This window comes from Microtus oregoni, unplaced genomic scaffold, assembly GCF_018167655.1.
Source record: "Microtus oregoni isolate MIOR12 unplaced genomic scaffold, Mior012 000019F_ref0000042, whole genome shotgun sequence".
Lineage (NCBI taxonomy): Eukaryota > Metazoa > Chordata > Mammalia > Rodentia > Cricetidae > Microtus > Microtus oregoni.
Window position 1 is genome coordinate 1,338,974 of NW_024543078.1, and position 61,254 is coordinate 1,400,227.

At 44.4% G+C, this 61,254-nt stretch overlaps 2 protein-coding genes across 2 annotated transcripts; one reads left to right on the forward strand and one right to left on the reverse strand.

The window, feature by feature from the left end:
* Positions 1–3,364: 3,364 nt before the first annotated feature.
* LOC121459218 (gametocyte-specific factor 1-like) lies at positions 3,365–9,670 on the reverse strand. The gene is made up of 7 exons (XM_041668737.1): positions 9,545–9,670; positions 7,504–7,601; positions 7,199–7,319; positions 6,959–7,057; positions 5,584–5,650; positions 3,921–3,982; positions 3,365–3,401 (listed from the first exon to the last, which is right to left on the reverse strand). The coding sequence occupies exons 2-7, from the start codon at positions 7,594–7,596 to the stop codon at positions 3,388–3,390; spliced, it is 456 nt and encodes a 151-aa protein (XP_041524671.1). The 5' UTR covers positions 7,597–7,601; positions 9,545–9,670; the 3' UTR covers positions 3,365–3,387.
* Positions 9,671–13,053: 3,383 nt separating this feature from the next.
* On the forward strand, positions 13,054–57,267 carry Nckap1l (NCK associated protein 1 like). Its single transcript, XM_041669233.1, has 31 exons — positions 13,054–13,173; positions 14,189–14,299; positions 15,669–15,761; positions 20,110–20,166; positions 22,159–22,301; positions 23,882–23,972; positions 24,059–24,196; positions 25,588–25,636; positions 25,723–25,879; positions 30,879–30,935; positions 31,203–31,299; positions 32,309–32,418; positions 32,558–32,690; positions 33,030–33,111; positions 33,279–33,337; positions 33,539–33,684; positions 35,015–35,147; positions 35,422–35,541; positions 38,021–38,166; positions 38,382–38,513; positions 41,143–41,361; positions 42,717–42,847; positions 45,630–45,727; positions 45,814–45,907; positions 46,041–46,123; positions 46,354–46,434; positions 48,752–48,845; positions 50,253–50,369; positions 50,934–51,043; positions 52,639–52,728; positions 56,900–57,267. The coding sequence occupies exons 1-31, from the start codon at positions 13,072–13,074 to the stop codon at positions 57,029–57,031; spliced, it is 3,405 nt and encodes a 1,134-aa protein (XP_041525167.1). The 5' UTR covers positions 13,054–13,071; the 3' UTR covers positions 57,032–57,267.
* Positions 57,268–61,254: the final 3,987 nt, after the last annotated feature.

The window sequence follows — 61,254 nt, forward strand, 5'->3', positions numbered from 1 at the left end:
TCAGAGATCTGGTGCAATTTTTGTCACTGTTGCTATGACCCATAACTATTTTCATTTAGATACTTACAGATTGAAGTTTCAGAGAAAGCTGAGAGCTTGAGAGAATGGGAGCAGGGAGAACCTCAAGTAGGCTTTCCTATAGTCTGATGCCTTCCTTGTCACAATGGCAGAGTTCTCAGGTGACAACTGCTCCATTAGCACCACCGGGCAAGCCCACTGACTCAACAGACAAAGGTGAAGCTGTCCTGCAGTGATGACTTGGAAACAAAGGTGCACCACACATCTGTCCTGTTCCTCAGTGCTTTGTTCATTCCCTTTCAAGGCAAACAAATTTATGCTTTATCTGAGATCCCTGCTGAGTTTTCTTTCAGGCTGTTTTTTTACTGCCTAGGTTGATAGTATTTGAAAATGGAAAAACAATGAGACCAAGTAATTTATACCAGGGTTATTCTAGGAGTTAGCTGAGATTATTATCCAAAATTGAATATATGTCTACACACATATATGTATACAACATAAACAAAACCCCTAAACTACAACACATTGAAACGTGTAATTCCTTAGTTAGGAAATAAGAGCAAACTGAGTACAGTTGGAAATGTCTATAGTCCTAGACTACTTGGAAGTGAGGAGGCTCACTTTAATTTGAGTTCAAAATAAGGTTGGCTAATAAAAACAAAGTGGTAAACAACTGTGATTCTAGTGCTCAGGAAGCTGAGACAGGAGAATTTTGAGTTTGAGGCTAGCTTGTACTATGTACTGAAAAATTCTCAAAAACAAAAGTGTTAATGTTATACAAATTTAAGGGTGAACATCAGTAGGTCTCCTTTGTATAACGTGTGTAGGAGGACATATGGGATATTAAATAGCTGTTCAGTTTCCTTCAGTTTTGCCATAATTGGAGAAAAAAGATCATTTGAACAGATTCTAGGAAACTTGTGCAGGGCTGAGCCTCAAAAGGCGGTAGGTGTTCATCTGACGATGATAATATTTTTTTTCCTGGGGGCAGGAGATTCAAGACAGGGACCCTCTGCGTAGCCTTGGCTGTCCTCTAACTTGCTTTGTAGAGCAGGCTGGTGTCCACCTGCCTCTGCTTCCCAAATGCTAGGATTAAAGGCGTGCGCTACCACTGCCCCCATGCATATTGTTTTAAACTTATTGAGTCTTTGTGGATTTTACATCATGCATCCTGATCCCATTAATCTTCCTATTTCCCCACCTCTGCCCTCTGCCCCCAAACAAAATTTAAAACAAAACAGTAGCACCCCCCCAACAAAGAAAAAAAAAACAAATAAAACATAGAAAAGAAATAAAAGAAAGCTTTGGCATGGAAGCTGTAGTGTGGTCCAATGAGTCACACCATATACACCTTAGTCCATTCATCTTTACTTATAACTGTTCTTTGCAATGGATTATTGGTCTGGCTCTAGGCTTCTGGTTCTGTTACTCTATTGATACTGGGCCCTTACTGGGACTCCTTCTGGGTATCCTGTTGTCCTGTATCATGGGGCTTCTGTAGCTTTGGATCTGTAGATCCAGCCCCTTCACATGCTCCAACAATTCATAGCTGAGATGGATATTTGGGCGGGCCAATTCATAGCCTGGTTCTGGGCCTGAGTGCTAGCTGGGTTGCTCAGCCCGCCAATTGTCCTTCATCATTGTCACCACCAGGGTGAGCTCTTCAGCACTGCCCCAGCTAGCTCACCCAATGTAGCAGGCAGCAAGGCCCAGGGCCAGTTCTGCTCTGCCAGCAGCATGTTTTTAAGTCTGACTAGGTCTAGATTACTCAACAAACTAGAAAACCCAAACTAAAATAAACAGACAAAAACTCCCAGTGTCATTATTTTAAAAAGACGGGTATTCAATAATGAGATACAGCTGAGCTAACCCTCCTCACCTCCCAAAAAAGTCAATGTAATGATTCCTAGCAATATTCTGCTATACCCATAGATTGGTGCCTAGTCCAATCGTCATCTAAAAGGCTTCCTTCAGCAGTTGATGGGAGCAGATGCGGAGACTCACACCCAAACATTAGGTGGAACGCTGCGGAAGAGGGGAAGGTGGGATTGTAGAAGCCAGAGGGGTCAAGAACACTGGAGAGAGCAGCCACAACAGAATCAACTAAGCAGGGCTCACAGGGACTTACAGAGACCAAGGCAGCAATCATGAAACTCGCATGGGTTTGCACTAGATTCTCTGCTGACATGCTATGTTTATCTTGGTGTTTGTGGGACTCCTAACAGTGGAAGAGGGGCTGTCTCTCTTTTGCCTGCTCTTGGGACCTTTTTTTTATCGGGAGGCCTTGTTCAGCCTTGATGTGAGGATTTGTGCCTTGTTTTATTGCATCTTGTTGTGCAGTGTTCTGTTGATATCACTGGGAGGCCTCTTCTTTCCTGAAGGGAAATGGAGCAGCAGTGGACCTGGGTGAGATAGGAGGTGGGGTAAGGACTGGGAGGAGTGGAGGGAAGGAAGGCTGGGGTGGGGATGGATTGCATGAGAGAAGAATAAATTAAAAAATATTTTAAAAATAAAGTTTAAAAGAAGTCCATGTTGGCTTGCCACCCTGGATTACAATGGGACCTTGTATTAGTAGAAAAGCCAGCATTTGGGTTTGCTTTACACACAGTGCCAGGCAGATGCAGAGACCCACACCCAAACATTAGGTGGAACCCTGTGGAAGAGGGGAAGGGAGGATTGTAGAAGGGAGGGTTGTATGGGAAATACAAAAACCACACAATTCGCACCTTTCTTGAGATTGATGGCATTAGCTAGGTAGAAAGGAGAAAGTTGTCTAACTGCCAAGTTAGACATCACTGAAGGAGACAGTGGCAAAGGAGACGGACTTGAAATCTGGAGCAGGGCTTTGACTAAAGGGTGGAGGGGGACATTTAAAACTGAGCAGAATGAAAAGTCAGGAATAATAAGCTGAGAACAAACTGAGCTGGCAGAGGTAGGAAGGTAGATTTAGAGCCATGTTCCAAACCCAGCTTGCCATAAAAAATATATCCTTTAAAAGCATGGAATATCTGCATAGCAGATTGAAGAAGGGTGACTGGAGGGTCGTGATACATGGCAGTAAGTGAGGAAAAACTTGGGGAATGAGTAATCTAACTTTGGAATAGTTTCAGAGCCCCTAGACTGATGGTAATTCCCCTTCTAATAATAGAAATAGGCAATCGAGCTCTGTAGCCTTCAGGTGACTTATGCATGCAGATATGAAAACAAGGATGAATATAAAATTAAGTTTGTCAAAAGAAAATATTCTTTATTTAGATAAAAACATGTTAAGATGGCAAGCATAAGAGTTTATTTAAAAGCTGAGATTTTTCCTAACATTTAAAAACAACTTCTATTTGTTTGCTGGCGCTTTAATTTGCAATGTCTCCATCAGTTTTTCTGACCTGTAGGGAGAAAAAAAAAGATTGAAATAGTGTCATTTTCATAGCTTGAGGTGTGGCAGAAGCATTTAAGAACAGCTTTTCACAGCCTTTTCTCCAGTGTCTGATCTGAAGTCCCTAGGACTTTCCCTGTATCCTATTGTGGGTTGAGGAGGAACAGAATAATACGAATTTTTATAGGTGTTGAACCTGTACCAAGTGCATATGAGACAGGAGCACTATCATTGAGCTGAATTCCCAGACCAATATTTTAATAAATTATTTTTTGAGATGGGGTCTTATTGTGTAACCCTGACTGACCTGGAACTTATTATGTAGACCAGGGTGGACTTGAACTCACAGAGATCTGCCTGCTTCTGCCTTCTAGGTTTGGGGCTTAAAGGTGTGTGACTATACCAATAGCTTTTCTTTCTTTCTTTTTCCTTTTTTTTTTTTAAAAGAAGAAAGGTTTGTCTAAGAATCTTTGAAAGTTTAGAACACAATGTTAAAACTTTGATATTAATTTGACAAAGGTTATATTACCTCTTCCCCAGGACTTGTAGCTGCTAGGATACTTATCAGCCTGTTGTAGGTCTCTTGAGTCACTATAGGAGAGAACCACAAGAAGCAAGTTAACAGGGAAGCAGGAATGAGGAATGAACGGATATATCCAGTACCAGGCAGTCAGAGCAACATTATCCAGCATAATTGATATTACTCAGGGTTATAGTAGGAATCATTTAATTTCTGTCTTTTGTTTCATATTGTCCTTTATGCCTTCACTTCTCATGTGACTCCACCAGTGGCCTCTGGAACCCTGGTATGTGCTCTCCAAGCTTGTTTGGCTAGGGACACTGAGCTATTTGTGCAGAGCTGGTTCCCTTAAGTTTGAGAAGTTGGTCTTTTATTTATTTATTTATTTATTTAAAGATTTATTTATTATATATACAGGGTTCTATCTGTATGCTTGCCGACCAGAAGAGGGCACCAGATCTCATTACAGATGGTTGTGAGCCACCATGTGGTTGCTGGACTTGAACTCAGGACCTCTGGAAGAGCAGTCAGTGCTCTTAACCTCTGAGCCATCTCTCCAGCCTGGTCTTTTATTCTTTACACAATTATTTTGTATATACAAGGCCTTGATTGATTATAGTCCCAGGTGAACAAAGGAAAGTACCCAGAACCATGCACATTTATGTGTGTGTATGTGGTAATATGTAATTGTGTGTGTGTGTGTGTGTGTGTGTGTGTGTGTGCGTGATCTGTATCCAACAACAGATCAGTGTTGGATATTTCAACTGTTTTCTACCTTGCTTATTTAAAAAATGTAAAATTTGATATATATGGGTGTTTGTCTGCATTTATGTCTGTGCACCAAGTGTGTGCTTCATGACCATGGAGACCAGAAGGAAATGTTGATTCCTAGAATTGCAGTTACAGATGGCTGTGATCTGCTGTGGGGGCTGGGAATCAAACCTGGGTCTTCTGGAAGAGCATCGAGTGCTCTTAACTGCTGAGTCATTGTGTGTGTCTGTGTGTGTGTAGGTCAGAGGAAAACTTATGGGAGAGTTCATCTATCACTTGGCTCTTAGGGAGTGAATGCAGGCTGCCAGGCATGGCAATAGGCACCGTGTTCATTGGAACATATCACTAGACTACCACCTTATTATCATTTGCTTTTTAGATATGAGATCTCTTATTGAACCTGGAGCTTACTGATTTGGTCAGGCTACCTGGCCAGCAAGTTTCAGGGAACCTCCTGTCTGCTTTCTCAGTGCTCTGATTATAGGTGAACACTACCATTCCTGAGTATTTTACATGGGTCTGGGATCTAAATTCAGGTCGTCTAGTTTGGACAGCAAGCATTTACTACCCGAACCACTCTAACAGCCCTGATCACCAATCTTTTAAGTTAGTGACAGTCAGGCATTTTGAGTCTAAGGTCTAATGGCCATCTTCTCTTTGAATGTTCATCTTTAGGACTGGTGAGATGGCTGAGTGGGCCAAACCACATACTGCCAAGCCTTAAAACCTGAGTGTAAAATCCAGAATCCATTAGGTGAGTGGAGAAAACTGGTGGCAACAGGTTGTTCTCGGGCTTGCCCACAAATACCCTGGCCATTCTAAACAGGCAAGCAAATAAAAAACATTTTCAAAAGTCAACTTATTACCTTGAATGATGGTGATAGCATACAGTTTGACTTACCTTTCACAAACCAGCTTTTTCGGAGCAAACGTCTCAAGAACAAATGAAGGAGAATGATGCATATGATCTAGAAAGTGAAGAACAAGGAAGAAGAAACAAATCCTGAGCATTATCAGCTTGTTGGTAGCAGGGCTTTTCTCAGTCTCCCTTATGTAGCTGTTGCTGGGAAGCAGCTGCTCTTCAGGGACCACAAGTCCACCACCTTACTTTTCCCAGGGGAATGTAAACAGAAGTATCTTCTCAAACTAGGTAGTTAAAGACAGTTGTACCTTTCCATTCTCCTTTGTGTCATCTTTGGAAGCTAAATTTGGAATGTTGACAGCAGTAAGTTTGTATTCTCATGTTGTTATCCACTGAATTTCTGTCTTAGGGTTTTTATTACTGTGACAATGAATAAAATCACCTTGGGGAGGACAGGGTTTATTTCCATACATTTTCAGGTGACAGTATACCAGTGAGGGGAGTTAGGACAGGATCCTGGAGACAGGAGCTAAAGCAGAGGCCATGATGGAGTGCCACTTGCTAGCTTGCAGACTGTGCTCTCTCTCTGTCTCTCTGTTTTTGAAGACAGGTTTTCTATGTGTGGCCCTGGCCATTTTGGAACTCTGTAGACCAGGTTGGCCTTGAACTCACAGAGATCTACCTGCTTCTGCCTCCTGAGTGCTTAAACACATGTATCACCACTGCCAGGCCTTCAGCCTGTTTTCTTATAGAACACAGAACCACCTGCCCAGGAGTGGTACCACCAACAATGGGCTGAACCCTTCAACATCAATCACAATCAAGAAAATGCCCTGCAGGCTTACCTACACTCTGATCTTATGGAGCATTTTCTCAATTGTGGTTCCCTCTTCTCAGATGATTCTAGCAGTAATAACATTACTGTAGCACAGGCTATGAACCACATGGGGAGCAGGTGGGAGTGTCTCCTGCTGGGGGATGTACTGGTTTGGTTAGGGCCAGTTTGTGGTAATTTCCTAGCATGCTATTTGCATCATGTGACTGAAGGTCGTCTAGCTTGGCCAGTGACACTAGGATATGACACTAGGACCTTAATGTGAGCTGCTGGGTCTGAAACTCCCGGTTGCACAATTTCTGCTATGCAAATAAGGAGGTCATACAAAGTATGGCCACCTTGGCTGATGAAGCTCAGTCCTGGTCAAACGCTGCGGCCATGGGATGCTGGTTTGTAGCTCAGTGAGACTACTGTTTCTAAGTGGGCCACCCCTCTAGAGACAGGTCTTAAACTTAGTAATCTAATGTAGTGAAGGGTTGTGTGATAAGCATAAAGATTTATTACTCAGGGTTGTGTTTACTGTGCTAGTTCTAAAGAGCACTTCTGTTCACAGCTGTGTTCAGTTTCACCCTTGCTCACCCACATTCCAGACGTCAGGGTCAGTAATCTGATCGCCAGCATTGGAGTTTTCATTTCCTTCAAAACTTGGGGGAGTGACCTTTGGAAGATTAAGGGGCTCTGAAACAAAGCAGAAAAGGTGTTGAAGTAGAATAGACAATTTTTAACAGCTGGGTAGCTAAGGCTTCTAAGTAACTCTGGGCTGTGGGTGTAGGAAACAGAATCTGGTATTGCCTACACGCTCTCGAATGAAAAGCTCACCATCATCAACTGCACTTCTGTTGACACAGTTGGCCTCATGTTCCTTGAGCCTTTTGATTGGGACCACATGACAAGCGTTATATTTGCAGTTAGCCATCTTTTTAGCTATCTTCGGATTTTTCTAGAAGGAAAAATTCATGTTATATTTTGCTTATATTCTATCCTCCACTCATTTCTGAAAATGCTGAAGAGATATGTCTCAGCTTTAAGAATGACTAGTTTCTAGTTGTGAGTGGAAGCAAAAAACCAAACCAAAGGAAAACTATTCTGAAAAAATTTCCTCAGCTTTTATTGGGGAAACTTACCTTTTTGCATGATGCCAGATGGTATTGTAACCTGCTGGCTGGTATCCTGTGGTTTGGGTCATAAGGACAGAGTTCTATGGCTTCTAACTCCATTGGTCCTAAAAGGCAGGCATCATAGGTTGGAAAAGAAAAGATTACCACTTGAGGTCAGGTTGTCTTGACATAGACCTATTTTCTATTCTTTGGGTTTTTGTTTGTTTGTTTTGTTTTGTTTTTGTTTTTTGAGACAGGGTTTCTCTGTAGCTTTGGAGCCTGTCCTGGAACTAGCTCTTGTAGTCTTGTAGACCAGGCTGGTCTTGAACTCACAGAGATCCACCTGCCTCTGTCTCCCGAGTGCTGGGATTAAAGGCGTGCGCCACCACTACCCGGCTATTTTCTATTCTTAAAAGCAATGTGGTATGGGGGCTGAAGAGATAGTTCACAATTAAGATTGGTTTCTGCTCAATCATGAAGTTAAGGAGTTCAGATTCCAACACCCAAACTGGGTGACTGACAAATGCTGGTAACGCCCATTCCTAGGGATCCCACACCTTCTTACACACACACAGGTATCCCAAGATGGTGTGTGTGCACACATATACACACCACTCACAAAGACATATTTGAATAACAAAAGCAATAGTTTTAGCTGGTTAGACGATGGAGTAAACTCTCTGCTTCCTTGTTCTGGGAGGCCAAAATTTGACATTCTACATACTAATAGGTTGCTTTAAAAAGAACTCTTACTTCACAAATATATTATTAAGCAGGTAAGAATCCCTGGAAACATCACAGACCCGACTATGATGAAATTCAACATTTGTGCACTATTTAATCAAGATTTGGGTAGCTGGTTCCTTTAGTGTTCCTCACTCTCCCCTCCCCCCAGCTTTTCTAAAGCTGAGCTACTTTCAATATAACCACTGAGAAAAAATCAGAAGAACCACAATATAATGTCTGAGTTTAGGCCACTTACATTTACCTAAGAATGTTAGCCTGAAGTGTCTAAACTTGTGGATGTTAACTCCTAGAAGTGAGCTAAAAATAAACCATCTCAAAGCTGCTGCGTTTTACTGCCAATAGGAGGCCCACTCTCCCCTATGGCTAGCGTCTTTAGCTATCTAAGCAGACATTTATTTCAAGGACTTCCAGGTTTCTAGGCAACAGTTATAGCTGAGATTTCTGCAAAACAGTGATGTATAGTTTGGTGGTGGTGTGTGTGACAGAAAACAATATCAAGGCAGAGTGGCATAAGCAATGGGGATAGAAAGTGCCCTAGAATAGCTCGTTTCAATTTGACTGTGCACCGTGCCTAGAGCACTGTCAGACAGAAGGCACAGAGCTAGACTGTTATACAGCAGATTTTCCTGACGGCATTTTGGCGATTAAATCAGGGATTTAGACTCAGGTAGTTTTGGGGAACACAAACCAAAGTGATTCTTTATGCCTTCACTGCTTACTAATGATGATACTTGAGCCACGGATACTTAAAGTAAGTTGACTTTCTGGAAAATTAAAGCTAGTAAAATCCATTACTATATATGATTATCTTCAGATTATAAAAAGATGACAGATCTGGTAAGTGGTGGCACAGGCCTTAAAACCCAGCATTTGGGGGGCAGAGGCAGGTGGATGGAAGCTAGCCTGGTCTATAAAGGGGTCTACAAACAGCCAGAGCTGTTACATAGAAAAATCATGTCTGGAAGGAAGGGAGGGAGGGAGGGAGGGAGACAGACAATAACAACAAAAATAAAAAAAAAAAACAAAAAAAGAGAAAAAATAAAAATAGAAGGATAATGGAAAATGTGTCTTAATATCTATATGTAACCTTCAGAAAATCTGTTATTTCGGCCAGTGACCAAGGAAAAGTATGAATTTTGGTCACACTGATAAGTCTGGTGTTAATAAACAAAGATTGCTGGAGGATTCAGTGTCAACAGCTGATATTAGTTTGTTCATTAACCAAAACATTTCCCATAGAGGGTGGCTATGAGTGTGATACAGGCAGACTCCTCAAAGCTACCTTCATACGTAAACCTGGCAGAAGGACAGGGAGACTTACCCAGTTCTCCAAGCACTGTCCCTCAATCCCAAGGGGAGTATCAACGAAAGAAGTTTGAAAAGACAGAAAGCACAGCACTCTCCTCCGGTTACCCAGGGAATCAGTTGCTGTCCAAGCCTTCTGCTCAGTACACGTTTCTCAGCATGTTGGGAAGTTTTGATGTCATAGTAAAGTCTCAGAGGAGTGGTTCTCAGTCTGGTTGCCACATGGGAATCATTAGGAATTTTAAAGGGACAGATCCTTTGGGGCCATTCCAGAACTATTGGATCAGAGTCTTCAGAGTGCAGGTTGGCTGTCTGTGGCTTTAAGAGTTCCTCAGAGAATTCTGGTTGATAGTTACTAGGTTATGAGGCTACACTCACCATTGCTAGGCCTTGCTCTGGGATAAATAGATATTTTTAGAAGGGTTCTTCAAGTTCACAGAAGGACCTGAAGAATAATCTTTTTGATATGTCCCCAAAGACTACCTGTTGCCACAATAAGTCCTATCTTTTAACGTGCCCCTTTTCTTTATGCGGAGCCAAATACAGAATTCTGTAAGTGAAAGGACAAACTCAGCACACTTTCAAAAATCAAAATTTGAGTTTATTTTTGATATGCTGAATCTAATCTACTAGGCCCTGGGCTAAACATACACACATGTAACAAATCATTTAATCACTTCCATAGTTGTATAAGGGATTATCATCATTTTTATATATTTTTATTGATATTTATTGAGCTCTACATTTTTCTCTGCTCCCCTGTCTGCCTCTCCCCTCCCCGCTTCAACCCTCCCCCAAGGTCCCCATGCTCCCAGTTTACTCAGGAAATCTTGTCTTTTTATACTTTCTAATTCCCATGTAGATTATATTTATGTAAGTATCTCTTAGTGTCCACACTGTTGTCTAAGTTCCCTGGGATTGTGGTTTGTAAGCTGGCTTTCTTTGCTTTATGTTTAAAAACCACCTATGATTAAAAGCATGCATTACTCTTCCAAAAGACCCGAATTCAACGCCATCACCCTCAGACAGTCCACAAGTGCCTGTAATGCCAGCTCCAGAAGGACCTCACTCCTTCACTCACTAGTATGCGCGCGCGCGCGCGCGCGCGCACACACACACACACACACACACATCTTTAAAATGAATCAGAAAATGCTGAATTTATTTGTAACAGTTTTGCTGGTAAGGCCTTGAACTGTGCTTAAAGAGTTCTTACCTGAGGTTAATTTCCTCTCAGAGTCACTGTTTCCAATAAAAATATTCACTTCCTGAAAAAAAAAAAAACCCACCTATGAGTGAGTACATGTGGTAATTGTCTTTCTGTGTCTGGGTTACCTCACTCAAAATAATGTTTTCGAGTTCCATCCATTTTCCTGCAAATTCAAGCTGTTTTTCAGGCTTAGGGATGTCGAGCAAAACTCTGAAGTTTGACTAGGATTTAGTTCAGAATAGGAAAAGCATATACAAATGAAGGCAGAGACAAACATAGTGCACTCTCAGAAGACAGAAACCATGGTACCCATTTGATTAGGCAGTATATATTAGTGGTGGCAGAAAACAAGATTGGTTTGGCATAGAGAATCTTTAACTAATTTGTTTGGACAAGGACAAAAATATAAGTGAGAAAGAGACAACAGGAAGATACTGACCCTGTGGAGGCTGTGGCTGGGCTGCTTAGCTGCCTCGGACAGCCTGCTATTTATCCTTCCCTGTCAAGATAAAAGACCAATAGAGCCCAAAGACTTCTTCAGTAGAACCTGGTCTTCCTTAATAACATCAGGTGGTTTAAATCTTCAGGGCCCTCATTGTGTTTCTCCAGGCTCATAGCATTTGAGGCCCCTCTAAATAAACGAAGACAGTCTCTTTTCTAAAAAAGCAAAGCCTCCCTCAGAGATGTTTGAAATTTCATATCTTAAACATTTGATTGTTTCTTCAAAACAAAACCTTTTCTCAGGAGCAAGCATGCTAAGTTCTTTGGATGATAAACGTTGATCATTCCTGACTTCTTTCCCCGACCCCACCCAGAATTTCGGGCACACAGGAAAGCTCTGGGTATGGAACTAAATGGGATGATTAAAGAGGCAGAGAAAAGGCTGCAGGAAGGAAACAGGTGCAGGATACCTGACCTCGAATTTCCCAGAATCTTTTACTCTCTAGCGTGAAAGAAACTTGAAATAAGTTGAGAGCTTCTTTAGGTAGAGAGGTTTGAGGGTTGGTTGGGATGTAAGAATTATCTCAGTGCTGAAATTTATCCAAACAGCTAAGATTCAAGAATCATTGTTAATTTTTTTCTTGCTAATTAATCTGGTTTCTCATTGTGGGGCTTATTTTTTTTTAATCTAACTTGATAAAAAAGATTAAATTGTCTTAACAATTCAATACATTTTTAGTGTTATATCTGAGACAGGTTCTGAAGGGCTCTAGCAGGCCTGCTTATGGCAAACATGGACTGGCAGGCCTTGCCTTTTACCCTGCCCTCTCCTTATAAACCATAATTACACCCTAAAGCTAGCCATTAAGGTCTATTCCCTTATTTGGATACTTTGTGTGTGTGTGTGTTTGATACAGGGTTTCACTGTGTACCCTAACTGTCCTGGAACTCACAGAGATCCACCTGTGTTTGCCTCCTGAGTGCTACCACCACCTGGCTAAGATTTTGCATATTTAGTATGCTTCTTTTAAAACATTTTATTTTTCGTATAATCTAGAAAGTTTCTAGAGTGCTCCTGCTGGACCACACTTCCAGAATCACTGAACTAGATATTACAAAGGGTATTAATATTAGGTATTATACCTATCATTAGGGAGGAGCATCTGATGTGGGTGGGAGAGAGAAGGCATATGCTTAAAAATATAACAAGGAAGCTAGGTCTGATGGTACATGACTGTAATCTCGGCACTCTGAAGGTACAGGCAGGCAGATCAGAGGTTGAAGGTCATTCTCAACTACACAAGGAAATAGATTGAGTATAGCCTGGAGTTCACAAGACTCTTTCTCAACCCTCCCAATCATGTATATAAATAGATTTATGCATAAAATAGAGTAGAATAGAACACAAAATTGAATGGAATAGGTAGAGATGGAATCTGACCCAGGTCCTAAAGGATGCTGGGCCGTAAGGGTCAGTAGAAAAGAAGAGGCATTCTTGATGGGGATATAAAAGGGAAAGGGTAGAGGTGCATGGGGCTGGTGATAAATATCTGGCTGGGTCACTTGGGGAGGGGTAAAGTCAAAGGCGCTGCTTTGTGAGGAGCCTTGAAAGCCTGTTCCTTTCCGCAGCCTCCACCCACTGCTTACCAAGTGCTGCACAACCAGAAAGAGGAAGTCTCCTCTGCTGAGGGTGCAGGAGGAAGCACAAGAGGCTGTGAAGGCCTGTGAGCCTCATGACCGCTATTCCCCATGAACCAATTGCAGAGGCACCCGGAAGCCTGTTACACCAACTAGGCTGGGTCCTTCTACAAAAAGGGCGGTGCCATCCAGGCTGAGACTATTTGGGGCGATTGTGTCTTCCATCTGGATGTTCCTCTTTCTCGGTGGCCATCATGTCTTTGACCTCTGCCTACCAGCATAAATTAGCAGAGAAGCTCACTATCCTGAATGACCGAGGTCAGGGGGTTCTCATCCGTATGTACAACATCAAGAAGGTAAGCACGGGTCGTTTTATTGAATCAGGGCAGGAGCCTGGAGGCCTGCAGGCCCAATAGTCAATCCTGTTTCTCCCCCACTGCTTTAAGTGGCTCTCAGCCACTCAGACAGTATAGGTCCCTCAGTCTGGGGAGACAGAGGGAGGCTTCTTTTTAAGGCTAGCCCTTTCTAGGTATGGCTTCTTCCTGTTCGAGAGCATCATCTTCCCCTAAAGACTGAGGGAGGGGTGGGGATGGGGGTGAGAGCATGTTCTGAATGACTTGGATAAGGTCTCGGATTTAGAGTTTTGGGTCTATTTATTGCTAATTCTTCTACTTTTTGAGTTTTCAAGTTGGGTTTTTGTTTTTGTGGAATGATTTCCCTAAATGGATGTTTTTAAAGGAGGTGGGTGTCTTCTAAGATACTTTATGGCTATCCATGCTGTGTGGGTGCATGTGTGTGCCTGTGTTTAGGGCAGAAACTATGAAACTGGGCAAAACAGATGTTGAGAGGTGAGCCGGGGGCTGGGCAAGCTGTAGGAAGTAGAGATGTAGGTATAGATAATTTTGAGACTCTCCTGGGAGAGAGAAGAAGGGCCTTATGGGAAGGGGCATTTGTGCCCTTGTAGTGACACACCAGGAATACGGTTTCTATGTCCTCGTGTCATCTATAAAAGCCTCTTGGGGCGAGCCCCTCACATATTGGAGGGAACTGTGACACTGAGCTTTATATAAAGTCCAACTTTTGAGCAGGCACTTTTTTTTTTTGATACTTCCGGCTTCAGTGCAGGGGTGGGGAAGCGGCTTCCTCTCTAGGTTAGAACCAAGCCTCTGTTAAGACAAGATGACAAGTTGTTAGCTCTTCGGGGTGCTAGTTCGCTGTCTGGAACTTGGTTCTAACCTATACTCATGCTTTTATAGTGAATTCCCAGACAGCCATTCCCAAGAAAGACAGTAGGAATGAATGATTCAGATAGAGATTTGTATCTAAGTGGAAATACAGTATGGTGGTTATATTTTGTTTTTGTCTGTGCAGACCTGTTCAGATCCAAAATCTAAACCACCTTTCTTACTGGAAAAGTCCATGGAATCAAGTCTCAAGTACATCAACAAAAAATTTCCCAGCATAGATGTCCGAAACAGCACGGTGAGAACTTGGGCCCATTTTCCCCCTTTCTGTGGCATTGTTCTTGCATGGCTCACATTCTCCACTTTTGGCTGCTTGCGTTCAAGTGTTGCCATCTCTTCGTTTTCCTTGGCTCATAGACAGGGCTTCAGGTATTGAGGATTGTGAGCTCAGATGGGAGTCTCCCATGGACACAGCCTTGTGAGCCAGGTTCATGAGGACACTGGTGCTTACAGAGAGGCAGCTCCATTAGCCTCACAGGGTACATCTTTTACTGTAGTTCTTGATACTCAAGCCTTGTTTCTTTACTGCTGGATGCTATGCATCCAGTGGCAGATCCTATACTTCTCCCTGTCTTAGCCCTAGCTTTCTTACAATCTATGCAAAGTATTTTTATAATCTGTTTTCTTTTCCTATTGTTTATATAGCAAACCTCTTCAGCCGAAAGGGCACTGGGATTCTTCTTTCAGCTAGCCTTCTGCTCTAGTCAGAATCACATGTGGCCATCAGTTGAGATGGAGAGTTTCTGTGTAGAGACTGGAGAACACGGGCAAGCTTCTGATTCCTCCCCAGCAAGTGTTGTCTTTTTAAGAATGATTGGGGAGCTGGGTGGTGCTGGCGCACACCTTTTTTTTTTTTGTTGTTGTTGTTGGTCCTGTCCCCTTTTTTTAAAAATTTATTTATTAAAGATTTCTGCCTCCTCACCACTACCGCCTCCCATTTCCCTCCCCCTCCCCCAATCAACTCCCCCTCCCTCATCAGCCCGAAGAGCAGTCAGGGTTCCCTGCCCTGTGGGAAGTCCAAGGACCTCCCACCTCCGTCCAGGTCTAGGAAGGTGAGCATCCAAACAGCCTAGGCTCCCACAAAGCCAGTACGTGCAGTAGGATCAAAAACCCATTGCCATTGTTCTTGAGTTCTCAGTAGTCCTCATTGTCCGCTATGTTCAGCAAGTCCGGTTTTATTCCATGCTTTTTCAGACCCAGTCCAGCTGGCCTTGGTGAGTTCCCGATAGAACATCCCCCATTGTCTCAGTGTGTGGGTGCACCCCTCGCGGTCCTGAGTTCCTTGCTCGTGCTCTCTCTCCTTCTGCTCCTGATTTGGACCTTGAGATTTCAGTCCGGTGCTCCAATGTGGGACTCTGTCTCCTTTCATTGGCACACACCTTTGATCCCAGCTCTTGGGATGCAGAGGCAGGCAGATCTCTGTGAGTTCGAGGCCAGCCTGGTCTACAGAGCTAGTTCCAGGACAGCTGGGACTGTTTCACAAGACACCCTGACTCGAAAAGCAAGACAAAATAAAAAATCAACCGTACAAAAAAAGAATGAGTAGTACTCCTAATTATAGTTACTTTTTTATTTTACATGTTTTATTTCATTTGTGTTTCTCTCAGCAACATTTAGGACCAGTACATCGTGAAAAAACTGACATAATTAAATTTTTCAACAACTACTACCAGTCGTTTGTGGATGTCATGGAGTTTCGGGTAAGTCCTTTGTACCAGTGTCCACGTGGGCCTCAGAGATTCAGCCTTCTTAGCAGCTGCTCATTCGTGCTGCTCACCTCGAGTTCTTCACAGAAACGAGGAGCGAGGCACTGACATGTAATGATGTCTAAGTTGTACTGTTGATGAGCTGTATATGAAATACCATATTTTTACTTCAAGAGTTACAAAAGTGGATGTGCTTGGTGGCATGTGCCACCACTATCCAGCATATTCGTTTTTTAAAAAAATATTTACTTATTTATTAGGTATACATTGTTGACATCAGATCTCATTACAGATGGCTGTAAGCCACCATGTGGTTGCTGGGAACTGAACTCAGGACCTTCAGAAGGGCAGGCAGTGCTCTTAACCACTGAGCCATCTCTCCAGCCCCCAAATCTTGATTTCAATTCTTCTTTGAGATATCCATAAGTGGAACTTATCATTACCATGTGCGTGAACGTGGTGCGCATTCACTGTGCTGTGTGCATGGGGGTCAGAGGAAAACTGCGAGACTCAGCTGCTGTGTTTTCTTTTTCCTTTTCCACAGTGGTTGTACCATTTAATTGACTACCAACAGTGCATATGGGATATATTTTATCAGCATTCTGATATTGTGATTAACAATTGTTGCTTTTTGCCTTTTGGACAGTGGGTGTCAAACCTATCACAAATCCTAGGCAAAGCTCCACCTCTCAGCTACACCCTTGTTGCTGTTGTAATTAATCTTGCTAATTGGCAATGCTGAGTGCCTTTTATTATATTTGTTTGCTGGTTGTTTTTAAGTTTTTCAAGACAGGGTTTCTCTGTGTAGCCCTGTCTATCCAGGAACTCATCCTGTAGACCAGGCTGAACTCAAACTCGGAGATCTGTCTGCCTCTGCTTCCCAAGTGCTGGGATTAAAGGTGTCTTCCACCATTGCCCAGCTTCTTTTATTGTTTTTATTGGATATTTATATATCTTCTTTGGAGACATATCTCCTTTAAGTTCTTTGTACATTTTAAATCAGTTTTGTTTAGTTTTTGCTGTTGAGTGTTAGGAGATTTCTATATAGGCCACACCTTTTTTACATTAGAATTTTTCTCTGTATTTTATTATAAACATATTAAACATTTCAAATGTTAGTCTGGCATGGTGATGTAAACCTTCAATTCCAGCACTTGAGAGGCAGAGGCAGACAGATCTCTGAGTTTGTGGCCAGCTTGGTCTACAGAGTGAGGACCTGTCTGAACTACCACCCTTGCCCCCCAAAAAGTAAATGTAGTACTGGTTGTTTATCTCTAATCTGAAACGCTGAACTCTGAAATACCCTAACACCTGAAACTTTCTGAGCATTGTCATGACTACTTAAGCCTTTATGACCAGTTACAGTCAAAATAGAAGACTATAAAAATTTCATAAAGTTATCTTTAGACTATGAAATTTCTATTGTATGATAAGACACCATGAGCCAGGCAATATATAGAAGATACTGTTCTAGAGGGATAATCCATGATAGCAAAGGAGGAATGGCATTGGGGGGAAGGAGCAGGAAGCTGAGTGATCACATCTTCAGTAATAATCTCATTCAAACCCACACAGGCCATGGGCATGAGCTGTGCATGAAACATAAATGAATTTTGTGTTTAGATTTAGGTTCAGTTCCCAAGATAGTCTATATATACATGTAAACATTTCCAAATATGAAATATAGAAGGTATGAGACACTTTTGGTTCTAAGCATTTTGTATTCTGCATCTCCTGATTGTTACTATTTGGCCATATTTCTTGTCACTCACTTTCTTCCAAACCATGCTGCTTGTTTGCAGACATCATGACAAGTCCTTCCCAAAATATTTTAGCATACATCTGCTAAGGACAGGAATATTTTCTTATATAATCTTAATACACTTATCCTGCTTAGGAAATATTATATTCTGTGATATTATTGGCTAATACAGTAGGAAATATTATATTCTGTGATATTATTGGCTAATACAGTAGGAAATATTATATTCTGTGATATTATTGGCTAATACAGTAGGAAATATTATATTCTGTGATATTATTGGCTAATACAGTAGGAAATATTATATTCTGTGATATTATTGGCTAATACAGTAGGAAATATTGTATCCTGTGATATTATTGGCTAATACAGTAGGAAATATTGTATCCTGTGATATTATTGGCTAATACAGAGCCTATATTTTCACTCATTGTCTTATAATTCTTACTTTTGTCTTTCATGACCTGACCTTTTGAAGAGTCCAGAAAAGTTGTTCAGAATATGTCTCAGTTTGGGTATTTCTTGTTAAAAGCTTTTGGTAGCTGTAGCACATAAGTGATATTTTGTATTTTAAAGGATAATCATTTACTTTTTCTGGAAATTAAGGAAACATTAAAAATTATTTCCCCAAGCATTCTGAAATGTAAATTGATTATGCCGTTCAAAACTACAAAATTAATGATGTAAAAGTACTTCTAGAACTTGTCTTAAAGAGACAAAAGTGCAAAGTTGTTTGTAACAGTGTTAATTTGGTGATTGGTATAGCCAATAAAAATAGAGATTCAGTTAAAAGCTCAGGATATATGACTGTAAGCAAATATTATGCAGTTGTTTAAGATGATAATGTATGTTTAAATTAGTTGTCATTCAAAAACATCCTTTATATATTCTTTAATGTTAAGAGAAAATTACAATGCAGTTTAAGATGTAATCAGTCTCTAAAATAGTATATTTACATAGATAAATAATATGCATATACAGAAGATTGGAATTTCTGAATGATAGGATTATGAGAGTTTTAAAAAAATTGGTGGTAGAAGGGCTGGAGAGATGGTTTAGTGGCTAAGAGTGCTATTGTTCTTTCAGAGGACCTGGGTTTGGTACGCAGCACTGTAACTTCAGTTCTAGGGGATCCAACATCCTCTCTGGCCTCCACAGACACCTGCAAACATATGGTGCACATAATACACTCAGACACACACAAACACATGAAGTGTTATTTTTTAATGGGGGAGGGGAGATGGCTTAGTGAGTAAAGCTCATACAAACGTGAGCATCTGAGTTGGGATTCCCAGAGCCCAGGGAAAGCCCACACTCAGCGTGTCTACTCAGCGTGTCTTTAATTCCGACGTGTTACATGCATAGCTCTGGCTGTCCTGGAACTCTGTCTGTAGACCAGGATGGCCTCGAACTCACAGAGATCCAACTGTCTCTGCCTCCTGAATGCTGGGATTAAAGGCGATGCGCGTTTGCCTCTTGTCAATTCTTATTTATCCTGTATTCCTGGTCTCGGGCAACTGTTAATCTGCTCTCTAGAATGTGGAGTCCAGTCAGCATGTGTCCTTTGCATTTTGAGATTCATCTATATTCTTCCATGTATTAAAGATCCACTGCCTGCTTTTGCTGAGAACTATTTCATTGTGCACATACAAATAGTTCGTTTGTTTCCTGCTTTCTGGGTTGCTTCCAAATTTGAACCAGTTGTATAAATTGCTACTAAAGGCCATTTAATCTTTGTAAGGATTTAGGAACAAGGGTTTAATGTTTCTGAGCTTTTTTTTTTTTTTTTTTTTTTTTTGGTTTTTCAAGTCAGGGTTTCTCTATGGTTTTGGAGCCTGTCCTGGAACTAGCTCTTGTAGACCAGGCTGGTCTCGAACTCACAGAGATCCGCCTGCCTCTGCCACCCGAGTGCTGGGATTAAAGGCGTGCGCCACCACCGCCCGGCCTCTGAGCTTTTTTTAATTTTAAAAATAATTAATGTACATTATACAAATGTCTGGGATATAATGTGATCATTTGATATATGCACACAGTGTACTGTTGTCAGATTAGAATAATTAAGCAAATTAGAATAATTAAATAAAAAAAGCATTACTGTTTTCTTAAACACTATCATGTTTTTGTATGGAACTTTCAAATTCCTTTTTTCTTGTTCTTTAGAAAAGAATGTCAGTTTTATTTTTTAACAAATACCAAACTTTTAGCTGGGCGTGGTGGTGCATACTTTTAATCCTAGCACTCGGAAGGCAGAGGCAGGTTAATCTCTGTGAGTTCGAGGCCAGATGTCCTACAGAGTGAGTACAAGGACAGCCAGAGCTATGCAGAGAAACTATGTTAAAAAAAAAAAGCCAAACTCGGGGACCTTAAGTCAGACGTTCTGTTCATGAGCATCAGTGCCTTGTGCCTGTGGCCGGTGGGACCAGCGGGTGTCCTGACGAGGGTCACAGATGGCTTGTGAGGAGGAGGGTCTCTAGGGAAGACCCTCCTCTAGGGAAGTTGTTACCCCACTTCCTGTCTTGGCAGTACAAGTAAGACAAATCACCTTGTCTTACTCATTTTCTTTCTCATATCTGCCCCCAGGATCACGTCTATGAACTTCTCAACACCATCGATGCCTGCCAGTGTCATTTTGATATCGTAAGTGTCTTTGTAATGTTTTTCTATTGTAGAAGAAAATTAAAGAAAAGGCCTAGTGTACACTGAGGCAAGGAAGGGTGGGACAGAATTGGACGAATGATTGTTTATTTGTTCCTTCTCTGGTCTACGATTCTTTTTTAAATTAAAATATGTGTTTATTATTTATTGTGTATATTTAGGTGGGAGGGTGTGTGTGTGTTCACGTGCTACAGCACATATGTGGAAGTCAGTCAGTTCTCTCCCTTGTAGGTAGCTGGGCTTGGCGACATTGCTTTTCACCTACTGAGCCACTTTGATGTCCCTACTAGGTACTATAAATGTTTTTTAAAATGTGCTAAGGTTAAATGTTTTTAAATAGTAAGCTGATCTTCAGTGTGATTTAAATAACACAAAATTATACAGCAGTATTTTTACTTTCCTTCCTTTAACCCACCAATAGTACCTTATTTCCTAGTTTCTTTGTATCCTTCTTTGTTTATTCTTTTGTACTGGGCTTTGAAGCTAGGGCCCTGTGTACTCCAGGGCCCAGAACTCTGCTACTGACTTAAATTCTTACTTCTATTTTTTTTTTTTTTATTGAGAAAAGGAAAAAAACAAGTTTCTACCTCCTCCCAGCCTCCCATTTCCCTCCCCCTCCTCCCACCCTTCTCCCCCTCCTCCCACCCTTCTCCCCCTCCTCCCACCCTTCTTCCCCTCCTCCCACCCTTTTTCCCCTCCCCCTACTCCTCTCCCCCTCCCTCTCCAGTCCAAAGAGCAGTCAGGGTTCCCTGCCCTGTGGAAAGTCCAAGGTCCTCCCCCCTCCGTCCATATCTAGGCATATCACCATAGGACCTTCATCTGGTGATGGATGGAGATAGAGACAGAGACCCACACTGGAGCACTGGACTGAGCTCCCAAGGTCCCAGTGAGGAGCAGAAGGAGGGAGAACATGAGCAAGGAAGTCGGGACCACGAGGGGTGCACCCACCCACTGAGACAGTGGGGCTGATCTATTGGGAGCTCACCAAGGCCAGCTGGACTGGGACTGAAAAAGCATGGGATAAAACCGGACTCTCTGAACATGGCGAACAATGAGGGCTGATGAGAAGCCAAGGACAATGGCATGGGGTTTTGATCCTACTTCTATTTTTTTTTAATTTTTATTTTTTTCAAACACGGTTTCTCTGTGTAGCCTTGGCTGTCCTGCAACTCACTATGTAGCCCATACTGGCTTCGAACTCAGAGATCCTTCCGCCTCTGCCTTCCCAGTCTCACTCTTTCTTTCTTTCTTTCCTTCCTTCCTTCCTTCCTTCCTTTCTTTTCCCTCCCTCCCTCCCTCCCTCCCTCTCTCCCTTTTTTCTTCCTTCCACTTTTGTTTTTGTTTTTTGCAAGATGGGGATTCACTATTTTACCATGACTGTCCTGGAACTTGATTTGCAGACCAGGCTGGCCTTGAACTTAGAGATCCACCTGTCTCTCTGCCTTCCAATGCTGGTTTTAAGGGTGTGTGTCACCATGCCTGGCTAAGGTTTATTTTGTGAGAGTCTCACTAATTTGTCTAAGCTGGCCTTAAATTTGTAATTCTCCTGCCTCAGTCTCCTGAACAGCTGTGGTTCCTCAGCTGTTCCAGGTTCCTCAGGATCTTGAACTCATATTTAGTTCCTAACTTTTGTTTCAATTTTCTTCTGAAAATGTCTACTATTGGTTCCTACTTCTTTTTTTTTTTTTTTTTTTTTTTTTTTTTTGGTTTTTCGAGACAGGGTTTCTCTGTGGTTTTGGAGCCTGTCCTGGAACTAGCTCTTGTAGACCAGGCTGGTCTCGAACTCACAGAGATCCGCCTGCCTCTGCCTCCCGAGTGCTGGGATTAAAGGCGTGCGCCACCACCGCCCGGCCTGGTTCCTACTTCTAATAGGCATTGAGTCTGTTTAGTGCTGTAGGGAATGGTTGGAGAAGCAGGGGTGGTCCAGGTAAATTGGCCATATTGATTTTTAGATTCCTTGTATTTTCCTTGTAGAATCTCAATTTTGACTTCACTCGGAGCTACCTGGACTTGATTGTGACTTACACTTCAGTTATCTTACTCCTGTCGCGAATTGAGGACCGCCGGCTACTCATCGGCATGTACAACTGTGCCCATGAGATGCTGCATGGGCACAGGTGAGTTAGGGGAGGTAAAGAACCTCACATGTATTGGGCCATGGTGGCCACCCCTTCATTCCCATCAGGGAGGCAGAGGCAGGCAGATCTCTGAGTTGGAAGCCAGCCTGGGCTACAGAGTGAGTTCCAGGACAGAGAGGGCTATCTCAAAAAACAAAAACAAAAACAAGAAACAAAACAAAATGAAAAACCAACTAACCAACCAACCAAACAAGGAAAATGAACCTCATCTGGTGCTGTAAGAAGTGGGTGGTCACAACCCCAGAGAACCTGGGCCACAGAGAGGACCCTAAGAGAGACATACATGGATCTAATCTACAGGAGAAGTAGAAAAGACAAGATCTCCTGAGTAAATTGGGAACATGGGGATCATGGGAGACAGTAGAAGGGGAGGGGGAAGAAAGGAAGGGGAGTGAAGAAAAATATATAGCTCAATAAAAACAATAAAAAACGTAATTGGTGTTATATGATAGCACAAGACAGTCAAATGCAGCCTTCTTATTTTGGGAACTGCTAAGCAAGTGCCCTTCCAATGTGCTCAGCACCCAGTGATTACTATGTGAGGTCATGCATGTGTCAATTAGCTTTATTGAGCCATTCCACAGTGTATACATACTGTAAAACATGGCACACATGATAATTATGTATAATTTTGTCAATTTAAAAAATAAAATTGTATTAAAAGAAAAAATAACAATTGAAATAAAAAATAATTGCAATAAAAAAGTGAACGTAGACAAAGGTATTCGTTATCATGATTTCTCATATGAAAACCTATAATCCATGTTGTATCCCATGCAAAATAAGACAGCCTTTCACATGTAGTTAACTACTGAATGCCAGAGGATTATCCACTCTGCATTATCTCTGATCTACTTATATTCCTGGACTGGCCTCCACTTTGCTTTTCAGTTATTATAAAAGGCAAAGACAATTGTTTTTAGTATTGGTAGGACAAATACCAACAAGGTTAAGCCATTCGAGGTAAGAAATGCAAGATAATTCCTATTAAGGATAATTGTAAACCAAATAGAAATGGATGTTGGATTATCTGCAATTCTGTCCTCCATCCCATGTCTGTATGTGTGTCTTGACACAAGCTTTAGCCAATGGATAAGCTTTGGATGCTTAGCTCCCCTTTGGGATTTTCAAAGAATGGATCCAGGCATATTTGATACAGACTAGCAAATGCAGAATTGTAGAGTAGCTATTATGAGTCTAGCTCTGTCTGCCCGCAAGGGAGAAACTTTCATGGATCTGTCTAAAACCATGTTGTCCATTAATTCTTCCTTCCTTCCTTCCTTTCAGTTTTTCTTTTTCCAAGACAGGGTTTTCTCTGTGCATCCCTGGCTGTTCTAGAATTTCCTCTGTAGCCCAGGCTGGCCTCCTGAGTTCTGGGATTAAAGCATGTGTCACCACTGCCCACTGGTATGCCTATAGTGGGGCATCAGTATGTGTAATTCCCAAGTTAGCATTTCTGTCGTTGGAGGGGCAGGGAATGCCTTCTTTGCACACATATACACTATCCTCTACATATTTATGGAAAAGCCCATAACTCTTCTCTCTTCTGCTTCTTCCAGTGACCCCAGTTTTGCTCGCTTGGGCCAGATGGTATTAGAGTATGACCATCCTCTGAAGAAGCTGACTGAAGAATTTGGACCTCACACAAAGGTGAGCTCCCCCAGAGAGAGGAGAATCATTCAGGCAGAAGCATTCTTTCCATCTTTTACATTAAGGGTTTATTTTTTTCCTCACAGGCTGTGAGTGGAGCCCTCCTCTCTCTATACTTCCTTTTTGTTCGGAGGAATCAGGGTGCTGAGCAGTGGCGCAGTGCCCAACTTCTAAGCCTCATCAGTAGCCCCCCAGCCATGATCAACCCTGCCAATTCAGACACAGTGAGTTCCCCTTTTCCTTTCTCTGCTAAAGCCCTCTATCCGGAAGGTGCACCCCAGGGCTGTTTCAGCATTCATCTGGGCTCTGTTCTAGGTTGGTCCCTTTCTAAGCTAGAAAGTCACGACTGATGCTGTGCTTCTGATTGAGCCAGGGTTTGTATGTACATGAATTAACAAATGGGCGAAACCGAGCCAGTGTGGTGTGGTGGCACAAATACTTATGACCCTGGCTCTCGGGAGACCGAGGCAGGAGGACTGTTACATGGCTATAGCCAGCTCTGCTACGTAGCAAGTACCCAGCCAGCCAAGGCTCTAGCAGGGTTTTTGACTCAAAACCCAAACAAAAAAGAAATGGAGTCGTTAGGCATAAGAAGGAATTTGCATTAGGAGTGAATTGATTAATAAATGTTGTTATTCATCTGTGATAGGTCTGACACCTTCCCTCAAAGAATTTATAGTCCTGAAAGAAAGATATGGTATATTCTGTAATCTCAGCACTTGGCAGGCAGAAGTGGAAGAATTGTCACAAGTTTGATGCCAGCCAGGACTATATAGTAAGAACTTGTCTCAAAGGACCGAAAACAATAAAGCATGTGGGGGTGAGGTGTGTAGAGAGGATTGCTGTGCAGATATGAGGACCTGAGTTCAGATTCTTAGCAACCGTATGAGAAGTGGACACGTGTGTAATCTCAGCACTGGGCAGTGGAGACAGGTCCCGCTGGAGCTTCTCGTCAGCTAAGCCAGTCAGCCGTGAGTTCTGTATTCAGTGAGAGACTCTGTCTCAGAGATATAGAGAGTGATAGTGCACAAATTTACAGCTGCGGCTGAGAGGTCACGGGTGAGTCCCGTGCGATCAGTGTGCACAGTGGAAGAAGAGGGAGGTTCTGAAGATATCTCAGTGCTGGTGAGATGTCATGTCCTTCATTTTATTTGTTCTTCCTTCCAGCCCAACCTTGTTCTTTGCCTCAACTATGTCCTCTGTCTCTCCGTTCCCTTCCAGGGCCTGCTTTCCTTCATGGCAGCTTTCCTAGCTGTTGTCTATCAAAGTGCCTTAATCCACTCTTGTAAAAGAAACGTTTTTGCTTGTTTTTAGTGCTGGGGATTTCACCGTGGGCCTTGTGCATGCTAGGCATGAGTTCCCCCAGACTTTTATTTTAAAACGTTTTAAATTACATTTTTATTTACTTTGTGACGTGTGGGTGGAGCACAAGTACAGAGGTCACAGGACAACTTTTGGGGATCAGTTCTGTCTGTCTGCTTGTGGGTTCTGTACATTAAACTCAGGTTGTCTGGTTGGCAGCAGTCTCCTTTGACTGTTGAGCCATTTTGCTGGCTCTGTCCTTACTTTCTACATTCTAAACAGCTACTTGGTTCTCTCTGCCTGCTTCTCGTAGATGGCCTGCGAGTATCTGTCCGCGGAAGTGATGGAGCGATGGATCGTAAGTAAGTTGTGGGAGCATCTGGGAAAGGGCATGCGGCACTCCTAGGAGCACACTAAAAGCCTTCCTTTGTTTCCAATCCATTTGCAGTTGGGTTTCTTCTTTGTCATGGGTGCCTCAACTCTAACAGCCAGTGCCAACAGCTGTGGAAGCTGTGTCTTCAGGGCTCCCTGTACATCACCCTCATCCGGGAAGATGTGCTGCACATCCACAAGGTCACTGAGGACCTCTTCAGTAGTTTGAAAGGGTGAGTGACTTACAAACCAGTCTTCTAAGAGTTATGGCCTCATCAACATTTCTTTTCCCAAAGTATGAGTGGTAAGGAGTAATTTTAACTTTGAAATATTTATCAAATATCTTCTCTTTGTTGGTGTCTCTTGGGATATTAGAGATAGATAGATTACTAAGATATGTGAGGCTAGACTGTCTGGTTTGGATTCAAGAGCCACTTTCTGGCCGTGTGATCCTGGGAAGGTTACTTAGTGTCACCATGCTTGTCTCGATTTACTCATCTGTAAAATGTAAATAAAGCACTACCTCCCATCTGGTTATGGTCAGGGAGCTGGGAGCAGGAGGACCAAGAGTCTGAGGTCAGCCCTGGTTTGCTCCACAGTGATTTTCAGGCCAGTCTGGACTATACAAGACCCTATCTCAAAATCAAAACAAAATCAAGTAGGCACAAAACAAAACACCAGACCACAACTAAATTATGTCAAATCTGTGACCTCATAGTGTTCTGAAGAGTCCCAGTATGTAAAGCATATGGAAAAAGATCTGGTATATTGTGTTATACACTTGATTTTTTTTTCTAATGTTTTAAGCTGAGTTTGGTGGCACATACCAGTAACCCCAGCACTCAGCATCTGCGGCAGGAAGATCAACAGGTGTTACACAGAGACCGTATCAGAATAAAAAGTAGCAGCTGCTGAATTACTCCGAAAAGCTTAACTTTTTCTGTTCTGTTTTTAATGTGCTTTCCCTAACATGAGCACATTTCTCTTTCCTGAAGTTTAGTCTCGCTAACATGAGGCTGCTTGTTTACTGTGTGTCTGACTTCTAACTCAAATGGCCTGGCACTTTCTGTTCCTCATATGGCTTTCCTCCCTGTAGCTGCTGAGATTTAGAGCTTGTCTGACTTGTTCCCCCTCCTGCTTCTTCTTTTGCCTTCTCCTCTCTCTAAAACCCTAATAAAGTTGTCCTTGACCTTAAAAAATAAAATTTTGCAAATTGTTGGAAAATAGGCACACTTGTGATACAGTAGGGTAGGGGTTGTGATACGTAAGCACAAAGTATTGTGTAAGCAGGAAGGGCGTTAAGGGCATTTGCACTGGCTTTGTGGGATCTAAAGAAAACAGCAGACAGGCAAACGTGAGTTAAACAATTTCAGCAAAGAAACTCAGCCTCCCTGCCCCCCTTTTTTCTCTCTCTCCATGTCGCCCTCTCTCTCTTTTTGAAGACAGGGTTTCCCTATGTAGCTCTGGATGTCCTGGAACTTACTGTGTAGACCAGGCTAGCCTCAAACTTACAGAGGTCTTCCTGTTTCCTGAATGCTGAGATTAAAAGGTGTTCACCTCTATACCTAGCTTGAAGCTTATAGCCTTTGAGGCAAATGGACAATGTGCGCAGAGGTTCAAGTTGCTCAGATGGGACAGCGTGGGTTACGAAGGTGGGGCTGTGAGTCAGTTTTGGAGCAGTGAACAGGAATATCATAAGCTCTGCCCTAGAGTTTGAGTCAGGGCTCCAAAGGATCTGGAGCCACTGAATGAATTCAAATGAGGTAGTTGAAAGGATCAGATTCGCATCTTAGAGGAGATTTCGGCTCCAGGGGGAAAGACGAGATGGGCAGTGCTAGAGACAGGGATTAATTTAGTAAATGAGGAGAAATTGAGGAAGTCAGACTCTCTGGAATAAGCATCTGATATTCCTTAGGGTAGAGGCATGAGAGCTACAGAAAGTGTGGGGAAAGACTGTGATTCAACTTTTAGACTTTTAGTTTATTTTTATTTTATGTGTATTAATGTTTTGCATGAAAATGTGTGCCAAGTGTGTACAGTGCTCTTGGAGGCCAGAAGAGTGTCTGGTCCTCTGGATAGGAGTTGGAGGTGGTTGTGAGCCTGTATGTGGGAGGTGGGGCCCCCAAAAGTGCTCTTAACTACTGAGCCACTGCTCTAGCCCTGTGGATTCAGTTTTGAACAGACTGAATTGGAAATGTCTGTAGGACATACAGGTTATGTATGTCGGGCCTTTTGCTATGTGATTTAGTAACTAATCATGCTATCTGGACTAGATGACAACTGGTGACGTCATAATCAAAGCCCTGAGAATGAATAGGTCTGATTGTTTAAGAAAAAGATTGGGGACAGAACTTTTGAGAACATTGATATTTAAGCGTCAAGCAGAGGCAGGAAAATCAAGAAGAAAGTGTGCAAGGAGGAAGGACCGGCATCATGTGCTAGACGGTGTGATGAGAACAAAGATGAGGGCTGGAAAACTCACTGAGCTTGGCCACAGAGGCCATCTTTGTGTCCTGTGAGCAGCATCAGTTGGGTGGTGAGACTGGAGGTTGGTTTCAGCAGATTTAGGAGGAAGTGGAAGATAAGGAATGAACTCGGTGTCACTGTGAAGGGAGAATGAGTTATAAGAGGAGGAAGGTATAGCATTAAGGGAAGGATCCGGTTCCTACATTTATTTCTGTTGGCAAATACTCCACCTGGAAAAGTAAAATAATGAAGCTTTACCCCCCCCAGAATGGTCTGATGTGTGTGCTACATGTGTGTGTGTTTGTATGCGTGTGTACATATACAAAAGTATGCATGTGTTTTCAACCTTATGTAAGAAGTTTTGGGAAAGCTTTGGCTCTACATTCAACTTTATATCTACAGATTTATTTAATTATTACTATATTTTAGATATCTTTGAATATCAGTTTATAGAGACTCTCTTTTATTGTTTGTGTAAGAGAGGTGTGACTTTATAACTCAGGCTAGCTTCAGACTTGTTGCAATCTTCCTGCCTCAGCCTCTGAATACTAGGATTCAGGAATGAGCCATGGCACCTGGCTGAGACTTATTCTTTTTAATAGTTGAGGGCTGGAGAGATGGCTCAGTGGTTAAGAGCACTGGCTGCTCTTCCAGAGGACCTGGCACCCGTATGGTAGCTACAACCATCTGTAACTCCAGTTCCATGGTATCTGACATTTCTGGTCTCCTTGGGCTCCATGCACACATGTGGTGCACAGACATACATGCAGGCAAAACATCCATACACATAAAAATAAATTTAAAAATTTTGAACAAAATTCTATCATGTATTTATTTACCCAGTCTTTCTCTGTCTTACACACACACACACACACATGAGTTTTTTGAGACATGGTTTCACTGTTTAACTCTGGCTGGCCTGAAATTCCCAAGTATACCAGGTTGGTCTTGAACTCACAAAGCTCTGCCTGCCTTTGCCTCCTGAGTACTGGCATTAAAGGTGTGTGCCTTATAGGGCTTAAATTTCCTATTGTGTGTGTGAATATGGTGGATGTGGTGTGGGGGAGGAGATTTCACAGTGGAGGTCAGAAGACAATTTCGTGGTGTCTGCTCTCTCCTTCCACCTTTACCTGATCAGTTCCAGGGACCCATCAGAGGTCACCAAGCTTGACGAGCAGGCTAGAGCAGTTCCCTAATTTCCTGTTGATGAACATTGAACTGTTTTCATTTAAAGAGATCATTTTAAACAAATGCTTTTTGTTTGAATGTTTGTTTGTTTTTTGAGATGAGGTCTCTCTATGTTTCCTGGATATCCTGGAACTCTCTCTGTGTAGACCAGGCTGGCCTCGAACACAGGGAGATTCCCTGCCTCTGACTCCCAAGTTAAACAAATGGTTTAGAGACTATCCATTGACATATTTTTGTGAACATATTCAAATGTTTCTGTAGGGTAAGTTCTCAGATGTGGAAGGCAACACACTTCAAACTTTATTTCTTTTCCCCATTCCCAAGCTAGGGAACAAACCCAGGGTTTTGCTCATGCTGGGCAAGCATTGTATCTCTGAGCTATATCCCCAGTCTATTTCTTTTTTAATCTTTTTTTTTTTTTTTTTTTTGAGACAGGGTTTCTTTGTGTATGAAGCCTGTCCTGGAACTAGCTCTTGTAGACCAGGGTGACCTCGAACTCACAGAGATCCGCCTGCCTCTGCCTCCTGAGTGCCCTGCACTGGATGGAGGTTGAAGTAATTATCCATTAGCAGTGCTGTAGAGTTGAATCCTGATTTAATTAAGATAGTTTTCAATTTCAAATGCCTTTAATTCTAATGCTGTTCAGTATAGGAGAGGCGTGGAGAAGGGAAGCAAGAGGTTCTAGAATCTCCCTGTCGCTGCCAGTAGCTGCCAGAGGATGAGGAAGACAGTGGAGAGCGGAGGCCACTTACTGTGGGATTCTGGGTGCAGGTCTCTAAGAGGAAAAAGATATGGTCAAGTATTGCAGATGAACCACAACAATAAAAAAGATTATTGAATTTGGTGATTCAAAAGTTCACATTGACCTCAGAGGAACGGATTGTTCAGTGTTAAAGGCCTTGCGAGAAGGGGAGGGTCAGTGAGAGGGGAAGGAGAGGAGTCCTGGAAGAGCTGGTGGGTGGGGAAGGGTGAAGTACAGGTTCAAGTGAGGGTTTCCAGAATCAGAGGCTTTGAACTTGTGTCACAGAGGAGAAATAGGCCACAAGAGAGGGAGATAAGGAGTCACAGATAAGTGGGTGACCCGGAGTAGGCAGGAGTGGGAGCGGTGGTGATGGTTTTTACTACAAATGGTATTTATGACTCCCTTCCTCATCCCAGTCAAAGTTGGAAGAGTGTTGACTGGCAGGTAGCCAGCCGGGGCCCAGTGTGAGAAGTCATTTCCCTCCTGCAGCGGTGCGCTGTCTCTTTCTTCCTCCTCTCCCTTCTTCTCTTAGCTCCTGTACCCTCCCTTCATTCTCTTTTGACAGATTCTCTGTACACATCCCTGGCTGGCCTTAAACTCATGAATTTCCTGCTCTGCCTCTTGAGTGTTGGGATGACAAGCATGCATTATCACAGCCTGGCTTCGCTACTATAGTAATTGTCTTTGCAGAATGAAGCATAGAGCAGGATGGGCTCCGAGCTGAGAGTCTTGTTTGTATAGGGTGAGAAGAGTGGGTGAAAATGCTGCTTGTTAGGGTGCCCGTACTTACCAGTGGTGGCGTGACGCCCTGCTGTGCTTGATTTGTCCATCTCCAGGTACGGTAAGCGGGTGGCAGACATCAAGGAGAGCAAGGAGCATGCCATTGCTAACAGGTACAGTTAGGGTTCGGGGTAAGTGCTCGGAGGGGCTGGAATAGGAGTCTCCCAGACTTCTGTTTTCACTGTGGCACCCTGAGATCTCTCCCGACTTGTGGTCTCACCCCCACGGACTTCCTGTGGCCCCACAGATGCTTGTATTTTCTCTCCAAGTTTGAGTTTAGCACTGAACCTCCTCAGCTGCAGCTCTCTTCTTCACTGCTTCTGGGCAGCTTGTGCGAGAGAGAAAGACAATATTTCCTACTTTCCACTTTCCTCCCTCAGTGGCCAGTTTCACTGTCAGCGTCGGCAGTTTCTTCGGGTAGCCGTGAAGGAGTTGGAGACTGTGTTAAATGATGAACCAGGCCTGCTGGGTCCTAAGGCAAGAGAATTGTTCGGGGAGGGATAGTGACCAATGATGTGTGGGTGATAACTTAGCATTCATAGAACTGCATTTCCAAGTCCCCCCGCCCCCACCCCGTGTGTAAATGTGCATGTTAGCACACATGCGTGTGGAAGTCAGAGGACACCCTCAGGTGCTGTTCTTCAGACGCTGTCCACTGAGTCATTCACTGGCCTGAGACTCATGCATTAGGCAAGGCTGACTGAGCAGTGAGTTCAGGGATCTGGAAGTCTCCTGAGCATTGGGATGATGAGTGCATGTCACCATGCATGGCTTTTTTTTTTAATTGATTATAATTGAGCTCTACATTTATCTCTGCTCCCTTCCCTGCCTCTCCCCTCCCTTTCAACCCTCTCCCAAGGTCCCCATGCTCCCGATTTACTCAGGAGATCTTGTCTTTTTATACTTCCAGCATGACTGAACTCTGATCCTCATGCTTTTGTGACAAGTACTTTACCAATGGAGCTGTCTCTCCTGCCCCCTTTCTGAGTCTCTTGTGCTTGTGACTCTCAAAGTCTCAGTGTTTCATGTCCTCCTTGGCACCATCATAGAATGCCGCCTAACAGCTATTGGTGTGCTTGGCCTGGCTTCTGTTTGAGTGTAAATTAATTGACGACAGAGCTTGCTTTCTGTTTTAAGTCATCTCAATACCCATTAAATATTTCTAAAATTTAATTTTGTGGGGAGGGAGGAGTACTGACTGTGAACCAGGGCCAACATATGTATGTCTGATTCTGTGTCACATGGCTCAGCTCTCTGTGCCTGTGTGCTTGTTTCTAAATGTTATTGGTATGGCTCCATAATTATATTCACATACAGATAATTTCAGTCGTTTTCTCTGTGCTTAAAATTTACTGTTTTCTGTTCTGGGGATTGGACCCAGAGCCTCGTACCAGACAGGTAAGCACTCTATCAACTGAACGATAGCCCTAACACTAAAATCCATTTTTTAAAGTAGAAACTTCCAGTAGGCTTTGTTCTCTCTTAGGCCCTTTTTGCTTTCATGGCCCTGTCTTTCATTCGTGATGAGGTCACTTGGCTGGTTCGTCATACAGAAAATGTTACCAAGACTAAGACCCCTGAAGACTATGCTGACTCGTTAGTATTTGCCCAAGAACCTTGTCCTTAGACTGGGAGAAGGGAGTAAGGGGACATTTCGATCCCTGCCTTGTATGAGCGCGTGTCTCCACTCATGGTCTTGTCGATGTCTGTGTCTGCCCTTGTCACATCTCCACAGGTCCATTGCAGAGCTCCTCTTCCTGCTGGAGGAGGTCAGGGCTCTGGTCCGACGGCACATCAAAGTGATTCAGCAGTACCACATCCAGTACCTGGCCAGGTTTGATGTCCTTGTGCTCAGTGACATCATTCAGGTGTGTTCCCCTGATGACACTTTGGAGACTCCAGCATGACACCTTGTAGTTTTTCCTTCTGGAGCCACTCTGGCTGAATGACTGTAGTCTGGATGTTAAAAAACCTGGTGTACACTAAAGATGAATAATTTCAGCAGGTTTGTTCCCCCTAAGCAAGAGGAGAGAAAACATAATGAGAAATGGGAGTCTGTATGGCAGGGACGCTGGGCAGTGCTCTGAACACCTCTTCTGTTTGGGGCAGCCAACAGCTCCTCTGTCTTCATACACTGATTGAGCCTGTGGTTGCACTTGTGAACTGTGGTGAACTTGTGAGCACTGACAATATTCTTACTCTTTTAGAATCTGTCTGTGTGTCCAGAGGAGGAGTCCATCATCATGTCCTCATTCGTTAGCACCCTGTCCACTCTGAGTCTCAAGCAAGGTACCTGGGAGGAGGTGGACTTGTCAGGGCACTTAGGAGGGCAAATAGAGTTGGTCTGTCAGCCAGAGCATTGGGTAAGAAAACTCAGAAGAGGCCTGCCATTCTGTGCAGCCAAGTGCCAGGTGCTATTTGATTATTTCCTTTTACATTTGCTTCTGTTTCTACAGTTGATAATGAAGAGAAATTTGACTTTTCTGGATTGAGGCTGGATTGGTTCCGCCTACAGGTAAGGCTCTTGTCCTGTAGTGGCCCCTATCCTCAGGTTCCTGTCTTCCACAGTCTCCTCATTTTTAATTTGTTAAGCTCTGCTTCAGACACTGAGTGATCCTGGGAAACCACTGACTAGACGGGACACAACACCCAGATCAGGTTACAACCCCAAGGCTCATCCCATTTCTCTTGTTTTTCTTCCCAACCCCAACCATAGGCCTACACCAGTGTGCTGAAGGCACCTCTGCACCTGCATGAGAATCCTGACCTAGCCAAGGTCATGAACCTCATCGTCTTTCACTCCCAGATGCTGGACTCAGCAGAGAAAATGCTGGTGGAAACCTCAGATCTTTCTATTTTCTGGTGTGTCTTAGTTCTGACTTAATTGTCTGTCCCTTTGATCTTTCTGGGTTTTTTTTTTTTGTTTGTTTGTTTGTTTGAGATAGGGTTTCTCTGTACAGCCTTAGCTGTCCTGGAACTCACTCTGTAGACCAGGCTGGCCAGGAACTCATAGAGATCTGCCTGCCTCTGCCTCCCAAGTTCTAGGACTAAAGGCATGTATTCCATGTTCTCCTGTAAACTTCTTTAGTTTATTTTTCTGTTGTTTTGGTATTTTGAATTTTTAGGACATATAATTTCAAAGATTAATTTTCATTTATGGGTATGAATGTATGTCTCCGTGTATATGCCACTTGGGTATGGTACCCACAAAGAATGGAGGAAGGTGCTGTGTCCTCTGGAGCTGGAATTAGAGGTGTTTGTGAGCCATCTGATAAGAGTGCTGGGAACTGAACCTGGGTTCTGGGGAAGAGCAGCAAACACTCTTTACCACCTAGCCATCTCTCCAGTCATGATATTTAGATTTAAAAACATGAAACCAGGTATGATGGCAGATAGCTATAATTTCTGTACTTGGAAGGTAGGGATAGGAAGATCAGGAATTCAGGGTCATTTATGACTACTTACAGAACTAAGGGAAAGAATGGGCTATAAGGAAACTTTCCCCAACAAAGAAACGTGAGTACTTGGGACCTGTAGGAGAAGGATTGCTATGAGTTTTAGGCCAGGCTAGGCTATCCAGTGAGTCCCAAAAGACCTTGTTTCAAAAACCCAAAATAAAATAAAATAAAATACCATGAATTTGTAGAGGTTTAGTATTGGGAAAGTAAGAAATAGTTGAGAGAGCTGGAGAATAGGAGGTTGGAGAAAGAACGGATACTTCGTTGTCTTCCACAGATGAAACCTGGTGATAATTAGTTGACCACTGTGATGTGGAACTCTAAACATCGAAACACAGTTGTCATGTCTGCTCCTTGCTGTCTATTGAAATGGAAAGCTATAATACGCACATGCTAAGCACACATAAACATAGTCCTCTTGAAGGAAAGGCACGTCTCATGCAGTTGATCTAAGGAGGTTTCTGGAGCCCAAGTGTCATATTCTGAGGGGATGTGAGTTTGGAACTTCTGAGTTAGAGGGATGGTTGCCAGGGAAGGACTGTAAGTTTTGTCCAGGAAAGGGAAGGTTATCATCATGCTGCCCTGGAAGCCACTGTAAGACACTAGAAAGGCTAAGATTCTTTGCTTCCCTCTTCCCTCGAGGATAGAAAGTAGGAAGAGTGCAAATAGAAAGAAGAACATTGTTGAAGGGGTCTGCTTTCTAAATCCTGGGTTTCAATCTTCTTTCTCTACAGCTTTCATCTCCGTACCTTTGAGAAGATGTTTGCTGTGACGCTGGAGGAACCTTCCATGCTTCGATACGCCATTGCATTCCCCCTGATCTGTGCCCATTTTGTCCACTGCACTCATGAAATGTGCCCAGAAGAGGTGGATATCCTGGCTTTCAAGTTCTGACCGCTCTCGAGCCTCTATATTTATCAAAGCACAGTTCCAGGGGTTGATTTTGATCCTAGGAAGGGAACAGGCATGAGTGTGTGGATGAGTCCCCAAATATCTCGGTTTGATAGAGAAGTAACTTTTCTTTCTGGTCTCTGTTTCTTTTTCCTTAGGAGAGGATGGCTTAGGCAAGGAGTAAAGAGCAGTGTGGGAAAGGGGAAGTGGCCTTCATGTGATTCACTTCTCTCCTGGTCCTCTCCCACAGTATACTCACCTGAAGAACCACAGTCTTCATCACTGCAATGCCTTCCTGGAAGAGCTGGCCAAGCAGACCAGCAACTGTGTGCTGGAGATCTGTGCTGAGCAACGGAAGCTGAGCGAGCAGGTAGCCCTCATCCTGGTCCAGTGTCCTTTCTCTCCCTCAGGGCCTTTCCTCAGCCACCCTTGTTTCTCTCTCACAGGCCAAATTCTTTTTTTTTTTTCTTTTCAAGACAGTGTTTTTATTCTGTAGCCTCAGAGCCTGTCCTAAGTCTTGTAGACCAGGCTGGCCTCAAACTTACAAATTCTCTTTCTTAAGCAGGGGTGGGGATTTAGTTTATGGCAGGATTCCTCTCTGAGTCTAGTTACTCCAAGCACTCTCTTGGGATTAGAATCACAATGTACAACCATTTGATGTTGTGACCTGGCATAGCTATCTACGAAGTTCATGTGGACAACTCCACACCTGAGTTACAAAATAGCAATCACACACACAAAAAGCCCTAGTGTTTTAAGTGAGTTTGTGATTTTGGATTATTTTTGGTTGCACAGGACCTGTGGTGGTGGCTTGGGTATGCTCAGTGGATGGAGACACTTAAAAATACTCTTACTTGAATGGTTAAACTCCACTCAAATCTGTGCTCTATTTGAAGACTTTTGGGAGATGAATTTTGTCTTCTTTGAGTGGTGCATACATGCTTGGGACAATGACCCCAGATCTCTGTCTTGTCTATTCTTTCTGCTCATCAGTATCCCAGTTTACAACTTACTGGAGATTCTTAAGCCTTTCAGTACTGATCCCCTGGGCTGCATTCTTGTCTTCTGGTTTTTTTTTTTTCCTCTTCCTGCCTTGACTGACTCATAACACCTGGTCATGATTAGATCAACTACATTTCAGAAAATCAGGCATAATGAATGAGTTAGTTTTGCTCATCCCCAGAGCCTTGGATTTCCCAGACTACCTACCCTTTTCGTGTTTGAGTCAGAAAGTAGCAACTTTGGTAGGAGCGGAAATAAGGAGTGTGTGTGAGTACAGACAGACAGTTACCATACTACTCAGCTTTTTCATTTTCTAATGTATCAGGAAAAGATACAGATATTTTCTTCCCAGAGGTGTAGTAAGGGTTAAATGGGACAGAGCTCACTAAATATTTGGTATACAAAGCAGTCGATAAAGGTTGGCTCCTGGGTGAAGCTTAATAAACACTAACTTGTTAGGCTAACGGTTTGGGGTGAGGATCAAGAAAGAAGGTACGCCGGGCGGTGGTGGCACTCGGGAGGCAGAGGCAGGCGGATCTCTGTGAGTTCGAGACCAGCCTGGTCTACAGAGCTAGTTCCAGGACAGGCTCCAAAGCCACAGAGAAACCCTGTCTCGAAAAACCAAAAAAAAAAAAAAAAAAGAAAGAAGGTACATGATCGCTGCCTTTGGCAATGTCCCAGTTTAAGGGGGAGGAAGTACAAGTACAGGCGTGAAGGAATGCACGGAACTGATGCACAGCATGCAGATGAGGAGACTTACTTACAGCTGTATTCCTTGTTCGCTATGACTATCTACTACACTCACGGCAAACGGGCTTACTCAGTGCTGTGTCAGGAATGACTAAGCCTTGTGTGAATAATTGTTTGCTCCCAGAACTGTTGTAAACAAGTAAGTGTTGCCCTGCAGAGTTAACGTTTTTAGTAAATAATTATTGGTGCGATTACTAATAGGGTTACATCTTTGGATATTGATTTCTGAATCAATAATAAATACTTTCATATTAGTGTATCTTTGTCCATCAAGGTGGATTTTATTTTATTTTATTGAACTGACTGAATTTGGAGGGGTCTGGAGAGATGGCTCAGATGTTAAAAGCATTGACTGCTCTTCCAGAGGTCATGAGTTCAACTCCCAGCAACCACATGGTGGCTCACACCATCTGTAGTGAGATCTGGTGCCCTCTTCTGGCGTTCAGGCAAACATGTAGACAGAACACTATATATAATAAAATAAATTGAAAAAAAGAATAGGAAGCGTGACTACAAAATAACAAAACTAATGTTCTTGTGTGGTGCTTTTCTGTTCTAAAAGTTTCGAAGTGATTTCCTGAGGCTGGAGAAGGGAGAGAGGCAGGGTTGATGTTTGAGCTGGAACAAGGAATATACATATACACATAATTAAGAAAAAAACAAGAAAAAAATATTGAACACACGTGAATTTTGAGAATTTTGAACTGTAACTGTTTTCATGAGACAGAATATAAGTGGTGCAGCCTGTGGGATGACGGTTTTGTCTCGCAAAAAGTGTCGTTTCCCACATTGTGACTCCACAGAACAAGATAAGTGGAGCTCTCAGCTCTGCCTGTTTTCCTTGGATTTGTCTGTTAGGAAAGGCTGCAGGGGTGGGTGGGGGAGCAGCGCTCTCATCCTAGAAAGACACTGCTGTCTGAGGACTTGAGGCTGGTCATGGGGAGATATTTGTGAGCACTGAGAAAGGTGAACACATTCTAAAAAGGTCCCATTAGAGAAAGAGGAGCTAAGTGGGTGGGGGGAGGAGTGGATCATGATGGAGGAACCTCGTACAGCTGTTAGCAATGATGCTTGTCTCCCTCCGTTGTGTCCCAAAGCTTCTACCTAAGCACTGTGCCACCACCATCAGCAAAGCCAAGAACAAGAAGTCCATGAAGCAGAGGCAGGCTCCCAGGAAAGGAGAGCCGGAGAGGGACAAGCCTGGAGCGGAGAGTCACCGGAAGAACCGCAGCCTTGTCACTACGTGAGGTCCTAGCCCCTGAGGGCCAGGAGAGAGAAAAGGGAAGAGGGGAGGTGATACAGGGGAAAAAGCAGAGGAGGTGTAGGGTTGATAGGTACAGAAAAGCTCCTATGTATGAATTTTCTACTTTGGTTTTGAAGAACATCAGTGTGTGCTATTCTAGACTGAGTGTCCTTACCAACAGCCAGACTCATAACCAAGTTCCACTTTATTTTCAGCATGGACAAACTACATCTAAACTTGACCGAATTGGCACTGGCAATGAACCATGTGTACAGCTTCTCTGTGTTTGAACACACCATCTTCCCATCTGAGTATCTCAGCAGCCACTTGGAGGCCAGGCTCAACAGGTAACAGCCTTCCTGCTCCATGCTTGTACTCTGTGGCAGGCTTCAGTGTGGCTGTTAGAACCATCCTGTTGGTCATGGCACAGGCTGGAGACTGATGCAGAAAACAAACAACGAACAAAAAACCCACCTTACTTCCTAGGTTTTGATGAGCAGCTGGTCTATCCCCCTTGTTTGGTAGGGCGAGCAGAGAGAGAGGCTAGCACTTGGGAGACAGGCAGGAGTGACAGGACTTTAAGGTCATCCTTGGTTACCAGCCTGACTACACAAGCCCCCACCTCAGAAAAGGGAGGAAGAAGTGCAGAGCCTTTGCGGCCACAGAGCTGTGCCCACATCCTGGCTGTTAGCACAACAGTGGGGCAGATTATCTAACTTATCCGAGTCAGTTTCCTTCCTGTTAAGTCCAGGATAATGATATTTACCAGACAGGTCATTGGGAATGACCTGCAATTGAAGATTAGTAGACAGATACAGATGGCTATGAGTGGAGAGTTCCTGCCGAGTAATAAACCTTAGCTAAGTAAATTCCCTTCCTGCACTGTGCCCGTCATTCCACTGTTCTCTGAGAAGGAAGGATACCTCTTATGTTGGATGCACTCTATTGGTTAGAGGATAGAGAGGAGTATGAATAATTCATTATTTATTTGTATTTTGTCTTGGAACATGAGCAGTTAATGTAACAAGCACTTATTGAACACCTACTATGTGTCAGGACTGTTTTAGAGACTATTGATAAAGCAGCATACAAAACAGCCCTGCCCTATGACACTTACCTTGCAGTAGGGGAGACAGATTAACATAATAAGAGAGTAGCATATATGGAAGGTTAATAATAAATGCCAAACAGAAAAATAAAGCAGGGAAGGGGGGAGATGTCATAGGAACTGTGTACGTGTGTGCGTGTGTGTGCTGAGGAGCTGCTGTAGTTTTAGACAGTGTGTGTGTTGACTGTATCCAACACCTTGAGAAAATGACATACCAGTGAGCTCCTGAATGAACTATGGAGCCAAGTATGGTGCACCTGTCTGGGAGCGATCACTGCAGACAGAGGAACCAGGAGGTCAGAGTGGTGGCAGAGAGAGCCTGTGTGAGCTGGGTGGGACGCGAGGTTAGAAAGCAGAGTGCAGGCAGCTGTCATGTGTGCAGTGTACTGTAAAGACTGGGTTGCATCTAGGAATGCAGCCTTGACTGGTCTGGACAAAGCTGTAATAAGATTTGTGTCCGCAGTTCACTCTGGCTTTATTAGCATGAATGAGAGCAGAAGCAGGAAGACCAGTCATAAGCCGTGTTTTGACTGTAAGATGTGCAGATTTATTTTCCTATTAAGGTTTTGCCTGGGCAAAGTAAAATAGCGCATTTTTGTTCTGTACACATTATCTCTAGGGGAGGAAGCACTTCAGTTGTACACACAGTGTCAAGGAGATGGCAGTGTGACAATTTAGAGCCATGGTGATTTCCAGGTCCTAGAGCAGGAAGGGTGTGATCATTTACTTTCCCCAATCTGATTCTTGCTTCACAAGGTCGTTCGTTATTCCAAAAGCTCCAGGGTTTTGGCTGGAGGTTTTAACCTTTTTTTTTTAATTTAAAGGAAATTTTATTTATTTTTATTATTTTTATGTGTATGGGTGTTTTGTTTGCACGTGTTTCTGTGCACCACACATATGTCTGGTGCCTTTGGATACCAGAAGAAGATACTGAATTCTCTGGAATTAGTATTACAGATGGCTGGAGCTGCTTGGTGGGTGCTGGGATTAGAAGCCCGGTTCTCTGGAAGAGCAATCAGTGCCTCCCTAAGTAGTATGTAGTCCATGATCCTTCCTGCTTTAGACTTTTGAGTGCTGGTATCATAGGTATGTGCCACAACTGCTTGAAAATTCTATGTTGAGTAGGCCTGTCTCTCACCTGTCCTTTCTATGTTATTTTCCTTTAAATGGTACACAGGGATCTAAAATTTTCCCTTTAATTTGTGGGAGCAGACTTTCCTGAACATCCTGCCATAAACTTTTTTTTGCCAGAATACTAACCAACCAATGAAAGAACTCCAAATATCTCACAGCTTAGGAAGAGTTTATAGTGCGGTGCAGTGAGTGACACCTGTCCTGACTGTCTGTCTGACTGTCTGAAGAAGCGGGTCGCAGGTCAAAGGACTGGTTGCAACGTGAAATCTTAGCCCCTGGGGAAGAAACGTGCTGTGCACCCATGGCTGTATGCCTTCTTTCGAGTATGCAGGCAGTGGTACTCTATGCAATGGAGCATCCATAACCACAGGGACTGCACTCTTTCCAAGGAGTTCTCAGCATGATTTTCCATTGTTGGTGGTGTCTGGGACTAATTCTTTCCTTAGAGTAGGATGGCATTTGGGAACTCAGGTCTTTTACAACTGACCTAATTTCTCCAGACAAAGAAACAGTTAGGAATCAGATGTCAATGGATCCGAGTCCAAACTCTGTCATCACCAGCTGCATGAGCTTCAGAAGTGGTTTGCTTACCCTGTTTTATTATATACGAAATAGGGGTAGTAGGGCCTACCTCACTGTGTTGCATTGGGGTTTAAATGTGGTAGTATGTGCTGCACCAGGAACACAGGGCTGTTTCTGTGGTGTTAATATATTTGTAATTTTTTGTCATTCAGAGCCATCGTGACTTTGGCTGGCTACAATGCCACCACGCAGGAGATCCTTAGACCTTCTGAGCTGTTGGCAGGAGTCAAGGCATACATCACTTTCATTCAGTCGTTGGCACAGGTTTTGGGTACAGATGCTTCCAGAATTATCCGCAATGCGCTCCTGCAGCAGACACAACCCCTGGACTCATATGGCGAGCAGACTGTCACCACTCTCTATACAAACTGGTCAGTGTCCCATCTTCCCATTGTCTCACCGCTAGGACTTTTGCTTTACATAGAAGGACCCACAACCAAGCCTTTTAACCCCAGCACCTCACTGAACCTGCAAAGGATGTTTCTCTGCTTGTGGATGAGCGCAGTAGCCGGGGTAGACCCCTTCTCTTCTAACCTTCACATCACTACCCATGTATCGACCTGTGGCTCTTTGACACTATCCCTCTTAATGTCCGATCCTTAACTTGCTTTTGCCACATTCTTGCTGTTTCTGTTGAAAAGGATTCTACCACTTCTTTCTTGCATCCTTATTTCTCTTTTTGCTTTAGCTTTTCCCTCTGAGAACCATGCTGTCTGCCCATATCTCCTGCACACCGTCTCTTCCTTTTCAATCAAAGTGCTGTCAAGTTCAGTAGACTGTTCTGGATAGGGAAAGGAGCCTTTTTCTCAAACCAGAGAAAACACCGCTTTTCTTTGACATTTTTTAGAAGCCAAGAGGCAGATTTTTCCCTCCCCACACCACTAGGTGGCGCTTTAAATCTGTTATCAGCCTAGGGGAATATTGGCTGGCTGGCCTGTTGAGGTAGGTGGGTTACACCAGCTAGACTAGGCTGGACTTGTGCATTTACAGCCGATTGCCCCCCTCACAGAGACAGCTACATTTTAGTACCTACTAAATACTGTCTCACTAAGTTAGTTTTCAATGTATTTTCAGTTCGAAAAGTTTGACAACTAATTGTAATATACTGGGGAACTTGAGTTTGGCTCACTGGTGTTTAGCCCACGATGCTGTAAAACACATACTTAGAACTGGTATCTAGGTGAGTGCTGCAGTTGGTGGGCCTTCTTCTTCAGACTCTGTCAAAGCCAGCACCTCTGACTTGTCCAGATATTAGGAGGGAAGGTTTGAAACTGGGTGATGGGTGCTCCTGTCGGCAGAGGTTTGATTTGAGACTGGCTTCTGGGATCCTGGGTCCTTGGTCTAGTGTTCCACTGGAGAGGATATGGCTTAAGTGTATTTCAGAGGAACCTAGTTCATCTTTTTAAAAATGCCAGTGTGAGCCTGTCTGTCTTATCCAACAGAGGGTAAGGACAAGCAGACTCCAGCCATTGGGAGAGAGCAGGGCTGCAGGCTGGGAATGCAGGATACTGTGTTTACTGCATGCACAGTGGATTAGGGGCCAAGTGGAGTCACATTCCCGCTTCTCACGCAGCAGCTCCAGGGTGTTAAAATAGATTGCTGTGTTGCCTTCTTTTAGTCTTTCTTCTCCACCCCAGTCCCTAGCAGACTTTCTCCTTGACTCCTGGGTGGTGGTGCAGAAATCACTGAATGCTAACCTGAGTTTCCTTGGCCCCTCCCGCTGTAGGTACCTAGAAAGCCTACTCAGACAGGCGAGCAGCGGGGTCATCGTCCTCTCCCCAGCCATGCGAGCCTTCATCAGCCTTCCCCGAGATGGGGAACAGAACTTCAGTGCTGAGGAGTTCTCAGACATCTCTGGTGAGCCCAGCACCCTGGCCTCCTTGCCACAGAGCTGAACTTCCTTCCCTCTTCAGTATCTTGGCCCAAGTCCTTCTGCTTGTCACTCTTCATGCTGGTGCTGAACTCTGTTCAATGTTAGGAACACACAAAAAGAGATTCTAAAGCAAGGCCTGGGACGGAGAGGTGACTTGGGGGCTGAAAGTGAAGAGAGAAAAGGAGAGAGGTTTAGGAACTAGGCAGACTACTAGTCATCGGAGGGATTCACTCTTTCCTTTCCCACAGAATGCAGGAGCAACACTCAAGGTGACTGATTCATGTGGGGACAGATTAAATGGTGATCCGATGTCTTGGCATCATCTTCCTTGGCCAGTGTTGATGGAAGGCTTTACTGTGGGCTGAGTTACTAACCTGCCCATGGAATTCAGTTCACACCACAGCCTTGACACAGCTCCTATTGCTATACTCATTTTTCAGATGAACAGACTGAGGCACTGGGAGGTTAGGAGGTACTAAGGTCACACATCCCTAAATGGTGGGACTGGGATTTCAACTCCGACAGTCAAACTCCAGAGCAGTGTGACACTGATTTTCTGCTTTCTTGTGCATGGTAGCATATTTATTTATTATCAATTTATTGGTGTGTGTGTGTGTGTGTGTGTGTGTTTAGATAAGGGAATTGCACTGGATTGGAAAGCCACCCCCCCTTTAGTTTTTCAAGACAGGGTTTCTCTGTGTATCCCTGGCTATCCTAGAATTAGCTCAGTAGACTAAAGTTGGTCTCGAACTCACAGACCTCTGCCTGCCTCTGCCTCCCAAGTGCTGGGATTAAAGAGTGTGCCACTACCACCTGGCACCATTCCTTTCTTAAAGAGGGCTTAACGTTTATATTACCAACTGAGTATTCATGAAGAATCCTGTTTCATCCCCTTTTCTCTCACTTTTATGTAAATGATAAATTGTGCATGCGACCTAAGGGAGGTAGAGGTGTTCTATGACCTAGACTTCATTCTCCTTTTATGGGGCTGCCAAGGAAGCCAAAGTGCACATCCCTGTTTTCCAGCTCTGCCTCTCCCTGTAAACAGTCTACACTTTGCCCACCAGAGGTTTTAGATGCCCCCTTTCACCAGCTCCACCCACAGCTGTAGGCAACCTGTAAAACCTGCTCTAGGTCTTGATGACAAGTGACAAGCAGCGGGAGGCAGTGCACATTCACCCTGCTGCCACCCCCACCCCAATGTCTGTGGGTTGCCATGGTGATGGGGCAATGTTACTTCAAAAATAGATAGATAGGAAGAAAAGGATGCCATGGGGTTACTAACTGGGGACAGAGGTGACTGGAGTAGGGGTTTGCAGATCTATCCAGTAAACCAGCCTGCTGCTTCTTCATTAGCTCCAGAGAAGACAGTTTTGACCCTCTTCCCCTCAGGCAACTGTGTTAGCATTCTAAGGTGGCTACTTAACTATGAAACGCTTTCACAGGTCTCGGCCTAACCCTGCGATTGTAAATTGGTGACTCTAGAGATGTCCAGTATTTACCTTGGACCTGGCGTTGCATTGGCTACAGTGACCCAGGCTGTTTCCTCTGTGGCTGATGAAGGTGGAAGACATAGACTGGTCCTGTCTTCAAAGACTGTACAAGAATTCCAGTTTCCCTTCCTTTCTGAATTCTAATTAATGAGGTCGAACTTGTCTTTCTTCTGCTGCTCTCTTGTTACTTCTGGTCTCCTGTGGTGTCCCCTGCTATTCCAGGGCCAAAGACCACAGCCAGAGCCTTTTCCAGCTGAGCTTGCCACTAGGATTTACAACCTGGGATTCCCCCAGGCAAGTTTGATTTAACTCAGAAAGGGCAAAAGTAGGCTGGGTGGGGAGTGCCGCTTAGGGGTGAGACTAGATTTAAAAGAATATAGAATTTAAAACAAAAAGAACTGAGACTCTGGGGGACTGTGTGTTGATCAGGAAAAAAGAAAAGCCAACTTGAGAGAAAAACTGGGCCAGTGAGATTTTTAATCCTGGAAATCGATGGAGGGCTGAGAAATGAGACCCCAGGTGCACAAACACCACCTCTTTGGGGACAAAGTAAGGGCGGGAGGGCTTTGTGCTGGGTTTCAGACAGGCCCCAGGCATGACTAAGTGACCTTGGTCAAGCACCTACTTACTCTTTTTGCTTCTAAAGCGGGCAAGGTAGAGTACTTCTGCCCCACACTTCACTGGACTTTTGGTAACTATCTCTTAAGAATTCATGATATTACAGAGAAGCAAAGAGGCACTGAGGAGTGAAGTGACTTCTTTGAGGCCTTGTATCTAATAAAGCAAGTTCGACTAGTACAACAATAGCAAAAGTCAGAAAAAGGAACTGGAAAGTGCAGGTTCAGATAAGAGGTAAATAGGGGCCTGGAAAGATAGAAGGTTCAGCATTTAAGAGCACCAGCTGCTCTTCCAGAGGTCTGCAGCTTGAGTTTCAATATCCATAGGTCTGCTCATAAGTCTATGACTCCAAGGGATCTGATGCCTCCTTCTGGCCTCTGTGGGTATTGCATGCTCATTGTGCACAAATATTTAGGTACATACACATAAATTTTGTTTTGAATAAAGAAGTAAATAGCTATCATAATTTGAGGTGAGTCATGCTATAGGTACCAGTGGGAAGGGGGAATAGTCCCATGGGCAGCCAGACCTACCTGTATGTAGGACTATGGATTTTTTGTTTTGCTTCTCAGCTGCCTATATTCTTTCCTTCATGGACAACATTTATATATTCAAAGACTTGTGTTTCACTGGGAACTTTGAAACTTTGTTTCAGAGATGCGAGCCTTGGCTGAAATTCTTGGCCCCTATGGCATGAAGTTCCTGAGTGAAAACCTGATGTGGCATGTGACCTCTCAGATTGTGGAGCTGAAGGTACTGTGAGTGGTCTGGGCAAAGGTCTTGCCTGGGGGTGGAGTTGGAAGAGAGCATCAATCTCTTTTCTGTTTTCTTCAATGTAGAAGCTGGTGGTGGAAAACATGGATATACTGGTTCAGATCAGATCCAACTTCAGCAAACCAGACTTAATGGCATCTCTGCTGCCCCAGCTGATGGGTAAGCACTTTCCTAAAGGAGCTATGAGGGAAGCATTGTGATCGGTGGGGGCTTGGAGGAGCTGGGCCCCGAAGAAGCGAATCCCCTCACCATTCTCCCTGTTCTCTTCTCTGATAACCCACTTTCTCCTCAGGGGCTGAAAATGTGCTGAAACGAATGACCATCATTGGGGTGATTCTCAGTTTTAGGGCCATGGCCCAGGAGGGACTTCAGGAGGTGAGTGGGGAAGGCTGTTGCAGGACTCTAAGCCTCTCTCTGGGTGGGATTTGCATGAAACAGAAGCATGGAGGGTAGGCAGCTGAGGTTGGCAGAGGTCCTTCAGATTGATGAGCTTAAGAGGCTTCCAGGCCTAGGTGATGGGAACTGAGAAGCTGGCTTCTCAAGGCAAGGCCCATTTCTGTCCATTTCTACCTTGTTTTGGACTCATTCATCTTCTCTTTCTCCAGGTATTTTCTTCCCACTGCCCCTTTCTCATGGGCCCTATTGAGTGCCTGAAGGAGTTCGTCACTCCAGATACAGACATCAAGGTAGGGGTGCAACTTGCAGTTTAATTAGGTGACTTGCTGAGGTCAAAGACTGTCTGTAGGATCTTGTGGGGAACTAGGGCTCTGAAGAATTCTACAGGAATAAGAGTTGGACCTTGAGTGGAGGCAGAGCTGGGGAACCATATGGAGTACAGAGGAAAGTGGGAACCCTGAGAGACTTGGCGAAGCATTGCAGATGGGAGACAGGAGAGATCGGGGTAGTAGCTGGAGGTTTTCGTTTGAAATGAGCAATGTGCAAATTATATGCCAAGTTCCTTGCAAACACATTTCCTCCTGAATCAGGAGTGCTTTTTGTAAGATTTGTTCCTTCCTTTCCCACCCACCCTACCTACCTTAGAGTTTCCCACCACAGCCTTTTATCCCTCTCAGTTCTTAACTTTCTGTACCCCATCATCTGTCTCAGGCACTCATGGGCATAGGAGAGGGCGAGTGGGAAAGAGGAAGAGAGAGGAGGAGAGAGAGGGAGAGAGAGGGAGAGAGAAAAGCTTCTGCAGGCAAAATGAACTTAAATGTCCACTCCCTTTGCCTTGGAATTAGCTTGTCTTTTGAATCCTCTGAATAAACACATGTGTTAAGCAGGAAATATGGCCAAAGCCTGGGGACAAGTTCCTTCTGGGACACGGAGCAGGCTGTTTCTCCTATGATAGATTCCTTTAAAGGAAAGAGGTCTGAAGTGGTGAGCAGGAAGAACTTCTTTAGTTGGGAATCAAAATAGTTGTGACGTTTCCTCCTTTTTATGCCTCAAATCCCCTGGGGTTCAGGGGATGGGAGATGCTGGGCTGGGCAGCCCAGCCCTGTTAGGTGACTTTAATTTGGTACACAGCCTGGGTTTCTGGCAGTTGCTGATGTGAAGGCTGGGTGCTCCATCCTGTCAGGAGCTTGTCAAGCTCACACCATCTGGACAGTTTGATCCTTAGGTTAATTTGCCTGGGATTAGGCAGGAGGGTGGAGAAAAGGGATGACCTGGAGGAAGGTTGGGGAAATGAGACCTATCAATTATCCTTTCTTCCTTTAGCACCACAGGTCATTTACTATGTCCCTGATCTGTTTGGCCTTGGGGCAACAGCCAGGTGGGTCTAAGGAAGTAGCCACCTGAACAGAAGGTGGTTTCTGTATCTGTACTATACACAATCTATAACATCTGTGGGGCCTTTGCAAAAAGATGTGCTTAAAACAAAACAAATCTTCAAAAGAGGTCTAAGTACTTGGGATTGGAGTCAGGTTTTGAGTTACATCCTGAGAACTGAATTCTAAGTACAGTAAGGGATCCAGGTATCAATCAGACAATCCTTATTGATTTGTATATGCTCAGCCTTATGTGAAACACTAGGAAGCTGAAGAGAAGTGGGGAAGCATGATTCTATTAGTCACTGAGGTTGATGATTTACCAGTATGGTCCAATATAAGTATCGTTGTCCTGTTTCTACAGATGAGAATCCTAAGGCTCAAAGAGGTTAAAACCTTTTAGACACAGTGACTAAGTGATGGTGGTAAGATCTGAGCCAAGATCTGTGTCACTCTCAAAATGCCTTTCCCCTTCACTACACCATAGGATTTTTGAGACTTAGAATCTGTTTGGGGAGAAGGCACATGTCTTGCTAACCCTCTGGAATGGGTTCAGACTGAATCAGGGAGGCCAATGAGACTTGAATTGAGCTGGATTTAGATGTAAACAGAGAAGAGGAATCGATGTTAGAGAAAAAAGGACCTGACCAAAGCATAAAAGAAAGGAGGTAGTAACTGGGAACAAGTGAATAAACAACCTTAGCTGCTTTAATTAAATGAAGCATTTGGGAAATTAAAGCTGAAAGCCAAATAATGTGTGTGTGTATTCATGTGAGCTTGTGCTAACAGAAGCCAGAGATTGACCAGGTGTCCTCAGTCCTTCTCCATCTGAGTTTTTGAGTGTTTCACTGAACTGGGAGCTCATTGATTTGGTTAGGCTGACTTACAGGGAGCTCCAGGATCTGCCTGGCTCTCCCCTCTAGACCCAGAGCTGGGGTTGTAAATGTGCACCACCACGTGCAGTTTTTGTTTTCTTTTTATGAGAGCATTGGGATTCAGACTCAGGTCCTTATTCTTGTGCAGTAAGCACTTAATTGACATCCATCTCCACAGCTCCATGAAGCATTTTCCTCCCTTGCAGGCTATGGAAAGCCATGAAAAGACTATCTAGAAAAATAATAGTGTACCGTAAGTTAAAATGCTGTGACCTAGGCCTCTTGGCTGCTGAGAGTTTCTGCTAAACACTTTTTGTATACCAGCATTTCTCTCAGGATGTTGTTTTGTCTTCTGTCAGGTCACCCTGAGTGTCTTTGAGCTGGCATCTGCTGCAGGGGTGAGCTGTGACATTGACCCAGCCCTGGTAGCTGCCATTGCCAATCTGAAAGCCGGTAAGATGGAAGAATGGGCAAAGGAGGGCTTGTGTCCCATTTGGGGGGAGGGAGAATGTCAAAATTAAAGAATTATTTATTTGGGGTTGTGAACTCAGAGGATATAGGCTGGAGGTTAGGGACTACCTCCAGAAGACACTCACAGAGGCGACTTAGGTTTTGTTGATCAAGCAGAAGAAGGCTGTTCTGAGTGAGAATCTCTTGTTCAGCTCAGGGAACCTATGGTGTGATTGGGGAAATAAGGTTCACACACATGAGTCAATGAGGAGCAGTCCTCGATAGTAGATGGCTTCACACTAAGTGCTGTGGATGGCATCTGAGTTCCCCACAGATCCTGTGCACTTCCCAGTCCCCCTCCAGGACCACTCTCACATGTTCCTGTTTAGGTAGAAGTGTCGCCCCAGTCCCTGGCATCCAGATATCCAAAGAGTCTGTCTGGAATGTTCGGGTGGAGGCTCCACCCCAAGCCACCTCTCCTCCAGAATTGCCTCAGTTCCAACTTCACCCCAGAAAGCCAGCCAAATGGCGGCCCCTCCCCAGAGATGCTCAAGACCACTTCCACGGGGTATTTAAACTGCCCCCAGAGAGCGAACACGTGGTTTTCCAGTCTTCTTTACTGTCTCCTCTCTGGGGGTATGGAAAGCCATCTAGAACTGTGATATTCATTAAACCTGGGCTTTTTCTAATTAAGTTTGACTTGGTCAGATCTGAATTATTGTGTTGTCGGAGAGTGCAATCGGAGTGTGAATTGGGGTGCAGAAACTTTTCGGTTCCATTGCGCATTTCTCTGATTGGCTCATTTGTTGGCTCATGTGAGTCTCAAAGAGAACTGACCCAGGAATTGGTATTAAGTTATTCAGATTTGCCAGATTTACCCATTTTCTTCTCTCTCGGTTAGTGAGGATTTTTCCTTTCCTTCTTGCCTCTCTATCTCTCTCTCTCTTTTTTTTTTTAATATTTATTATGTATACAATGTTCTGGCTGTGTATGTTCCTGCAGGCCAGGAGAGGGCACCAGACCTCATTACAGATGGTTGTGAGCCACCATGTGGTTGCTGGGAATTGAACTCAGGACCTTTGGAAGAGCAGGCAATGCTCTTAACCGCTGAGCCATCTCTCCAGCCCCAAAAAAATCGTACACTTGCAGCGACCATGAAACCAGCAGGTGTCCTAGAATGCGCGTCAGCAGAGCCCTTGAGGCACAGGCGGGGCTGGGACTCTAGGACTTGGGCCTCGCTGTAACTGGGTATTAATCTGTTTCCTCAGTCATTTCTAACTTGCCTACAGTACATGCTAAAGCATGTCAGAAATATTTTCTCATGTGATTATGATTCTGTAAAGTAGGACCCTTGAAGGAGATAATTTCAGTTTCCCGACCTTATTTTGCCTCATGTCCTTTTCCCCCCAGATAACTCATCTCCTGAAGAAGAGTATAAGGTGGCATGCCTACTCTTAATCTTTCTTGCTGTTTCTCTCCCACTCCTTGCCACTGACCCTTCTTCCTTCTACAGTATTGAGAAGGATGGTAAGTAAGATGTAAGTTTGAAGGACCAGTTGCTATTCAGGTCTCCACTGGGGAGGGAGGTAAAATAAAGATAAGTCACCAACATACAGACTGCTTTTTTGGTGGGGAGAGGTTGAGACAGGGTTTTTCCTGTGTAGCCCTGGAACTCACTGTGTAGACCAGGGTGGACTAGAACTCACAGAGATCCATCTACCTCTGCTTCCCGAGTGCTAGAATTAAAGCATGTGCCAATATGCCTGGCAACATAAGACTTTTTTAAAGGTGTAAATTTCTGTTTCAAAAAGCAATTGAGAATGATGTGTGCATAAAATTCTACCCCACTATAATACCATAGGAATATACTTCTTCTAGTCCCCAAATAGCTATAATACCATAGGAATATACTTCTTCTAGTCCCCAAATAGCTAGTTATTCTGCTGTCAGTTAGGTTGGTCCAATCTGAAGAGAGAGAGAGAGAGAGAGAGAGAGAGAGAGAGAGAGAGAGAGAGATTACTTTCAGTTAGGACCAGCCTGGGCTGCTCACTTTGCTGTTCTCTTTGTGTTCCCTCCCCCATGCTAACCTAGGCTACAACAACAACATCCACTGTTTGACCAAAGCCATCATACAGGTGTCTGCTGCCCTCTTCACTCTGCACAACAAGAACATCGAAACCCACCTGAAGGAGTTTCTGGTGGTGAGTGGGTCTAGGCCCTGAGAGTGGTTTGACTTCAGCCTCTAGACACTTGTTACCGGAAGGTCTTTGGAGCCTAACCTCCCACATTATCCATACAGGAAGAGTGGAGGCTACTTTGTGAAAGGCAGGAACTTTTCTAGCTTTCCTGACAGCCGGAACTTCAGCTTCTGTCCAGTACTTGGGGAGATTGTTGGACAATGAGAAAATCTGAGTTCTGCCACTGTGAAGTTCTGTCACCTCTGACAAACTTTGGAGGCTTCAGTTTTCTCATTTATAAACTAAAGAGATTAAATTCATCACATTGATGCACATCAGAATATCCTAAGGAGCTGGTTAAATTAGACTCCTGATCTCTACCCCAGACCTCCTGAATTGGGATACAGGGTGAGGGCCAGTCTTGTGTTTCTAATTTGGTCTCTAAGAGATGAGAGATACATTAAAGTCACAGAGATGCTGAGTCGCCTGCTCTCCAAGGGCCTTTCCCTCTCTGTATTGTCATTCACCAGTTCTCAAACTTGGCTTGACATCATGAAGCAGTTGTATTCCCAACAAGTGGGCTTGGTCTCAGGATCTTACTTTGGGTTGGGTTTCCATGGGCTGGAGTTTATAACCAGGCAGTATAGGTGAGGTTCATTTTGTTTGAAAATTTGTTGAAAATATTTTTAGCCAAAGTTTGACTCCCTGTAAATATCACCATTGATCTTAGTTTTGCCTCTGGGGAAATGTAAATAAATAATCTCCTTCCATAGTTGAAAGAGGCCCTAGAGCTTCCTGCTCTGGGTCCCCATGGATCCTGTTCATATGCTCTGACTCATGGCCTTCACCCCGCCTGAGCATTCTCAGTGATGGGGAACACCTTCTTTTTTGAAGCATGGTGCTGAGTTTCCTCCTCCCAGAAGGAAACAGCAGATCATATTATTATTTTTAGGAATTATACCCTTATTCTGAGAAGTATGCAGCAGGGACAGTAGGCTGGTTGGAGGGTCTCTGTTTAAGCAGGGACAACGAACTAGACAGAATGGGCTCTGACAGCCTTAAAAATAAAGAGGGTTCCTAGTAGATCTCTGAGAAAAGGGATCCCTAACCCCACTTTTTTTTTCCCCTTTGCCCCGTTTGTTCGGAAGTTGACGTAGCCTGGGCCTGGACTGTGACTCATACTTCTGCCTAACCCCTTGACCGGCCAGGCCAGATGGGAGGTGGTAGCAAAGAATATTAAGTGCTTGAGGTCCGTCCTGGCTCTGGGGTACAGGCTGATGAAGGAGGACCTGGAGCCTGCCAAAGAAAAGATTAACCTCTTTGTGCGCGGCATCACCAGCCTTTGTTCCGGGTTCTCCCTGCTCCTTGTGCCCTCTTTCCTGGCGTTGAAGAGCTGCTTCTGTCTGCATTGGCAGACCGAGCACTGGGATTCATTTAGTTTGCAGGCAGTGTGTGTTTCTCAAACCTAGGGACCTGACACTTTCCCACCATGAGCTTTCAGGAACAGCCCAGCACTTCTCAATGCTCCTCCTTGATCTTTTCTTAAGTTCCTGTAGCCTGAGGCTGTTTTATTCTGACCTCCATAAAAATCTGTTTCTTTACAAATGCTTCCTCTGCAGGTGGCTTCTGTCAGCCTCTTGCAGCTAGGCCAGGAGACTGACAAGCTCAAAACCAGAAACCGTGAATCCATTTCTCTACTCATGCGATTGGTATGTATCTTGTTTAAGTTGGTCTAGGAATGGAGAGGATGGGCCAGCAGGAGACTCCTTTTTAGGGTCTTTGGGTCCCTGCCATGTCATCAACCAAAAATATTAACTAAGAATTTGAGTCTGCCCGGATCCTCTGGATTTGTCCTCATATTTTGGTGAACATTCTAGGCTTGTCTTGTGATCTCAGACCTCTGGCCCCTGGCTCGAAGGTTCCTTGTCTTGCAGTGCTCCTGAGTCTTAGCTGGCGAAGGGCAGCAATGCCCTTTTTGGGTGGCTCTTCAGTATGCTTTTGGTTTTCTGTGACAGCTTCCTATCAGTTTCCTGTCTTCAGGGTGTTATATAGAGAATACTGGATAGTACAGAGGGGACTTAAAGAGGTTTGATTATGGGGCTCCAAGGAAGGAAGTCATTTTGGTTATAAGGCAGGAGCTTGGTTTGTGCTATCTCTTCTCCCTGCTTCTCAAGCCCAGTGCTTGCATCTAATCTGGCAGAAAGTTCCAGGACCTCTGACTCAGTTTACTCTTTAAAGTACTTTCCTTAGGACCTTGCTCCCCTCTCAGCACGTTTGCTTCCTTTCTCACTGGCTACTCTGATTCTCCAGGTTCAACAGGTAGGGCTACTGGGTTTGTCTGAGGCCTTCCCCTAAGCCCTTTCTTATCACCTCTAACCTTCCCATTACCCTCCTCTGGCCTTAGCCAGAGAGGGTGTACCCCAACTCATAGCATGCATGCAAGGTGTCTATGGTATTAGAGCTCTCCCACTCACCTACAGAACTCCTTCCCCAAGATCTGGGTTGGACAGTGAATGCACCTCTGCTGCCCAAGGATGCACAGGTAGAGAAGTCTGTGTGTGTGTGCACAGAACTCCTCAAATGGGGTAAGAAGAGAAGGGGGGACTGGACTAAAAACTGGGTTTCTCCTTTGTTTTATTAAGACACAGGACTGTAAGGAGTCTAAAAATTAAAAAACCCGATTTTTACATTTATTTGTGTGTGTCTGTGTTACACACATGCCATGGTGCATGCGTGGCCAGAGGACAACTTGCAGGAGATGGTTCTCTCCTCCTACCCTGTGTGTCCTGGGGAGCAAACTTGCAGGAGATGGTTCTCTCCTCCTACCCTGTGTGTCCTGGGGAGCAAACTTGCAGGAGATGGTTCTCTCCTCCTACCCTGTATGTCCTGGGGAGCAAACTTGCAGGAGATGGTTCTCTCCTCCTACCCTGTGTGTCCTGGGGAGCAAACTTGCAGGAGATGGTTCTCTCCTCCTACCCTGTGTGTCCTGGGGAGCAAACTTGCAGGAGATGGTTCTCTCCTCCTACCCTGTATGTCCTGGGGAGCAAACTTGCAGGAGATGGTTCTCTCCTCCTACCCTGTGTGTCCTGGGGAGCAAACTTGCAGGAGATGGTTCTCTCCTCCTACCCTGTATGTCCTGGGGAGCAAACTTGCAGGAGATGGTTCTCTCCTCCTACCCTGTGTGTCCTGGGGAGCAAACTCAGGTCTCCAGGCTGTGCCTTTACCTGCTGAGATGGTTGTCTGACCTAAGTCTATGCATTCTTAATTGAAGCCTAGACTTCAATGAAACTACAAAGGTATATTTTGAAAGTATGACATAATAGGCTTATTTATTTATTTAGAGAGAGGTTCTCGTGTCCCAGTCTGGCCTCGAACTCCATACCTAACTGAAGATGATCTTGACCTTCTGGTTTTTCTGTCTCTACCTCTGGAGTGCTATTATTACAGGCATATATTACCATACCCAATTTATTTCTTAATTTTTTAGTTATGTGGTATGTGGGCTTAGAAATTCAGGGACCCACCTTTCAGGCTCTTTTCTCTAAAGATGTAGGCCCTGAATTGTATCTGTGTCTGTTTCTCCAGCCAGAAAAAGCCTACCCATCTTCCAAATCAAAATGGCTCTGCCTCAACCTCTGAGTGCCAGGATTGCAAATGTCTGTCTTCATGCCCAGCAACAGCACGATTCTTTGTCTATAACAGTGGGTAATGGTCCTCATGCTAGTGTGGTTAGTCAGGAGATATTTGAGCAAGTGCATTGTAGACATGAAATGCTCAATAAATGGAGCTCCCTGTGCTGCTAATTTTAGTTTCTGCACCACTTAAGCACGCCTCTGTTTCTTTTGGGAGGTGGGAGATGATTGTGTTGTGAATTGCCTTTTAGCCCCACTTCCTCTGCTGTGATCCCACCTCCATGCCTGCCCCAAAAGATGGGGAGTTCTCGCCCCTGGTAGCCTCCAAGGAAGAATAGCAGGAGCAGAGCCAGGACCAGGCACATTTTGCTGAGGTGAAGATTGGAGGGACTAGCTGCTGCAAAGCAATTTAAATGCAAATGTTTCCACAGAGAAATTGGAGATGACTGGAGAGAAGGCATTGTGTTCTGAGTTAAAAGGCTATCTGTGTAATCCCACAATCTGGTCAGCACTTCTTTCCCTGGGGTCTTCCTGTTCTCACTGTTCAGGCTGAACACTGTCCATCCCAGAGGTGCCAGCCTGTTCCTGACATGGCTTTCCATCCATCAAAGAGATGGCACTCTCAGAATCAAGAACTGATGTCAGTCCCGTTGGATCCTGGTCGTTATAAAAGTTGATGGTGGGAAAACTGTGGAAGAGCAGAATGAAATTCAAGCTATATGGGCCTGATTTGAAACTACAGCTCAAGTCTCTAGGCCTTCGTTTTAGGGCTGCTTCCAGTGCCACGGACACTGTTAGTCTCTTGGTGGAGAATAGAAGTTGTGGGCCAGCGGCTCCTTCTTGAAGCTATCACCCATTTCTCTGCGTGTGCTCCCATCTGCTAGTTGAGGGCTGGAAATCTCACTAAGCAAAGAACTCTCTGTTACTCTTGGTACTTACGAGTTATTTATTTATTTATTAATTATTTTAGTTTCCTTCCTTCCTTGCTGTTTTTTTTTTTTTTTTTTGGTTTTTCGAGACAGGGTTTCTCTGTGGCTTTGGAGCCTGTCCTGGAACTAGCTTTGTAGACCAGGCTGGTCTCGAACTCACAGAGATCCGCCTACCTCTGCCTCCCGAGTGCTGGGATTAAAGGCGTGCGCCACCATCACCCGGCCTTCCTTGCTGTTTTTGAGACAAGGTTTTGCTATGTAGCCCTGGTTGTCCTGATACCCAGTGTCAGGCCTCAATCTCATGGTGCTCCTGCCCCAGTCTTGAGTGTTGGGACACCACATCTGACTGGGGCTGTGGTTTTGAAAGCAGATTTTCTTTTCTCCAGGCAGTGTTGCTGCTCTTTTGAGACTGTTGTGTGTACTGTGTGCATGTGTTTGAGAATAGACCAATCTTACAAATGTGAAGCTTGAAGGGACTTTGGAGAGAGAGAGAAACATGTGAGGGCAGACATGGTAGATTCTCTTTCCTTAATGGATTTGCAGAACCTGAAATACCAAACATACTGCGGTAGGCCCACTGTATGGATTGCCAGAGGATGTGGGGATCCTCTCTGGAGCATGGGTTTAGGCTCCCACCCAGAAGGAAACTCCCGCAATCCTAGGTTGTGCTGCTGTTGTGAGCAGATGGCCTCTGCCATTCTCAGTCCCTTCCTTCCTCCCTTAGTCCCATCCAGGCTTCCAGTCCTATCTTCTATTTAGCTACGAGGACTGCTGGGATTGCCACAGCATGGAAGCTTCTAATTAAACTAATTACTCATGCCTGGTCCTTTATGTGGCATCCTTACTGCTTCCTAGGTGCTGTGCTGGGAGAGGGAGGAACCTGAGGCCCGGGAGAAGAGGTTCTGTGTGGTTTTAGGACCCCCTTCCTTGGTCTTCTTGATGATTCTTTTCCTGACTGAAAAGCTTTGGGGCAAATATCATGGCCACTCATCTTTGCTCGTGCCTGTGCTGCCCATGTGTGGTTTAGTCCCCAGAGGAGGAGAGACTCTTGGAAAACAGTCTGGTTGCTGTTCTTTTCCCTTGCTTTCTGTTTCTGTACCCTTCACATTAACCCTGATGGAGGGGATGGACCATTGAAATGGAGCTCAGGACACACCATTGCCTTTGGGAGCCAAATCAAGGGAAGGAGTAGAGAAAAGAGTGAGTCAGAACCTGCTCACTTTGAACTCTCAGAGCTGCAAAGGGCCTGGGACCTGTTTGATGAAAACAGGGTCACAGGTGCCTTCTGGGAGTTCTTACCTCTTGACCATCTCTTTCAGGTCGTGGAGGAGTCACCCTTCTTGACTCTGGACATGCTGGAGTCCTGTTTCCCTTATGTCCTGCTACGCAATGCCTATCGGGAGGTTTCCCGGGCCTTCTACCTGAACCGTCTACCAGCCAGTACCCACTGAAGGGCTTTTTGGAGGTGCCAAGAGCCACACCACAGTGAAAGCTGCAGCTTCAAAAGGGGAGAAGGGTGGGAGGGTTCCCAGGGAGAGACAGGGTCTCTCCTACTGCTTGTGTCTGAATGTGGAGGAGTATCTAGGACTGAGGAATCATCGAGAAGGGGGTCAGGCTGGGGCCATCGAGGACAGTTTATGGACAAAGGGATGGGGAGCCCCATGTATGAATTTTTAACAATGAAAAAAGCCAGTGACCTAAAACTATGTTGTCTATGTTCTGGTGATTCCAGCTTGAGCTCTGACAGGCGTGGTTCTCCCCACCTTCATCACTATTCTTGGAGAATGCTGGCGGGCAGAGATGATCAATCATCATATTAAACCATAATGAGCTTATAATCCTCCCTCTGGAGCTTCTTGTCTCCTGCACATTCATTAGGACGATTATCTCCTCTCTTCCTTTTCTAAATGTGTTCAGCAAGTGTTCAGCCTGCTCCTACTGCTGCAGAGCAGCACAGGGACCTGCTTGACTGGCTCCCCTCTGGGGTGAGGTTTGAGGGCCTGGCTCACTCTCCTGCCTACTGTCTCCTGCTTTTCCCTGTGTGTCTCCACAACCCAGAGCAGACGCTGGAAATCCAGATCAATCTTAGGTCACCTGACAGCCAAGAGAACTAGACTCCTGTGGGTTTTCCCTCCTAAACCTTTTGGGGTTACTCTATCTCCCAGTGGGTAGGACTAACTTAGCCGTAAATCGCCTTGTCAGCCTGGGTAGAGCTGCTGCTTCAAGAACGCACTTCTCTTGAAATTTCACAGACCTCATTAGGTTGGAGAGCCCAAGAGTAGGGATCCTTGAGGGAGTACAGTTGTTTCAATATAGCCCTTTTCTGCACCAATTAGAATTTCCAGTGTCACTGAGCCTGGGGCACTTAAGATAGCACCTAACTAGATTTAGTAACTCCAAGGCAGAAAGCAGTAGCCCCATCCTTCACTCACTGTCAGGGAAGACTGGAGTGACAGATCGCATGTGCACAGGTCCAGAAGAGCTGGAATGGGAAAATAGCCAGTTTATTAGTTAGGGGCATCTCCATTCTTCACCAAGAAAAGGAAACAGTTGTTTGCTTTCAGCAAAACCATCCCACTATCATTAAACCAACGTGGTAGCAATTTTGGGATTATGTATGAATGTTTGATTTTTTTATTTCTTCAGACCTGGGGTTAGTCAATACTCTTTCATTTGACACCCATAATCAACAATCATATTTGTTAGCAACAACTGTCTGCTCTTTTGGATAGATGCTACAGAGACTCTTGCCTTAGCTAATGGTCCTTCCTTGTTATGAAAAAGACATGTGCAAGAAGAGATTCCGTGTCAGACCAGCTGCAAGAACAGCTGCTGAGGAGGAGAAAAGCTCAGGGGGATCGATCACTGACCTCTCCTTTCTTTGGAAACAGGGTCTTGCTATGTAGTTCAGGCTAGCCTCCAATTCATGATCCTTCTGCATTAGCCACCTAAATGCTGGGATTCCAGGCACACACCATATACTCTGCTGACCCTACACCCTTGTGTCTCCACTTGGTTCTTCTGTGTGAGGGGGTATACAGACCCCTCCTCCATCTGTATGGAGACTCATTTTCACAGAACCTCCAGAGGATGGCTAGAGAGGTAAGCAATGGAGGTAGAGAAAATGTCCCCTTGTTAATTAAAAAAATTCAAGATACTTGATGTACATGTACTTGTAAGCAATAATGCAGAAAGGTCCTATCTTTCCTTATACAGGTCCTATCTGTCCTTACACAGGTCCTATCTGTCCTTACACAGGTCCTATCTATTCTTACAAAGTCCCTATCTATCCTTACACAGTTCCTATGGTGAATTTTGAAATAAAATTTATACCCTGGCAATGCTGAAGCATGCATGGGCAGCCCATATACGGTTGTTGTGTTGAACTTGTCCATACTGGGTTTCATGGTCTAAACTGATGAGGACAACTGGCCAGGTCTCTTCCTTAAGAAGACACCAGATCTCATTACAGATGGTTGTGAGCCACCATGTGGTTGTTGATAATTGAACTCAGGACCTTTGAAAGAGCAGGCAGCACTCTTAACAGCTCTAGTTCATGGTCACAGCAGGATATGGGACATTGTTATTTCCTGGACTCATTCAGGTGTTCCACTTTTACCTGTACTGACTCGTGTGTGTGTGTGTGTGTGTGTGTGTGTGTGTGTGTGTGTGTGCGTGCGCAGCCAGCCCTGTCACCTGCAGGGTTGTATATGCATAACACAGTCTCGACACGGAGTAGCTAATTCTATGACCACACAGATTTTATAAGCACCCCCTTTTCCCTCTTGTAACCCACATTCCCACACCAACAGATTTGTTTGCCACTCCTAAAATTTTGCAGTTTGACATAATCTCTTCACCACCTCCATTTTTCAAATCATTTTCTATACTCGCAACAGTTTTGGAAGGTAGCTGGGGAAGGCTTCCATATTGCAGGTCAGGAAACACAAGGAGCAACAATAAATGACTTGATGAACTTCATGTGTTAGACTGGAACTGAAACCCAAGTCTAATGTTTAGTCTTGGCCTTTCTGCCTGCCTGCCTGTCTCTACAGAATCAACAAAACAAAACAAAGCAAAACAAAACAAAAAAACCTGTAGAAGGAACAAAGAGGAGAGGTGAGGATGCAACCCCCTTCACCGGCAGGAGTGAAAGGTGAATGACCTGAAGTGAAGGGTTGCATGGAGAAATGGGACACTTAGCATTCCAGGTATTTGCCTTCCCAAGGAGGAGGGTCTCTGACTTCTTAGAGCCCAGGGCACAATCAACTATGGACTGTTTTTGCTCTGAGACCCCTGAGTTTGTTTAACTTAGGCCCCCAAAAAATTGAGAGTGACCATCAGGAGGGACGCTGACCCCAATTGCTCTGACTTGGCAGGGAGAGTCAGTTCTAGCCTCAGTATTTTCAATAATGCAGGGCTTTGATTAAGTCTCCATTAACTTCTTTGCGGTAGTGAGATGGGATTATTCCTCCCACCAGGCCTGGAGGGGATGCTCGCTGAGGCTGTCTTTGGTTTGGGCAGCAGAGACACTGCCTCTTCTGCTCTGGTTTTCTATGCAGGAGACAGGTAAAGAGGCAGACTGCACCTGAGGCCTGGCCCAGGAAAGTGAGGGTTCCCTCTGGCACCTTATAAGAAGGAAACAAATGTGGCCTGAGCACAAGATCCTGGGTGGTCCCAGCTAAGGACCCAAGTGCCCGGATCTGTTCATTCTTCCCTCACAAAGTTTGACTTTGAGAAGAGGTTGGCACATGGCTGAAATGTGCTCACACGTTGTTGGGGGAAGAATGTTCTCCCAGCCTTCCTCCACACAAGGCCTCTTGCTTCTCCCGAGTTTCTGTCATCAAAGGAGGTGAAGATGAGTCCCCTCAGCCCCCACACCTCAGTGAGCTGTCAGGTACTCTCCCTCCCACCTGGAGCTGCAGGCCAGGCTGCAGACTGGGGAAGTCACAAGTTAACTTGAGCTGAGTTTGCAGCATGGTAGAGACTGAAGAGCAGGCTTTTCTCTTGTCACTTTGGAAAGAGAGGATTGTGGGGCTGTCCCTTTAAATAGCATTCTCGTAGGAGGCAGATCACATCTATCCGTCATCTGCTGCCAAAGCATCACTTTTAGTCTTTGTCAAACTCTGAGCTTGTTGGAAGGGACTGTGGGGCAAGGTGTGTGAGGAGGCAGACTTTCCAAGGGGCAAGAGCCCAGCAGTTCTGCAGAAGCTGAATGGAAGGGCAGTGAGCTGGGCAGAAAGAGCCTAGGAAAGGTGTGGCCAAGGAGGGGAGGTGGAAAAGACAGGAGAGAATTACTGTTTTTTGACTCTGCAAATGAGGCAAGTATACCATATTATTCCTGTCTCTTTAGGAGTTTATAAGGCGGAAATGTGATTGCCCTACAGCTGGAGGAGTGAGGGTGAAGCTGAACACCAGAACCGTGACTAAAGAGACTGAAGCCAAAGAGTGGAGAGGCCCAGAAGGCTGGGGACTCGGCTCGGATTTGAGGCTAACTTTTGTGCAACTGCATTATTTTTTCCGGAGATACTTTTCTTATTAAATAAAAAGCAAAGTAGCCTTTTTGTTTGTTTGTTTGTTTTTCGAGACAGGGTTTCTCTGCAGCTTTGGAGCCTGTCCTGGAACTAGCTCTTGTAGACCAGGCTGGCCTCAAACTCACAGAGATTCACCTGCC

Coding starts and splice junctions, on each gene's coding strand:
- LOC121459218 (XM_041668737.1), bottom strand. CDS start 7,596: ATGGAGTTAGAAGCCATAGAACTCTGTCCTTATGACCCAAACCACAGG. Junction 5,651..6,958: donor CCCTGACGTCTGGAATGTGG/GTGAGCAAGGGT, acceptor TTCACTTTCTAG/ATCATATGCATCATTCTCCT. Junction 3,983..5,583: donor AAAAAGCTGGTTTGTGAAAG/GTAAGTCAAACT, acceptor TCTCTCCTATAG/TGACTCAAGAGACCTACAAC.
- Nckap1l (XM_041669233.1), top strand. CDS start 13,072: ATGTCTTTGACCTCTGCCTACCAGCATAAATTAGCAGAGAAGCTCACT. Junction 31,300..32,308: donor CAGGCCTGCTGGGTCCTAAG/GCAAGAGAATTG, acceptor GTTCTCTCTTAG/GCCCTTTTTGCTTTCATGGC. Junction 52,729..56,899: donor TTTCTCTACTCATGCGATTG/GTATGTATCTTG, acceptor CATCTCTTTCAG/GTCGTGGAGGAGTCACCCTT.